General features: G+C 53.5%; 2 protein-coding genes and 1 long non-coding RNA gene across 8 annotated transcripts; 2 read left to right on the plus strand and 1 right to left on the minus strand.

Annotated features, from left to right (window-relative positions):
* The first annotated feature begins 201 nt into the window (after window positions 1-201).
* Window positions 202-8504, plus strand: DDX39A (DExD-box helicase 39A). 3 transcript variants are annotated; one of them, XM_049098352.1, is made up of 12 exons: window positions 229-361; window positions 2163-2252; window positions 4274-4485; window positions 4620-4747; window positions 5572-5664; window positions 6051-6234; window positions 6938-7056; window positions 7395-7526; window positions 7626-7735; window positions 7837-7981; window positions 8126-8273; window positions 8355-8504. In XM_049098352.1, the coding sequence occupies exons 2-12, from the start codon at window positions 2248-2250 to the stop codon at window positions 8369-8371; spliced, it is 1293 nt and encodes a 430-aa protein (XP_048954309.1). In that variant the 5' UTR covers window positions 229-361; window positions 2163-2247; the 3' UTR covers window positions 8372-8504. The 3 variants fall into 3 exon arrangements, with proteins under 3 accessions (XP_025313576.1, XP_048954309.1, XP_025313572.1); XM_025457787.3 differs by lacking the exon at window positions 229-361 and adding an exon at window positions 772-1885; XM_025457791.3 differs by lacking the exon at window positions 2163-2252 and having other exon boundaries at window positions 202-361.
* A 70-nt stretch (window positions 8505-8574) lies between these two features.
* ADGRE5 (adhesion G protein-coupled receptor E5) lies at window positions 8575-24064 on the minus strand. 4 transcript variants are annotated; one of them, XM_025457785.3, is made up of 21 exons: window positions 23959-24064; window positions 23658-23843; window positions 20316-20366; window positions 19988-20107; window positions 19301-19456; window positions 15991-16122; window positions 15262-15408; window positions 14680-14826; window positions 14544-14599; window positions 14343-14420; window positions 13041-13218; window positions 12852-12959; window positions 12402-12637; window positions 11680-11856; window positions 10484-10675; window positions 10080-10306; window positions 9927-9993; window positions 9734-9825; window positions 9482-9650; window positions 9294-9392; window positions 8575-9211 (listed from the first exon to the last, which is right to left on the minus strand). In XM_025457785.3, the coding sequence occupies exons 2-21, from the start codon at window positions 23689-23691 to the stop codon at window positions 9182-9184; spliced, it is 2496 nt and encodes an 831-aa protein (XP_025313570.3). In that variant the 5' UTR covers window positions 23692-23843; window positions 23959-24064; the 3' UTR covers window positions 8575-9181. The 4 variants fall into 4 exon arrangements, with proteins under 4 accessions (XP_025313570.3, XP_035558627.2, XP_048954306.1 ...); XM_035702734.2 differs by lacking the exon at window positions 15991-16122 and having other exon boundaries at window positions 23959-24061; XM_049098349.1 differs by having other exon boundaries at window positions 23658-23992.
* Window positions 24065-48118: 24054 nt separating this feature from the next.
* LOC112666626 (uncharacterized) lies at window positions 48119-59786 on the plus strand. Its single transcript, XR_003140921.3, has 3 exons — window positions 48119-48510; window positions 52040-52158; window positions 59224-59786. It is a non-coding gene; the product is annotated as an uncharacterized LOC112666626 (long non-coding RNA).
* The last annotated feature ends 9005 nt before the right edge of the window (window positions 59787-68791 follow it).

A 68791-nucleotide genomic window follows, 5' to 3' on the forward strand; every position in this document is an offset into this window, starting at 1 on the left:
CCCGGCTTCGGCTGCCAGTACTAAACATGGCGACGCCCACCAAGGGCAAACCGCCAATCGCGTGGCAGCGCACGGGCTCACGTCGGCCTCAGCCCAGGGCGCCTACTTTTAGATTGACCAATGAATCCGAGGCATGGGGCACGCCCCGTTTGCTGCTTTCACCAATAGCCTCCAGACGCCTCCTGCAGGACCCAATCACCGCTTCCGCCTCTCTTGAGTGAAAAGCCAGCCGTCCAGTGAGCAGACCCGCAGTCCGACGTAGGAGGCAGGAAGCGCTGCAACTCGTGTCGGGGCGCGCGGCCGGTAACCAGAGTCGGACGGCTTTCCTCGCAGCAGCACGCGGAGGCGAACGGGGAAGCAGGTGAGCGGTGGGTCTGGGGCGCGGGGGCGCGGTGCGGAGACTTCGGACCTGCGGGCGAGCGGGCGAGGGGAGACGCCGGGGGTTGAGGGGAAGAGGAAGAGGAGGGGGCGCGAGACGAGTGGTGGGGGGGCGGAGCGGTTTGGGCGTCAGCCGCGCGCGGCAGCAGCCGTTGAACGCCACGGCGCATGCGCGGCCCGGGGGGGGGGGGCGCCGGTGGCTGTTGGCGCGCGGGGAGTCATCCCGCTTCCGGGAGTGGGGCTGTCATGGCGGCCCGCGGGTCGACCCCGACTTGGCGAGGAATCCTCTCTGCTCGAGGAGACTGCCTAGGCCGTTTGGGGAGGGATTCGGGGTGTGGGTGTGTGTGTGGGGGGTGACGCCAGGGCCTGGGGTTGCGGTGGGAGGAACCCGAGCTTGTAGCCACGACAGGGGACTCTGTTGTGTTCTTGCTCTGTGTTTAGGGAATTCGGGGTTCCAGAGATTTAGAGCAGAAAAGATGTCTCAGAGGCCGACTCCGAGGTGGAAGTCTTCCCTGGAGGCACTTTGAGAGGGAATGGGTACCCGTGGGCGTGTCTGGATTGACACTTCTCGGGCGTCAGCCTTCCAGTTGGTCTGCTCCTGGGGCCTCAGCCGTCGCAGCCACCCCCGCTGGGTGGGACTAACCCCCACCGTCCTCTCCTCCTCCAATTTGTTTTGAGCTTTAGATTTTTGTGTAGCCACTTCCAAGAAAATCTTGTTCGTCAAACTCGGGCCGCCCCTTAATATCGCCCCCCTAAATAACAAAACGCCTTCTTTTGACCTGTATTTTTCTCTAAAATGCACCATCACCTCTTGGGGCACCCGGGTTTAACAGTCAGAGTAGGTGACTAGGCTTTCTCTGCCCAGGGATTACCCCAGAGGTGGCCCTGCCCTGTTGAATGATCCACCTTATTCTTCCCTCATAACACCCCCACTGTGGTTAATTCTTAGTGACTGGTTTTCCCTGTTGCTGTTCTCGTTCCGCACTCATCTTTCTACTCTTGGAGTAAATTGCTTGGGGCAATTGAGTCACGCAACTCAAAAAATCTCATCAGTGAAAAATAATCTCATCAGTGATTCCCTATTAGGGAATAAAGCGTGAATGCCCTCGACTTGATCAGCTTTCCCAAGTTTGTCCTCTACCTCTGCTTCAGCCAGCCAGTCTTGCTCTCCATTCCTCACAAGGGCCTGGTACTTTCTTTGGGGCTGACCTTTCCTAGCTCCTGTTCTTTTCTCTGCTACCTGAGAAATAACCCCTCCCTGTTCAGATTACTTTTTTCAAGAATCAGTTAAGGATATATGCTTGCTTTAGCCCCTAACCTTGCCTTGAAACCTGAATTCTAATTCTATTCATTCAGCTATTGCTGTTGAGTGCTTTAGGCTCTGGGCTGGCAGGCCTGACTTTTAAGAGGGTGCTTTTCTACTCGGGGCTGGCAAGAGATGTCCTGGAGTCAGAGGCCTGACGGAAGTGAGGGGAATCCTGACCACTTTGGGCAGCAGAAACAGCAGGTACAAAGGTGCTGAGGCATGTTTGAGGCACAGCAACAAGGCCAGTGAGTGAGGGCAATGGAGGAAGTGAGGTTTGAGTGTAGAGGGGCGGTCGGTTCATGTAGGGTCTGATGGGTCATGGTGAGGATTCCTGAGTGTTCTGAGCACAGTGGGAGCTTGTGGAGGGTTTTGAACAGAGGGGTGACATTCTCTGATGTAACTTTTACGCTTTGGGGAGAGAAGATGGAAGGGGATGGAAAAGGGGAAGACCAGTGAGGAGACTATTCCCATAATCCAGGCACAGGGTGATGGAGCTCAAATCATCAACTGACCGTGGATAAACTGGTATGCCTGTACAGGGGAATGTTCAACTCTGACAAGGAATGAGGTACGGATGCAAACCACACAGTGAGCAGATGAATGTCAAAACATGCCAAGTAAAAGAAGCTGTATGAATGGTGGCATATTGTATGATTCCATTTATGAGCTGTCCAAAACCAGCAGATTCATAGAAAACAAAGTAGGTTAGCTGTTGCCAACGGGGTGGGGGTGGGAGGGAAGACAGGTAAAGGGTCCCGGTCTTTTTGACCTGACCGAAATGTGTGATGCACTCCAGCTGCAGTGGTCATTCCACATAGTTCTGACCGTTCTAAAAATATTGAAAACCAGTGAACTGTATGTACATTTTAAGGAGTGAATAGTAGGCTTGTGAATATCTCAGTAAAACTTCTAATTTTAAAAGAAAGGTGAAGGGGCACCTGGCTGGCTCATTCAGAAGAGCACATGACTCTTGATCTTGGGGTCCAGAGTTGGAGCCCTGTGTTGGGTATAGAGATTATTTATATATAAAAAGAAAGAACGGTAGAGGTAGCTTGAGACCAGTGAGGTGGCAGGGGTGAGAGGTGACCTGATTGTCCTGTTGGGCTGACTGGACTGGAGGAGAGAAAAAGCCAGTGAGAGAATGGAATTGCCTTTTTTGAGAAGCAGGTCTGCAGGAAGAAACAGAGGGGGGACCCCTGGGTGGCGCAGGGGTTTGGCGCCTGCCTTTGGCCCAGGGCGTGATCCTGGAGGCCCGGGATCGAATCCCACGTCGGGTTCCCGGTGCATGGAGCCTGCTTCTCCCTCTGCCTGTGTCTCTGCCTCTCTCTCTCTCTCTCTCTCTGTGTGACTATCATAAATAAATAAAGGAAAAAAAAGAAACAGAGGGTTTTGCTCTGGGTCTTTTGAGTCCAGCTTCCAAGGGGAGATGTAAATGAGGCATCTGGGTAACCAGGCTGTTGTTGAGGGGATCTGGGTAACTTATGGCCAGAGACATAAGTTTGGGACCTCTCCACACAGATGTGATTAAAGCCCTGGGGCTGGATGAAGGCGCAGAGAGAATGAGAGAGGGAGGACCAAAAAGTGGGCCCAGGACCCTCCACATCCAGCTCAGGAAGAAGAGGGACTGCTTCACCACTTCCTTGCTCTGGATTTGGAGGCTGGGGTGGGGTTGGGAGGACAAAAGACCATAATCTCACTTTTGGGTCCCTTGTAGCTTACATCCAGTAGGTGCTGTGCATGTATTGGATTAAATAAAGCCAGGAGGTGAGCAAGTTTTGTATTCTCTTTACCATCTCAGCTCTACTTTTATTGGCTTGGGCCCAATGGGAAGCCTGTTCGTGAGAGTACTTAATTATTCCCTTGTGCAGACCACAAATAGCAGGAGGAGCTGGGGCAGGGCACACTCTGCTCTCTCACAGACTCCAGTCTCTCCAGCTTTCTGGCAGCCACATCTGGTCTCTAGGGTCCTCCCTTGTGTAGGCCCGTGGACTCCTTGGGCAGTGGTGGAGAGGGAACTCCTTTAGGTTAATGGGCTGAGGTGGTTCATTGGAGTTTTCCTGGTGGTGGCAGTGTGCTGGAAAAGCTTAGGGTAGGGGCTTGGTGAGTCTGAGCAGCCAGACAAGGCCGGGGGTGGTTTGAAAGGGGTAGTGTGGAAGGAGGTGTGCTGCAAGGGCCAACAAGGAGGATGTGCAAGCCATAGGAAAGTGTGGGGATTTCGCTCTGAGAACAGAGGGAGGCCCTTGAGGTGAAGGGGTGTGGGCATGAAGGGCGGGGGGCCAGGGAAAGGTGAGGTGGTGCTCAGGAGGGCAGGGTGTGACCATGACAGGCTGAGGCTGGGAGGTGCTGTCCAGGTGGAGCTGGTGGGATATTCTGCAGGAATCTGAGGGTGGGTGGTAATAAGGGAAAGGGATCAGAGAGTGATGGCCATCAGCTTCATCATCTGGGTCCTTTCTGTGCCAGCTTGTAAGGTGGCTCCAGTGCCTTGCCTTTCTTGGGCCTGTGTTAACAGACTGCAGTGCTGGGCAGTCTTCTCCCTCAGTGACCCTCGATGGGTAGGTTTTCTCATTTGGCTCCCTCCTCTATTCTCAGCACCATGGCAGAACAAGATGTGGAAAATGAGCTTCTGGATTATGAGGAAGATGAAGAGCCCCAGGCTCCTCCAGAGAGCACTCCTGCTCCCCCCAAGAAAGATGTCAAGGGTTCCTACGTTTCCATCCACAGCTCTGGCTTCCGGGACTTTCTGCTGAAGCCGGAGCTCCTGAGGGCCATAGTGGACTGTGGCTTTGAGCATCCATCTGAGGGTATGCCTTCCTGCTTCTCCCTGCCAAGAACCACCTCTGACCACCCTCACTGTGGTCTCCTCAGCCACCTGGCGAGGAGCCTACACACAGGGAGCATCTGGTTTCTGGTTGCTCACGCGTGCTCTCTCCCTCAGTCCAGCACGAGTGTATTCCCCAAGCCATCCTGGGCATGGACGTCCTGTGCCAGGCCAAGTCTGGGATGGGCAAGACTGCGGTCTTCGTACTGGCCACCCTGCAGCAGATTGAGCCAGTTAATGGACAGGTGGGTGGGTCCCCTCCCTGTTGGGCCCAGGTTGTATGAGGCGTCAATAGCTATGGTTCCCCTCATTAAAAGTTCCTGTTCCTGTGTTATTTGTGGGCTTTTAAAATTAAGTATGGTACTTAGCTGTGACAAAACGATAAGCTGAAAAAGTGCCCATGGTTTTATTCTCCAGAGACATAGCTGTTAATTTGTCATGTGCTTTTCTAGATTGTGCAGGTTTACTCGGGTGAGATTATACTGCATGAGAATTTACTATCGTTGTCGCTGACAGTTATTTTCTCATGCATGAATTTTGTCAGAGGAGAATCAAGGTGCATTCCTGTGTTGTACTTTTGTCACATTGGGGCACACATCCGTGGGCTGTGTGTGAGTGCAAGAGCCCTTGTTTCCTTAGGGGTGACTGGGGGAGAGGGAGATGCAGTGGGAGGCTATGGTGTGGTCACAGCACTTGGCACCGTGGACCTGAAGGCAGGAGCGGCCTCCTTCTCAGGTGGTCAGGGGCCAGCCAGAGAACAGCCTCCCAGGGAGCCGTTAGTATGGGCTATCTCATCAGCTAGGTCTCCCTGTGGATCCTGGCAGCATGAGACAAGCCTCGTTAGCTGGAGGGACATAGGGAGTGAATGGCAGGTGGGGGGTGGGGAGAAGGTGGAGCACCTGGACTGGACCTTCCATTGACTGGAAGTGTGGGGAGCAGCCCGACAGGCACCCTGGAGGGGCAGGGGCCCAGTGGGCATGAGCCCCTGAGGAAGAACAGTGGCATGAGCTCTGGCTGAGACAGGACTTGGAATGCTGACTTGAGTGTCTCTCTTCCACCTGCCCTGCAGGTGACAGTCTTGGTCATGTGCCACACACGGGAGCTAGCCTTCCAGATCAGCAAAGAGTATGAACGCTTCTCCAAGTACATGCCCAGTGTCAAGGTAAGTCCCCTCAGGCTGGGCTGGGTGTGCTGCATGCACGGTCCTCTGCAGCCTTGTTGTCTCGGGTCTGGCTCAGCCAGTGTTTACCAAGTTTGGCTGCAGAGGCTGCCTTTGAGGTTTGCGGTGGTTTATGCTCCTTAAAAGCCTGATGAATTATGCATGGCCCCCAAAGGCCTGTGCTCGTCCCAGCCATGGGACTGCTTTCTACCAGACTCATGGCCAGGCTCTCAGGCCTTTCTGGTCCCCAGGCTCTAGGCCTGGGGGTTTGGGGGTTGCTGCTGGAGCACCAGCTGCTAGGGCCACAGGCCAGGTGGCCATCATTGTGGAGTGGGTACGAGCCTCTGGTGCTCAGATTGGCAAAAGCAACTTTCTCTCCACCCGTATAGGTGTCTGTGTTCTTTGGGGGCCTTTCTATCAAGAAGGATGAAGAGGTATTGAAGAAGAACTGTCCTCATGTCGTGGTGGGGACACCAGGCCGGATCCTGGCGCTAGTGCGGAACCGGAGCCTGAACCTGAAGAACGTGAAGCACTTCGTGCTGGATGAGTGTGACAAGATGCTGGAGCAGCTGGGTGAGTCTCCTCCTTGGGTCTGGGAGCTGCTGGAGGCCCATCCAGCCACACTCTCCCCACCCTCACAGTCTCCCTACCCCCCAGACTTCAAAGCCAGGTGGGCCCCAACAGGATAGGCGAAGGTTGCCCCAGAGAGGGGTCACATGGGTAGCTGGCACACAGGTCTTCTGAAAATGATTTTATGGAAAGTTCTAGCATTGGCAGAGTGACCTGCTTGTGAGCCCAAGCTGAGGGGCCACAGGGCCCAAAGGAGCTGTGTCAGGACGTGTGTACATATTAGCCTTTGGAATGTGGTGGCCTGGCTGCCTCTTTAGTTCTAGGCCCCTGCCTGCCCTCAGTGAGCCCCGCCAGGGCCGTTGGGAGATGGGGCTTGTGTCCTGGGAGGCGGCTGCAGCTCTCACCCCAGCGGCTATCTCTGCCTCAGGCTCCCCTCCCTGAAGCGTGGCTCGAGGCGCGCTGGCACGGCTGCTCCGCTCTGGCAGCGTGTAAGTGGATGGCAGCTTCCCCGCGCCTGTGCTCACCCCGAGTCCAGCCCTTCAGGCACCTGGGACTCGCCCCTCCCTCCATTCCTCGACTCACACTGCCCTCGTCATGGTGCTAACAGCTCCCTGGCACAGGTTGGGAGGAGCTGGGGCTGGTCTCGGGTGGGGGTCACGGTCTGCTAGGCACTCATGCCTACCTGTTTCTTGCCCCCTGCCCCCAGACATGCGGCGGGACGTGCAGGAGATCTTCCGCTTGACACCCCATGAGAAGCAGTGCATGATGTTTAGCGCCACCCTGAGCAAGGAGATCAGGCCGGTCTGCAGGAAGTTCATGCAAGATGTGAGTAGGGTGGGACGGCAGCCTCTGTACAGCAGCTTTGGTCTTCCTGAGTCTCGGGTCCTGAGCTGATGCTGCTTCAGGACACCCACACTTCTCTCGTCGCATGAGAATGCCGGGAGACCCAGGGGCCTTCCTTCCCTCCTGCATCTTGTCAGACTGGGAGCTGAACTTGGTCTGTACCTGAGTCAGACCAGAGCTTAGATCAGCTGTTGGGAGAGAGGCATTTACTGGGGTACAGCAGGCCCTCTGCGAAGCATCGCAGCATGGAGTCCTTCGCTAGTAGGTTCTGGGCAGGCCGGATGCCAAGGAGTAAGCCCCGCTTGCCCCTTCCTGCACAGCCCATGGAGGTGTTTGTAGACGACGAGACCAAGCTCACACTGCATGGACTGCAGCAGTACTACGTCAAGCTCAAGGACAGTGAGAAGAACCGCAAGCTCTTCGACCTGTTGGATGTGTTGGAGTTTAACCAGGTGACACTGTGTGGCCCTTCCTGGGCTTTGGGACCATGTGAGGTCAGTGCACAGGGGCTCTGACCCCTGACCGCCGCTTCCTGCCTCCCTCCCTTGCAGGTGGTGATCTTTGTGAAGTCCGTGCAACGCTGCATGGCCCTGGCCCAGCTCCTCGTGGAGCAGAACTTCCCGGCCATTGCCATCCACAGGGGCATGGCCCAGGAGGAGCGGTGAGTGCCTGCCGCCCTCAGAGGTCCGAGGCCGGCACCTCATGGGGAGTCCACGCAGGAACCCATGTCTGATGGCCGCCTCTTCTTCCTCCTGCACCCAGTCTGTCGCGCTATCAGCAGTTCAAAGACTTCCAGCGGCGGATCCTGGTGGCCACCAATCTGTTTGGCCGAGGGATGGACATTGAGCGAGTCAACATCGTCTTCAACTATGACATGCCTGAGGACTCGGACACCTACCTCCACCGAGTGAGTGGTTCCACTGAGGTGTCCCTTCTCTAGTGTCCCCATCCCTAAAGATGTCCCCGTGGGTGAGTGGGGATGTGGCCCTGCTTCTCAGATTCCCCAGGCTGTGTCTCTGTGGCCTGACCCCCTGCTCCTGTCCCCCTGCAGGTGGCCCGTGCAGGTCGCTTTGGGACTAAAGGTCTGGCTATTACTTTCGTGTCTGACGAGAATGATGCAAAAATCCTCAATGACGTTCAGGACCGGTTTGAAGTGAATGTGGCAGAACTTCCTGAAGAAATTGACATCTCCACGTATAGTAAGTGTCAGGCAGCCGAGGGGCCGGGCTCGGGCTGGGACCCTGTTCGCCATCTCACTGGCCTCCCTCTCTGTCTTACAGTTGAGCAGAGCCGGTAACCACGTGCCTGATGGCCAGAGCGGCCCTGTTCCCTGAGTGCTGCTGCCAGCCCTCTTCCTAGGCGTCAGTGAGCCTTCCTTTTTACTGTTTAAAAGATGTAGATTTGTGTAAGAGTAAAGTTTTATTACGGAATCCTGGCTCCTTCCTGTGTGTCAGCTTTCAGCGTCTTGTGGATGTAGCAGGCCATCCCCCCACAGCCACCTTCTGTATCAGTGTGATATTTAATTTTAAGTGTCAACATTGAAAGGTTCACACAGATAAAAAAAACAACATACAACATCCACCACCTTCAAAACAGTGAGAGCCTTCTGCCTCCAGGGGCATGTGGGCCTCTGTACCGTGTACCGCGGCCAGTGGGACTAGGAGGGGCCCTGCCCTTCCCCACCCCTGGCCTCAGTCTGAGCTTAAGGGATCACTTGAGCCCCAGCACCCTGGCCTCTCATTCCATGGCAAAGACAGGTGAAGGGCAGAGGCTGGGCCGGTGCAGGAGTCTTCACTCTGTCCACGCCTGTGTAGCAGGGAAGGGGACTGCAGCCCTGAGCCAGCTCTTGCCCCCTCACAGGTCCTGGCTGTGGCAGAGCAGAGAGGCAGCCAGACGCAGGCCGGGCAGGTCCAACTCCCCAGCTGCTTGGGCATTCTGGGGTTCGGTGCCAGACTGTAGCTCCTGCTCCCCTGCATTCTATGATCCATGTGGGGGCCAAGGCAGGAGGGCAGCAGGAGCAGAGTGGTGAGGGAGGAGGGAACAGTCTTCAGCATGTGCAAAAGCTGCTGAGGCCACAGAAGCTGCTGGCCTGGCCAGACCCGTGAGGTCACATCCCGGACTCGGAGGGCCTGTGGGCCTGGTGAGAAAGGGGCACTGAGGATGGAGCCTGGGTTGGGTCTTCTCTGGTGCAGCTTCCCTACCCCGGGCTCAGCCCTTACCTGGGTCTGATGGTGGCTCGTGCTGGATGTGGCTGTGGCGAACTCCGAGTACTTGTTCCCTGTGATCCTGCCGGCCCACCTCCTGTACTCCTCCCTCACCTGTGGGGCCCAGGGTGCCAGGTTAGGGAAGGGGCAGGCTCCATGGCTGGGCCCCCCAGCGCACCCTACCCATAGCGGCTACAGCCCACCTTCTTGTTGAGCAGGCAGTGGAGCAGGAAGAGGAAGAGGCCTTGCAGGGAGTTGAGGATGCAGAAGGTGTAGGACAGCACCCAGCTCTCCGGGTCGAAGAGGAACAAACCAAAGACCCAGGTGCTGCCCAGCACAAAGAGCTGGGCCACAGCAGTGATGGTCAGCACCCTGCAGGGAGAACAGGGCTCCAGTATGGGGGGGCCCCACCCCACCCTCCTCTCTGCCAGCCCCCTTCAGGCCTTTCTTCTCACCTGGCCTTCTTCAGTTTCTTCATGTCTGGGTTGATCTCAGAAAACTTCTGCGTGAGTTTCCAGACTGTAGTCACGAAGACCACCGCATTGCACTGGGCAGGGAGCATAGAATCTGCATTAGGGGAAGTGCTCAGAACTGCCGCAGGTCTTATGGGGCTGCGCCCCTCAGGCTGTGGGCATGGGGGGCACTTACCAGAACGATGAAAATCACAGGCCCCAGGAAGCTCCAGAGGAAGCCGTCCTCTCTGTTCAACCAACAACTGGATGAGGGGAGGGGGCCGTCAGCACCTCCAAGGCCAGTACTGGGGTCCCCTGCCCTCCCACCCAACTGCTAGCATGCACTCACTAGAGGATGTAGCCGTAGCCCTTGCTTTTGACGGCCGCGGAGATGGCCACGATGACCAGGGGCACCCCGTAGCCTATCAGGCAGAGCTGCCACTTGCTCAGGCCCTGGCCGCGGAACACGCGCACCACCAGGAAGTAGAGCTCTAGGCCCTCGAGGCTCATCCAGCAGAAGGCGCCCAGGAAAAAGTAGTGCAGCAGTCCGGCCACCAGGCGGCAGCGCAGCCCCACCTGCGGGGCGGGGGGGCGGGGCGACGTCAGGGCGGGGCGGGGCCGAGGCCTGGGGAGTGGGCGGGGTGTGCGGGGGGGAGCCAAGTGCCTCCCCGGCCTGTGGTGCCCGCCGAGCCCTGGGGATGGGCGGGGCTCCCCTCTGCTGAGGCTGGGACCCTCCACTGGCCCGGACCTCACCTGGTCGCCTTCGTTTTCAATGCCCACCAGGAAGATGGTGGAGCCCACGAAGAGGCAGATGCAGAGGTGCAGGTGCACGGTGGTGCGCGAGCCTTGGATGGGCCGCACCAGCAGGAAGGTGAGAATGCACAGCAGCAAGCAGAATAGTGACAGCACCAGCCCCACCTTGGTGATCAGGGACAGCTTCTGGTCCTAGATGCAGGATGGGGTGCGCGGGGCTCGGTCAGTGCCCCGAAGACTTCCCTCCTTGTGGGCCCTACCACCCAGACCCATCTGGGGCCTGTCCTGCAGGTCTCTGATCATGCCACTCACCTCTCTCCACATCCCCTGCCCTCAACACCTGAGCAAGCCTGCTGTGTCTCATCCTAAGTACTGCACCCCACCCCCAGTCACCATAGATGCACCAGGAGTCCCCAGTTCCTCTTGATGGACTTCCTCACTAAACAGACTTCTGAGAAGGTCCTCAGTGAAGCCTTGAGGCTACATCCTCCTTTTCTAATACTGATGGTTCCCATTTTTCTGACCTTCCTCTCCCTCTTCTCAAATTTTCCCCCTCCTACACCTGGCCACATTGTCAACTCACCAAAACTCATCTTTTTGTCCTTCCTGGACATTTAAAGGCCTGGACCACAGCCTGCCCTACTCTGCTTGGGACTTCCCAGTTAAACACGTGGACCAGCCTGCCTATGGGTCTCTGAGGCCACATACAGGAAGTTGTGCTCCCTTAGGAGCTTTTAGCAATATTCAACTGGTTTGAAGTGGACAGAGGGCCTGCGTTTAGTTGCTGAGCCATGGGCAGCTCTGGGGGTGGGGGTGCAGGGAGAGGCTGGGGGTAGGGGGTGTGGCCATTTGGGCTGTGGGACCATATAGAGCCAGCTGGGCCATATCATCAAGAACCAGCTGCCTGGGGCGCCTGGGTGGCTTAGTCGGTTAAGTGTCTGCCTTTCGCTCAGGTCATGATCTCAAGGTCCTGGGATTGAACCCCATGTAGGGCACCCTGCTCAGCAGGAAGTCTGCTTCTCCCTCTCCCTCTGCAATATCCCCCAGCTGTGCTTGCTCTCTGGTGCTCTCTCACTCTCATTATCATAAATAAATAAATAAATAAATAAATAATCTTTTATAAAAACCTAGCTGCTTGCCTCACCTAAGCCAACCTTGCCTCCTGTGGGCTTTTGAGAGGCCCCTGTGCTGCTCACCTCTATATCATAGTGGGCCATGAGGATGGCAAAGCTGCTCAGGTGGTTGCACTGGCAGGTGGTGCTGTTATTCCTAGTGCCCAGGGTCTGGCAGCCCATGGTGGCCCAGTGCCCGTTGTTCTTGTCACCCTTCCAGAATGCACAGATCAACTCCTGCCGTGTCCCAAGTTTCTTTGGCTGTGGGCAGGTGGGAATGGTTGGAGAGGTTAACCTGGAGCCCACTCTTGGGTCCTAGGTTTGGGTAGAATCTGAGGAGGGCTGCTTTTCCTTTGACAAGTATTTACTGAGCACCTACTTTGATGTATCCCCAGGTCTGACACACAATGAACAGGGCAGACAGAAGTCCCTGCCCTTTTGGGGTTGGCATGCTAGTGGAAGAGACAGGTGGAAATAACATAATATGTAAATTAGGTAGTGTGTTAAAAGGTAGTAAGTGCTATTAAAACAAGAAAGAAACAGCATGGGGAAGGTGGGGCATAACTATAAATTGTAATTTTAGGTAAGAAGGTCAGGGAAGCCCTAAAAGAGGAGGTACCATTTGAACGAAGACAAACCAGGTAAAGGACTGAGCCATGTGGGAGAAAAGTGTGTCCCAGAGGGCACAGCAAGTACAAAGGCCCTGAGGTCCATCTGAGGAAGGAGCAGAGTGGGAAAATGAAGGCAATATATGAACCACTGTGACCCTGGCTAAGGGATGAGCTGTAGAGCTGATTCCTCCCTACCTGAGGATTCTCCAGGTGGGAGAAGGCAAAGGTGACAGGAGAGTCAAGTTTCTCTGTGTTTGTGTTGCTCAGAAAGACCACATTGACGGCCGAGAGGAGCTGAAGCTGGGCACCACGGACAGGACTTTGGTGGATCTTTTTTAGCTGCTCTTTCTTCTCAGGTTCCAGTTCCAAGGAGGCGTTGGACAGCAAATTCTGCATGTTCCGGATGGAGAGGATGCCCATCACGGTGGGGCCTGGAGGAGAGACAGGTGGGCTACCTTCTCCTGCCTCCCCATGCCCCATCCTGCCTCCTAAGGCCTCTGATTGGCTCTCCAGTCCACCAGGTTGCCTGGGGGCCCTGGCAATAGCTCAGCTTCCAGTTGTTACATATTCAGAACCTCAGCCCTAGCACATCCCAGCTCCCTCTCCCCTCTCCCACTGGTGTCCCCTTGGGCTCCCTACTGTTACCTGAGTTGCTGGGTTCTGTCGCCACAGCCCAGTTCAGCAGCATCTGTGCATGCGTCTGACCCATGGTGACATTTCCATCCCCATGCTCCTGGATCATCAGGGATAGCTCTGAGGAGACAGAGGCAGTGATTGGGGACTCTGGGTGTGGGACGGGGCCCAGGGCTGGGGCAGGGCAGGGCTGGGGCTCACCTGTGTCCAAAGGGGAGCGATAGGTGAAGGAGGCTCTAGGCATGGCCTTGGCCAGGGTCCTCAGGACTGTTTCGAGGCCAAGGAGGAAGTGGGTGGCCATGTGGTGCCTTTCAGACGGGTCCATGGCCTCCAGGTCTCCGGAGGCTTTTAGCATCTCATCCATTGACTCGATGACTTTCTGGGAGTGACGGGTGACAGCTTGGTGGGTCACTGTGCCACAAGGGCTGCCCGAAGGACCCTGACCTCACCAGCCTGCCTCCACCAAGGGGCACACTGAAGAACCACCAGAGTGGCCTGGGGGGACATTGGGTTGATAGGGGAATCATTGAGATACTGCAGTGGCCAGAAGACAAGTGAGAGGACTTAGAATATGCCTGTGTTGGGCAGCCCAGGTGGCTCAGGGGTTTAGTGCTGCTTTCGACCCAGGGCGTAATCCTGGAGACCCGAGGTCGAGTCCCACGTTGGGCTCCCTGCATAGAGCCTGCTTCTCCCTCTGCCTGTGTCTCTGCCTCTCTCTCTCTCATGAATAAATAAATAAAATCTTTTTTTTTTAAAAAAAGAATATGCCTTTGTGCATGTACTGTAACAGTGGTGCTTTACATGTACCAGGCGTGGGCTTCCTGCCAGGCTGTGTTCTAGTCCACACTGCCCAGAACAGCTGTCACTAGCCACATGTGGCTATCCAGCACCGGAAATACAGCTCCATGTTGCAGTGGTAATATTTTGAATCTTTTGGGTTGAACGCAGTGCAGTCTTGTGCAGTCTTTGCAGTCTTCGTGTTAACTTTGCTTGTATACTTTTACATGTTTGTTTTAATGGTTTAATGTAGCTACCAGAAAATTTAAAATGACACAGGGGCTCACGTGTTTCTACCCAGCTTAGCATAGGCTAAAACGTAGGTATAATGCTCACCGTGTGCCAAGCCCTGCTCTTTCTTGGAACTTTACTTCTATTAGTTTACGTAAAACCTTCAAACTGACTGTATAGAGCAGGCCCTATTTTCAGGTGAGACTGAGGCCCAGAGAAAGGGAGCCACTTGCCTCAGAAAGCGGCAGTGGGTGGAGGTAGAGTGGATGGGATGAGGAGGATGTAAACCTTTGCGGCTTAGCTATGCAGGTAAAATTCCTAACTGCTCCATTCTTTTGGCATTACATTCCATATGTGCGTGTGTGCGCTTACCTTTTGGGGTGTGTATGTATGTCTGTATCTGTGTAACCTCTGCTTAGGCTCTCTCCACCCACATGGAATCATCCCTCAGCCACCCCCACGCCATCCAGGAGTTCCCTCTGCTCTTGCCCTTACCTGGATGGTTTCCTGAGGCAAGGCTGGCTTGAAGTCTCTGCGCAGCTCTTGGACTCTTTCAAAGAAATGGGAGAGTTTCTAGAATAGAGATGAGACAGGTCAGAGAGGGTCATGTGTGGATGTGGGAGCTTGGGGGAAATGGGTGGATCAGGTGGGCTGCACAGAGGGATGCCTCACTCCTGGTCCCCTGGGGCCACTCACCTGGCTCTTGATTCCAGGGGGTGGGGTCCAGGCGGGGAAGGACATCTCTGCAGGGACTAAAACAGATTTTCATTAGGTGTCAGAGTGTCTGTGCATGTTTCATGGGTGGAGTCTGGGGTCAGGTGAGACCAGGTACCTTCGCAGGTGGTGTTCAGTTGCTTATCCTGGAATCTAGGTTTGGGCTTCCAGCCCCGGCGGCAGCGGCACTTGTAGGAGCCCACAGTGTTGACGCAGACAGTGGAGTAATGGCACGTATGCTTCCCGGAGCTGCACTCGTCCACATCTGGGGGCACAAAGATGGGAATCAGAACACCTTTCCTCTCCATGCCCTGCTCCTGTTTCCTGTGTTAGTGTCTCCCATTGATGGGAGGTGATATCACCTGCTGACCCCACATCCTGGTGATGCAGGGCTTATGGGAAGTGTGTGGAAGCCTGACACCTAGCATGTGATCCCTGTGCAATTTGTGAATATAGAAATACCTTTGTCCCAGTTAGTAATTAGCTGCTGCCTGGGGTCTCCAAGGAACCTGCTCCTCGGTACCTCAGCTCCTTCCCCAGGAAACCCCAGATCTTTTCCCATGCAGCCTCAAAGGAATTAATGCCTGGTAGGGCAGGACACCCCCAGGGTTCATGCTGCTTGGTTTGTGTGGGTGTCACTGAATATGTGATCAGATGTTCTGAGTGTGGGTCTCCAGGATGTGGCGTCTGAGCTCTGGACCTTCACAGACGGTGCTCTTTGGGCCATTGGGGGATCCAGGAACCGGCTTCCATCCTGGGCGGCAGCGGCACTCATAGCCACCGATGTTGTTGAGGCAGTGGGTGGAGTTGTGGCATGGGTTCTGCCCCGAGGTACATTCATTCACATCTGAGGACAAAGCCAGAGTGTCAGGTTCCACGCACTGCACCCCTTCTCACTGCCTGGCACCAAGGACCTCACCATTATTGCACATGCTGCCACCTGGTGACTTTGAACTTTAACCTCAGTGCATCTTACCATGGCCTCCCTGCAAGATGGGCATGGCAGGGCCTATGGTCCCCAGTTTACAGGCTGTGAAACCAGGAGGGAGACTGAGTCATGGGGCCCAGACTCTCTTTCCGAGGACCCTTGCTTACTCCCTCCCACCCGCCCCAACTCTGGCCCACCCAAGTTCCCTTTCTAGGAACTGGAAGTGACACCTTTCTCTGCTCCCGTGTGACGGATGAGGAGGGGTGAGGCCAGGAGGTGTGCCCAGAGGCCGGGGCCTCGATAAGGGAACCCCAGGCCTGGAAGGCCCTGCTGCCTCCCTGCTCTGTGGTGGAACCTTCTGGGGAGGTGAATCCTTGGGCAGAGCAAACCCCTGGTGTTTCTGGAAACTGAGGGTCTTCCCCCTTCTCCTGAGGCTGTGGGATCCGCCTCAGCCCCTCCCCAGCTCCAGTGCAGCCTCACAGCGTCTTCCAGGGCCTCTACCTGTGCACAGATTCAGGTCGCCCAGGTTGAGCTCGAAGCCGGGCAGGCACTTGCAGGTGTAGCTGCCCTGGGTGTTGGTGCAGATGCCACGGCTTTTACACACTCTGGGCTTCAGCTGACATTCATCCACATCTGTGGGAGGAAGGAGAGGGTGATGGATGCCTACACCTGTTTCCTGGGATAGAAGCATCTGGAAGGCCCTGCTCTCTCCTCCTCAGTGCGTGGGTGCCTTTTCTAATTCACACGGAGGCGTCCTATGGGCGAGCATGGTGGCCCCGATGTTCTGTTGTCCAGATGTTGCCAGAAGTGGTCCAAGTCCTCCGCATCTGCCAGCGCTGACTCCCTCAGCCCCTCTGGGCAGCTCTAACTGGGGCAGGGACCTCATGGCCGCCTGTGTCGCAGCCTGAGGACTTGGACAAGTCCAGGGTGGGCCTTCCTGGGAGCAGTGTGCAGGGGAAATGCTGCGTTCCCGACCGGGACCTGTCATGGCTCCCAGCGATGACCTAAGTCCCCCAGGGTGGCCGCTCACTGGCCGAGTTCCCTTCGGAATCCCGGTGGTCCCGGCAGGACAGCATGCTTCCATTCATGCTAACTCTGAGATTCCAGCTGCACGGAGATAGACAAGACCAACACCTGAGCCAGGCCCTTCAAGAACGAGGCTTTGGGGTAGTGCGGGGAGAGTAAGGATGGTGCCAGACAGGCCAGGGCCGCCCGGATGGTGGGCACCAGGCTGGATGGACAGCGTCACTCCTGTCCAGTCAGGCAGTCTTGGAGCAGGAAAGATGCCTTCTTCTGATTCCCATGAAGGCCTCGCTTCAACTGATGGGATGTGGTGAGCAAGGCCAGTGGGGGGCAGGTGCTGGGCGGCTGGAGAGAAGAGCTGGTGCTGATGGGCGATAAGTGGCAGATGTTTCTGTCTTCTTGGCCCTTGGCCTCCCACCGGGGATGCAGACACTGGGTCCAGCTGAAAGAGGCTCAGCCTCCATCTTCTGTCTCTGAGTGGTCCAGTGTCCCATGGGACCTGGGTTGACCTCCCCAGGAGAGGGTCAGACCCGGGCAGTGGTTCTGGATGGATCTCTAGGTGTCTGGTCCACTCTGGTTCTCCTGATTCTCTGAGCATTTGTGTGTGGGGTTGAGGGGTTGGAGTCACCTGGCCCACCCCAGACACAACAATCTCTGGGTCCCGGATATCCAGGCTGCCCTGGTCATCTGGGCTGAACCAAAGCTGCCGGGGAGGGTCGGGATAGAGACTTGTTCAGGGAAACAGAGGGAGGCCAAGTGGCTGAGGAGCAGGGGTCAGGGCACGAGGAGAAGCCCTCTTGAGGCGAGGGGCTGGCCAAGGGCTGTGAGCCTGCCCTCAAATCTCCAGATGGGGTCCCTGGGTCCATCGTGGCTGAGGGTCTGGGAGGGCTCCTGGGATGGCCAAGTGCACATGGGCTCCGGTGGGGGCGGGTCTCATCCAGGCAGTTACTGATGGTGGCCAGGAGGACGGGTATTGTGCTGGAACATGCTTCCTGCGAAGTATCTTGAACGCCACTGCCTCTTGTTTCATGCACATAAGACCCCGGGGAGGCAGGAGGGCAGTCCGAACATCCGAAAGTGACCCTCAGGGGAGGGCTCTGAGACTTGGGATTCAGAGAGGTTTGGGACACCTGGTGGGTACCCAGGACATCCTCTGATGCCTCTGGGAAATGGAGCACAGAAGGGCCTGGGTCCCCCGCCTGTAGCAGGTCTCACTGCCATGACATGGCTGCGTGTGTCCTCAGCTGTGGCAAAGGCTGAGACCGTCACAGAGCGAGGTCTTCAGGCGACAGGCCCTGAGCCAAACTAGCAGACTGTTCTCTCCCCGTCACCTGGCTTGAGGTCCACAGTGGTCCCTCTCCCGTCTCTTGTTCATCCGTGTCCCTGCCCAGCCTTCTGACAGAGTCCCCTTCTCTCAGCCCTGGCCTGTTCTAATACAACAATACAGCCCCTCAGTAACCAAAATCAGCCACCACTTGTGCTGGCGGCTGACAATAGTCAGTGGGTGGCACGCCACCCCCACCCCTGTCCAGGCACACTGAGTGGGACCCATGATCGTCATGTGCAGTTGTGCAGGTTGCTTGGTGCTCAAGGGTGTGGGGCCCAGGAGGCAAGTGGGAGTTGAAACCCAGCCCGCTCTCCATTCCAAAAACATGCTGCGTTCACCTGGAGATGATGGACCTTTTCCATTTCATGTAAAGGCTCTGTCCTCTGGCCAGGCCACATGTCTGGGGCACAACCTCCACCCAGAGGCCCCTAGGAACCAGCAGTGCTGTGGATGGGGCCCTCCCTCTGGGCTCACCATAGTGCAGATCCTCCCTTCCCTCCCACCAGCGAGGCTCTGCAGCCCTTTCTGCATGCGGGGGAGGGGGGGCTGGGGACCAAGGCTGTGGGCTCTCCTCGCCATAGCAGGTGGGCCTATGGACCCGCCTGAGTCCACCGCTCACTTCTCTCCTCCCTTGCTCTCTCTCTCTCTCTATTCTGCACTAACCCCCTCTGTCTGGGCAACGCTTCACTGCTCCCCACCCACTGCTGGGCCCTCTGCCCCCTGTGGATACCGGAAGCCCCTTCCCCTGCCTGCTCTTCTCCCTGGAAGGGGAGGGGGGCAAAGCCTGGTGATGCGCACAAGCCAGGCTTCTCCTGGCCCCGAGACGTGGATCACTGGGCAAGACCCCGGCAAGAGATGCGACTGCAGTGGGGATAGACTGGAGCAGCTGCTCTCAGTGACCCCTCCCCGGGCATGGCCCCAGGCGGGGTGCCCATCCTGGAGAGGGTGCATCAGGTCGTAAGGAGTAGAATTCAGAACCCGACAGACACCATTCTGTGCTTTGGTGTCTATCTTCCCAGCAATTCTATGAAATAAGCACCACTGTTACCCCCTTTTTACAGATGGGTAAACTGAGGCACAGAGAGGTGAAAGAACTGGTCCAAGGTCAAACAGTTAACAAAAGACAAAGCTACTTTTCTTTTTATCTGTAAAAATAGAGACCCCCCCCACTTTTTTTTTTTTTTTAAGAAAACACAAAATCGCCGTCATATCATCCCATCTCACCCAGTAACAGTGATTTCTGAATAAGAATCCTGGCTGGTGCCACACACACAGCTACCGACCAAGTGGCAGAGCCAGGATTTGCGCCCTTGGCCTTCACACTCCCCTGCCTGTCTGTGCCTGTCCTGACTCTGACTCGGGTGTTGTACCCTGTAACCAGGGCCCTGCACCCCGGGGGTGATTCAGGAAGGGCTCTGGTAACCCCAAACCTCATGGATGGGGAGATGAGGAGGTTCCTACCTCGACATGTGTTCTCACTCTCATTCATGAACGTCGTTGCCCCAGAAGCAAGCGCGTATCCCGGGCTGCATATGCAGTGGTAGCTCCCCTCTGTGTTCTGACAGTCTGCTAACCGTCCACAGGACACCAACGGGGGTGGTCCACACTCATTGATGTCTGGAAGACAACGGAGCAAAGGGTCACCTCCCAAAGGTGTGAGTTCCTTTAGGGAAGAGATCCCGCTCCCCTACCTGACTCCCCTGCTCAGGGCCCGATGCTTAATCAGTATCTTTTGGGAAAGGATTAGATCCTTAAGATAGACTGCAGAGGCTGGGCTGCAGTTGGAGCAAGCCATTCCTGAAGCCCACCCATTCAGCTCTGCTCCTCTCTGCCCTCTGGCTGGCATCCTGGATCTGAGCACAGTAGGGAGTGTTGAGATGGGGGTGGGGGCAGCTCTGCATCTTCCTCCCCAGTCGTGGCAGGGCAAAGGGAAGCACAGACTCCAGAGCTCCTCTCTCTCCAGGAAGCCATGTTTATTCCCTTGTTATTTTCCACCTTGATATCTTTTTCTTTCTCTTTTCTCTGCCCTTGGTGACAGTCCCAAGGCCAAAGGCTGAGACTCCAGCCACCACTCACATCCCCCCATGGGCACTGGGCTATGCACCCCCCCATCTTCGTGCTCCCCTCAACCACCCCAAGCCCCTGTACCGTCACAACTCTCCAGGGGGCTGGAGAAGATCTCCCTGGACAGAGAAATGAATCCTGGAGAGCAGCGACAGGTGGTGGCATTGACACATGTGGATTTCGGAGGGCACCAGCGTGCACAGCCTGTGGGGATGGTGACCACAGTCAGAAGGTGAGGTCTGAGCCAGGTGCCCGGATGGGGAGGCAGGATCATCTCCAAAGGAGGGGTTGCCGGGAGGGGCAGCCCTGACCTTCCCCCTGCAGCAGGCCTCCCCCGCTGCCTGGGCAATGGGGATCCAGGGCTCCTTCCCCAGACTCTGGCTGTGGACTTGTTTGTTCCCAACAGACTCACCACTGGTTTTCTGGGATCCAGCTTCCAACAGAATCAGCAAGACACACAGCCCTGGAACAGAGAGAGAGAGGGTGTGTGTGGGCAGGGGGCACCTCAGAGCAGGGAACCATTGATGGAGACTTGATGGAGACCTGAGGGTGACAGATCTGAGGCAAGGGGGCTACTGACCCCTCCCAGGCTTGGGCTCTGTCCATTGCTAGTGAGAGAGCGAGCAGCCCTCCCTGGACTCCCAACTACCACAGCTGGAGTGTCTGCCACCATCTCCCGGAGACGGATGTCCCTGGTTCAAATCCCAGACCTTGGTCATGTGACCTCTCTTCCCAGTGCCTCAGTTTTTCCATCTGTCGAATGGGAATGATGATGGGCCTCTCTTCCTAGAGGCATCTGAGAACTAAGCCCGTGAACGTTGCCTGGTGTGTCCAGGTGTTTACTATCATTTCTTTCTTTCTTTTTTCCTTCCTTCCTTCCTTCCTTCCTTCCTTCCTTCCTTCCTTCCTTCCTTCCTTCCTTCCTTCCTTCCTTCCTTCCTTCCTTTCTGATTTTACTAATTTACTCATGAAAGACAGAGAGAGAGAGAGAGGCAGAGACACAGGAAGAGGGAGAAGCAGACTCCATGCCAGGAGCCCGACGCGGGACTCGATCCCGGGACTCCAGGATCCCGCCCTGGGCCAAAGGCAGGCGCTAAACCGCTGAGCCACCCAGGGATCCCCACTGTCATCATTTCTTATGTGAAGGTGAAGGTGTTCTCTCAGATGCCCCCGCATCTAAGACGCTCTGGCCCCCTGCACCCTGGCTCGGGGACATAGATGTGCGCCCACCACACCCATATCTGTTGGCCCCACGACCAGCTTGAGACCCAGTGGTGGCCTTTCAGCCCCAGCTCCCCACACACAGGAAGACGCTGTGGGCTCACGTTGGGGTGGTGCTCTGCTGTTCCTGCTACTCGGGGCACTCTCCTACCCAGGCATGTGTTTGGGGGTTCTCCTCATCATCTGCGTCAGAAGAGGTTCTAGGGACAGGGAGCTCCTTGTTCACCAGTGAGAGAGACCAGGAGATAGTGATGGAGAGAAAAGAAGGAGAGAGGGAGAAGGCTCCTGAGACACAGAGAGAGGAGAAAGAGGAAGAGGGGAGCAGAGAGGTGGCAGGAGAGAAAGAGGCAGCAGTTGAGGCAGTGCTAGCGAAGGACAGAGAAATAGAGAACTTCTGGAAAGAGAGAGACCAAGATGGCAGAGATTGGACAGAGAGATGTAGAGATAGAGAAACTGAGAGCGAGAGAGGGAGACGGAGACACGATTAGAAGGAGGAGGGGGTGAATGGAAACAGGGAGGGAGGGCGTAGGGTGCCTCCGCAGCAGGTGGAGGCGCAGGAGGGGCTCAGGGGGCGGAGAGCCTCTGCCAGTCTGGGAACACTGGGGAAGCTGTGGGGTCCCCAGTTATCCAGGGAGCCCCAAAGCAAGGTGGTGGGTGAAGGGATGGGGGCCGGGAGGGCGGGTAGGAGAGCATGAGTCACTTCCTGGGCCAAGGGGAAGGGATGACTCACGCTCTGTTGACCCTGGATGGGGGCTCCCAGAGGAATTCTGGGGTCGTCATTGTGAAGCACAGCTTGAGAGGCTGTGTGGGGGTGGGGAGACGGGTACAGACTTGAGGGTACCCTGACCACTCAGTCCCTGTGTCCAAACTGGATACCCCTCAGGCGTGGGGGGAGCAGAGACCCTCTCACAGCCAGGGTAAACTAAGGCTGGAATGCTCTTCCCTTTCTTTATATGTGGATTCCTCTCTTCCTCCTCTCTGGCCTTGGGGCTTGGCTAGTTCCCCCTCAGCTGGAACCCACTTCCTCTTTGCAGACCACAAAATGACCTTCCCTGATTTGTCCCCAGCTCCCAAAGCCCCGAAGAGCAACTGTCTTGCTCAGAACTGCCCTGGGAGGCTGGGGCTCTGGTCATGTCCATTCTACAGATGGATAAACTGAGGCTTAGAGCCCAGAAAAATCCCAGGAAGAATGTGGTGAAAAAAGGGGGTGCTAAGGAAGGTAGAATTGAGCTCAAGTTCCCCAAACCTGTGAGGGGGGCCCTTTTGTGCCTCATCCCCTCCAATGGGGCTGGGCTGGGCTCTCTGCCCCCCCGCCCCGGCCACTGGGCCAGGCCTTCTCCATCTGGGGCCTTGGAAGTCACCCAAACAGGAGCTGAGAGAGGAGCTGCTGGTCGTCTGCTCCCAGTCGCATCTGGTTTGCATTGCCTGTGGAACCCTGACCATGGATTCCTGCTTCGGGACCCCGGGGTGCAGGCGGAGCAATCACCCCCCTCTTGCTCCTCCTGCTGAGGACCCCCTAGCCCAGACCCCAGACCCCAGACCCACCCGAGTCCTTCCCAGAGGGAAGTAAGACAAATCAAAATAAAAAATAAAGTGCTGTTTGATTCTTACTGTGAACCAGGAATAGTTTGTGTAGAACTCACTCAACATTTAACCCTATAAAGTGGCGACCAGGTTCCCCCCATGTTACTGGCGTGGAAAGTGAGCTCAGGGGCTCCGTGACTTGGCCCCAGTGACACACCGCCGCTCAGCAGTTGTGTCCCATTTAGACTCCTGTCCCCTGCTCCAGGTGGGGAAAAGCCAGGATGGGGGTGTTAGGGGAGGCCCTGCACCCACGCCTGGACCAGCACAGGGAACCCCCGTCCCTGTGGCCCAGGGAAGCTCTGGTTGGGGCACCCCAAATGTCATTTCTTCACTCTCTTTGTTGCTTGGTTGCTCAGGCAACGAGCTGCCCTGATAACCGTTAGAGACATACTGGGTGGGGCTGGAAGGGAGGGGTGGGGGTGCGGGGAAGTCACAGTTAAAAGAATCAAGTTCAAACCCATGGCGGGGAAGTCCTGGCTGGGTCTGGGGGAGCAAATACGGGGGTCTCTGAGGCTACCCCTGAGATAGTGGGGGACGTATTGGCTTGGCAGGAACCTCCTGCGTCGGAGGGATCCTGGCTCCTAGCTCCCCAGCAGCACCCCTGCCCTGTGTTCAAAGCAGTTGCCCACAGGGTCCCAGTACTCACTTTTTGCACCTTCTCCTGCCCGCATGCCTCAGTTTACCCTCTTAAGAGGCAGCCCTCAAAGTGTCTCTAGACAGAGCTTAGAGATCTGAGTGGGAGTGGGGCTCCTAGAAGCCCTTGGGTGCTTCCCCCGGGGCAGGGGGTGCGCCAGGGCTGCCAGGCCCTCTCTCCATGTGCCCGCCTGACCATGCGGCTGCCTCCCCGGAGCTGCCAGCCACACCTTCCATTTCCCCGCGGGGCAGGGAGTGAGTCGCAGGGCACTTCCCGCAGCCCCCCTCATCCCTCTGGGGGGGCCCAAATTCTCACCCTGAAGAAGGACGCTGCCGCGGGGGCCTCCCATGGTCCGAACTGCCGCGGGACGCAGAGAAGGGGCAGGGCGGGCCGGTCTCCCCAGGCTGGGCAGCTGCGCGGTGTCCCGAGGCTGGCGGGGACTTTATGAAGTGGGGGAGGACAGCCGCTGGCCCAGGGCCCTCCCCGGAACTGGCAGGGCAGCTGGAAGCCAACAGGAAAGTGCAGTAAAAACACAGACCCAGAGGCGTTGCTCAGGCTCGCTCACACACACACACACACACACACACACACACACACACACGTCCGTCCGCGCAACCTGCTGGCAAGTCCTCCTCTGCCTGTAGTTCCACCGTCTGAGCGACTGACCAACTGTCTGGCCCGTGTGCACGGGCTGGCTGTACCCCAGGGAAAAGTGGAGCCGCGCAGGCAGGGGTGGGGTGGGAGTCTTGCCAGGGCCCCGCCGGCTCTTCTTGCAGGGGTGATCAGGTTGGGGGGGGCCTGTCACAAACAGCTGGGAGCTCGCACGTTGGGGATGGCCCTGTGCTCACTGCCTAGGCACGCTGAGCCTCCAGTGCCGGCATCTGAGTCAACAGACCCCCAACCCCTGTTTTCCACGTGAGGAAACTGAGGCATGGAGTCCAAATGGCGGCTGAGGGAGCTTGAAGGGGTCCTTCATGGGAGTCGGGCAGGAACCAAGAGAAACTGTGGGACCACAGGGCCACCATGCTTCCAGAGATGGCCTTTCTGGGCCAGCGGTCCCCTCGGTGGGAAACATCTTTCAGGGGCTCCTGGGCAGCAACAGAGAATGACGTGATAAAAGAATTGTTTCCTTTTCCTACTAAGTCACATGATTGGCTTGTCTCTTAAGCATCTAATAATTTTTTTAAAATGCTATTATTTGTGAAGCACTTAATTGGATCCAGGCCTGATTCTTCTAGAATTATCTGTGTGTCTGTTTTAACCCATTCACTCTGCAAAGACACTTATGAGGCAGGTGGGGCTATGGTTCCCATTTTCTGGAGGGGGAGGCGGAGGCGCAGGTAACAGGTGGTCAAGCAGAGACCCGTGAGCACACAGCCGGGTCCTTGAGTCCCTGCCAGAGCTTGGCGTCCAGAAGAAAGTCTCTCCTGGGTGCTAATGTGTCTTGAACAGCTTGGCGGCCCTGGGGTTTAGCCGAGGCAGTGTCCAGCTGGAACCCAAATAGCCGGTTTTATGTTCCTTGTGCTATCATTCATTTTTTGATGTACCAACTCGTGGGGCAACCAGAGGGTTTTGCAACCAGGATGTCAATATAAAGCTCCCTTCTTAAATGAATGGTTTTGGGGCTGCAAAAGTGTAGAAAATTAAAGAAAATAGTAAGTACATGATAGGCCGGAGGAGGAAGATTGTTGGTCATGGAAAAAAAAGGTCACAAATGGCTGAAAGCGGAGAAGCATTATCCCGGAGATGATGGATGGCGCACCTCCACCCCTGGAATTAACCCCTTCCTGTCCTCTCCCTTCCTCACCCCCCCACCATCCCTTTGTCCTGGATGGGGTATGGGAAAGGACTGTGCCAGGGAACCCAGGGGGCTTGGTGAGGGTAGGGGGAGAGGACCCAGGAGAAGCCTGGGAGGGGAGGGAGCCAGATCAGGTCTGGAGTGGATTTTTGACCCTTCCCCCCCAAAAATCTGGAAACTCCAGGGCTGGATATCCCCTCCCCCACAGGACTGCGGGTCAGACAGCTGGTACCTGGAGAAGCTGGGGCTTGGGGGTTCCAGCTTGGGGGAGGTGGGAGGAGCTACCCCTGGGTGCTGTTCTCACACCTGTCCTCACCCTCGGTGACTGGTGACCATCTATTCTTTGGTCTTTTCCTCCTCCCTGGTGTGTGCCTCGGGCCCTTGGAGCAGATCTGACCTCCCTGGGACTCAGTTTTCCCTTCTGGTGAATTGGATTAAAATGCCTCCTCACTGGCCTCACAGAGTGGGGTGGGGAGGAACAGGGTAACAGGAGCAAAGGCTTTGAGATCTGGCCGCAAGAAGGGGGAAGGCACGAAGAAGGACATCCTTACCACCGCCACCACCACCACAATCCGGCCTGTCAGCAAGTCCTGGCGCCCTGCCTGCAGATAGACCCCCAACTCTTCCCACCTCTCCTTCTCCTCAGCCCTCCCGCCTTGGTTTAGATCTGTCATCTCCGGAAAAAAAAAAAAAAAAAAAAGATCTGTCATCTCCGGCCTTGGTGTTCTGTTCCCCTCCCAGTGGCCCAAGGGCACGTGGGAATGCCTGAGTCGGGTCGCACCCCTCCTCTGCTCAAGAGCCCTCCATGGCTCCCACCTCACTGGTAAGACCCCAAGTCCTCCCCGCAGCACAGAAGGCCCCGTGCGGTCTGCTGTGTCACCACCCTGCTCTCACCTGCTCCTGTTCTTCCCCTTGCTCACTTGGCTGCAGTTTTCCTTGTGGAAAACACAGGCACAGTCTGACCTCAGGGCTTTTGCACAAGCTGCTGCCCCTGCCTGGAACATTCTTACCCCAGATAACCTCATGGTTCCCTTCCTCCTCCCCTTCATGTTTTGGTTCAATTTCCTGATCCACCCGTCAAATCTAAATGTAATCCCCTCCCATCCTCAGCACCCCAGCTCCTCCCAATCTTCTCGGTTCTTGATTCTCTCTAGCACCTCGCCACCCCTCATGATGGAATATAGCTACTTACCCTGTTTGCGGGCTGCCCCCACCCCCAGGAGACTGGCAGCTCCAGAGGGAGCTGGACGAGGTCCATTCGTGTCTCGGCAGTGCTGGCACACAGCCTGCATGCACCCAGTAGGGCTCCATGCTTCATAGTCCCCACCCCCCACGCCCCTGTCACTACCCACCACTGAAGGAAACCCCCTTCAGGCTTCCTGATCTGGCCCTTGCTGGGCTGTCACATTGTCCCTCCTCCTTCCCTCTGCCCTAAAGTTCCAGCCCTGCTGACCTATTTGGCAGCCCCAGGACAATCTTGTGACCTCTTCCACAACAGGGAGGCAGGGACAGGATGGGTCAGATGGGAAACTGGGCACCTGGAAGGCTGGGCCACTGGCTCGAGGTTCCTCAGCTAGGAAGTGGCTAAGCCAGGATTATTCAACCAATAACAACAACAATAATAATACTATTCATATTGTACTGTATGGCATTATATTATGTATTTTGATCATTGTAGCTACAACAGGAACACATCAACCTGGTGGAAGATACCTGGCACCCCACAGGGATTGAACTCACTTATCTTCCCAACAGCCCTGGAAGGCCAAGTGCCGTGATTTCCGTTTGACAGACTCAGAGCACTGAAGTGACTTGGACAGTCACAGGGCGCCCCCACCTCAGATCAGAGGTCCTGGGAAAACCCCATCTCTTCCCCTTTGGGACCGTGTGGTCTTGGGCAGGTGATGCCCCTGGGTCTCAGTTTCAACTGTGAAATGGCTGGAACCTCGCCAAGCACGGGTGAGGGCCATAGGGAGAGCACAAATCGCAGGGGCGTAGCTAGGAGCGGAGGCTCAGTGAACAATAACTGTGGTTCTTAGACACATCCCTTCTCTTAGCTACAGTGGTGGGGGAGGGGGTGGGGGGAGACGAGGGGACCCCAGTGTCCTACCTCCAGGCGTCTTGTGCCACCTGCTTCTGCCCAGCACCCATCCAAGTCCATGCTGAGGTAGGGGGTCAGATGGGGTCTCTGGGTGGAGGGGGGTGACAGGAAGCCCCCTGCCTGGGAGACAATGGCAGAGGAAGGGGCTGGGCCAGCCCCCACGCGGATGAGCCCAGCTGCAGGCTCCAGGAGGGCGGCACAGCTATTGTGAGGCCAGACAGCTGTCCCCAAGCCAGGAAGCCCCAGGAAGCCAGGGAAAGAAGTGGGAGGTCGCGGGCCAACCCTGACCCCCCGACCCAGGACAGACCTGACAATGGGCTCTTTGTCTCCTCCTGCAGGCTGGACACCTGGATTCCCCCAAGGGCCCCCCTCCCACATCCACCTGACTGGGGGCTCCTGAGGCAGAGCCCTGGCTAACCCCAGCTGGCATCCTCCTAACCCCCACCACCCACACTGCCCAGCCCAGCCTGGGGAGTTAGGAGGCAGCGCTGAGCTGGGCCATATTTATAGTTCCCTGGCACTGCTGAGCAAACTTCTAAATATAGACACCAAGCTATTTGGGGCCTCGGCCCTGGGGCGGAGTGGGAGTGGAGGGCTCTGCACGTGTGCCTCCCTGGCCTGGGCCCTCAAGACTGCTTGGGCCTCTTGGTCTTCTGGGCCTGAGGCTGTGAGGACTCATGGGGGACAGTGTGTCTGCACGAATGGGGGGATGCAGAGCTATGCCAGAGTACCCCACAGCCACAGCACAGGGAAACTGCCTGAAAGGGGTGGGGGCACGTTCCAGGCCCAGGAGGAGGACATGCATTTGTGCCTGGTGTCCCAGTGTCCCATTCCTCCATTTCTCTCACCTCAAGACCCATGAGGGTAGGGAAAGTGGGCTGAGCTGTCACCACAGTGTTCTCTCAGCTTCTAGGAAATAAAGGCCTCCAGGAAGTTGCGGGAGCAACCCTGAACCCCAAACAAACCCCAGCTCTCTTAGCAACCTACTTCCCCTTCCCCATCAGTGCTGATCTCACTGGTGGCAGGTGGGAGGGGGCCGTGACATGGCTGAGGGTAGGGGTGGAGCTATAAATAGCTGGTTTATAAGCAGCTGCCCAGCCAGCCGGGGTCCAGGGTGGCCCTGGAGCCCAGCGGGCTTCTTAAGGGCAGCTGGACCCCAGAGTGTACCCAGCTTCACCCCTTCCCAGCAGTTGCTAAGATTTGGGGAAGTAATGGGGACGCAGGGGACAAGTTGCTTAAAACCGGTGATGTCAATGATTCTTTAAAGCAGCACCTTAACATGATGGCCATTGAGACTTTAATGGGAGCTTAGTGCTTTCTCAGCAATGGACTCAATCATACAGCCAGTGAAAGAGAACCCCAGGGGTGTGCCACCAGATGGGTGGGCTCTTGGGAACAGGCTTCTTTCTTATTTTAAAAACTTGAGGGTAGGGACGCCTGAGTGGCTCAGAGGTTAAGTGTCTGCCTTACCAGCCCAGGGCGTGATCCTGGAGACCCAGGATCGAGCCCCACGTCGGGCTCCCTGCATGGGGTCTGCTTCTCCCTCTGCTTGTGTCTCTGCCTCTCTCTCTCTCTCTCTGTTTCTCATGAAAAAATTAAAAACAAACAAAAAAACTTGAGGGGTTCCTGGCCCGCTCAGCTGGTGGAGCATGCAACTCTTGATCTCAGGATTATGGGTCTGAGCTCCACATTAGGTGTAGAGATTCCTTAAAAATAAAATATTTTTTTAATTAAAAAAAATTTTTTTTTTAGTAGGCTCTATGCCCAGCATGGAGGCCAACATGGGGCTTGAACTCAGGGAAACTGAGATCAAGACCAGAGCTGAAAAAAAAAAAAAAAAAAAAAACATTTAAAAAAAGGGATCCCTGGGTGGCGCAGCGGTTTAGTGCCTGCCATTGGCCCAGGGCGCCATCCTGGAGACCCAGGATCGAATCCCACATCGGGCTCCCAGTGCATGGAGCCTGCTTCTCCCTCTGCCTGTGTCTCTGCCTCTCTCTCTCTCTCTCTCTCTGTGACTATCATAAATAAATAAAAATTAAAAAAAAAAACCATTTAAGACCAGAGCTGAGATTAAGAGTTAGACACTGAACTGACTGAGCCACCCAGGTGCCCCTAAAAATAAGATTTTTTTTCCAGATTTTATTATTTATTTGACAAAGAGAGAGCACAAGCAGGGGGAGCAGCAGGCAGAGGGAGAGGGAGAAGCAGGCTCCCTACCAAGCAAGGAGCCAGATGCGGGGCTCGATCCCAGAGCCCTGGGACCATGACCTGAGCCTAAGGCAGACACCTAACTGATTGAGCCACCCGGACACCCCTAAAATCTCTTAAAAAAAGAGTGAAGTGCAAAACTCTTTTTTTTTTTTTTTTTTTTTTTTGTGAAGTGCAAAACTCTTAATTTATTTGACAGGTGTCACAGTAGAATTTTTTCCCCAGCTCTCTGAGGCATAATTGACCAATACATCGTGATGTGCTTAAAGAGTATGACGTGGTGATCTGAGGGTAGTAGAATCCTGAGGAAAAAAGAAGTGCCGGAAGCCCCACACAAAAGCCACCCTCATCCCAAAGGTCACATACAGAGAAAATGAAACAAGAAAAGGTTTGAGCATAAAACATATAAGAACACTTTTTAAAAACCAGTGGGGGAGAGAATAAGAAACAGAAGCCTGGGTGCTGGAGGGAGAGCAGGGTCCCGTCCCAGCTCACAGTGGGGGGTGTGGGGAGCAGGTCGTGCGTGTGCCTCTATGGAACCCCCCCCAAAAAATTAATGAATAGTTTTACGCGGGTCATGGATAGAGCGACGGTCACGACCATTCTCTTTTCATTGACTCTGGAAACCTGAGCCCTTATAAATATGTTTTGGAAATTTTTAAATGTTTGAAGGCTTTAACGAGAAACACTTAAAGGAAGCGAAGAGAAACGAAAAACAGTACTGGGGAGGCCCACGTGGGGACAGGGAGCGGAGGGGGGTGGCAGTGGGTGGTGTGGGTGGGAACCAGCAGCCGCCAACAGGAAGCCCTGCAGTCCCAGCTGGGAAGGCTGGGCGACACTCGGGTGACACTCGGGGGGCACTTCCGCCTCTTCCTCAGGGACCTCTCAGCCTCTTCCCCATTCCGCAAGGGCTTCTGGGAGTGGAGGGCTACAGGCTGACAATGCCCAGTGAAGGTGGGCCCCGTGGGGGAAGGCAGAGGGTTCGGCTGACGGCCCACATCAACGTCTCCCTGTGCCTTGGTGTCCCCACCGGGGCTCCCTACGTCACTGGTTCCTGGGGTCCTGGGCCACGGTGCTGGTGCTGATGTCATGACCAGTCCCAGAAAGAAGTGATGTATTTGGGGATCCAGGGGCTTCAGAAAGAATAACCCCCCCACCCCAGCACTCTATCAGATCGGGTCTCCCTTCATCCAACTAGAGGATGGTTTGGCCATTCCCCAAAATGTTAAACAGAGGAACCCCGAGACCTAGGGTTCCACTCTTAGGTAGATGTCCGAAAGAGCTGAGGGCAGGGACTCCAACAAATTGGGGGAAACAACCCAAGCATCCACCAGTGGGTGAATGAATCAACGAAATGTGGCACATGCATGCGATGGCCTATTAGCCACAGGAAAGGAAGTTCTAATACATCCTACGACGTGGACGGAGGGGCTGGTTGCACTGCTCTGTGAATGAGCCAAATGCCACTGGATTGTTCACTCTTGGATGGTTAATTTTATGGCATGTGAGTTTCACCTAAATGTATATTAAAAAAAAAATTCTAAGCAGGTCACAGCAGTGTCCCCCACCCTCACCCTGGCCATCTCTCCTGGCACAGCCTCTCCTTTGTGGCTCTCAGGCCACCCCTCAATGCATCCTGCCCCTGCCCTGAGAGGAAGCAGGCACCACCCTCCTCCTTTTACAGATCTGATGGTCATGCATTCACTCAACAAATACGCCTTGACAGGAACTGGGGGTGCAGGTGTGAACACACCAGGCCTAAACCTCTGCCCTTTGGAGCTGATGTCCAGTCCCCGGGGAACCCATGAATGTGATAGAGAAGCATACTGTGGAAGACGTTAGGAACGGAAAATTAGGCAGGCCAACGAAGGAGGGGGTGTTGTGGGTCGCCAAACTAAACAGGGCAGTTGGGGGAAGGCCCCACCAAGAAGGTGACATTTGATGAAAGACCTGAAGGAGGTGAGGAAAAAGGAGCCATAAAGCTACCTGGGTAAGAGCCTTCCAGGCAGAGGGAACAGCCTGTGCAAAGTCCCTGAGGCTGGAGTGTGCCTGGTGTGGAATAGCAAGGATGCCTGCGTGGCTCAAGCCCAGGGAGTGAGGGGGGAGACAGGAGGGAGGAAAGGCTGGGGACACTGTGGGGTGAGATTGTGTGCAGCAGGCGATGAAGCCAGAGGAGGCGATATTCAAAATACTTAATACTTAGCAAGACGCTTGCAGCTTCAACAGTACTGTCAACCCCTCGTGGCTTCTCTCTCCTCCCCTCCTCTCCGATGGCCTCTGTGGAGCACCTGGGGGACCCAGACCTGCCACTTGTTTCCATCGTTCACTGTCCAACCTGCTGTGGCCGTGGCTGTGTCACCTTTACCTCCAACAGCGCCTGCTGAGCGACGGTTGCACAGATGGGTGTCCAAATCTGTGTTTATCACGGCTGTGTCTTTGACACCTTTAAACATCTCGGTAACCTCTTTCTTTATACATTTATTTTCCTTTTTGCCTTTTTAAAAATTTATTTATTAAAAATATTTTATTTATTCATTCATGAGAGACACAGAGAGAGAGAGAGGTAGACCCAGGCAGAGGGAGAAGCAGGCTCCATGCAGGGAGCCCGACGTGGGACTCGATCCCGGGTCTCCAGGATCACGCCCTGGGCCGAAGGTGGTGCTAAACCGCTGAGCCACCCGGGTTTCCCCAGTAATTTTTTTTTTTTTTTTTTTTTTTTTGAGAGAGAAGGAAGGGCAGACGGAGAGAACGAACCTTAAGCAGGCTCCATGGCCAGTGCAGAGCCTGATACGGGGCTTGATTTCATGACCCTGAGACCCTGAGATCTCATGACCTGAGCTGAAATCAAGAGTCGGATACGCAACGGACTGAGCCACCCAGGCGCCCCCAACTTTTTGTCATTTTCTTCCTTTCTCCCTCCCGACCTCTCTCTCTCTTTCTCTCTCTGCTCCCAGGTTCCTGGAGGTGCAGACATAGCCCTGAGAGTGAGCGACTCCCTCAATTTTGCCCCCAGGGCCTCCCTGTCCCCACCCTCGTCTTGGCAGCATCATTTATCGGATTTAATCACCCACCTCCGCCCCTACCAATCCAGGTCTTTTTTTCTGCTTCTTTCTAGGGATGTCTCAGGTCTCCTTTTGTGGCAGCAGCATAAAGATTCCTTTCAAAATAAATTCATTTAAGAATTAAAAGAAAAGGGGGCAGCCCCAGTGGCGCAGCAGTTTAGCGCCGCCTGCAGCCTGGGGTGTGATCCTGGAGACCTGGGATTGGGTCCCACAGCGGGCTTCCTGCATGGAGCCTGCTTCTCCTTCTGCCTGTGTCTCTGCCTCTCTCTTCACTCTCTCTGAATGAATAAATAAATAAATCTTAAAAAAAAAAGAATTAAAAGAAAAGGGATCTCTGTGTGGCTCAGTGGTTGAGCGCCTCCCTTCAGCCCAGGGCGTGATCCTGAAATCCTGGGATCGAGTCCCACATCGGGCTCCCTGCATGGAGCCTGCTCTTCCCTCTGCCTGTGTCTCTGCCTTCCTCTCTCTCTGTGTCTCTCATGAATGAATATATAAAATCTTAAAAAAAAAAGAATTAAAAGAAAAGGAAAAGCAAGTTGATTGGAGGAAAAATCTGTGGTCCATGGAGAGAGGAACGGATGGATGATGTTTATGAGCCACCAATCAAGTCTCTGTGAGCCACCAATCAAGTCTCTGGTGCAGGAGATGAGGACAGGGTGGCTCACCTGGGTTCCACATGTGGGTGAGAAGCCACCTTGGCCAAAAGTGTCCTCAGTGGTGCTCCTGGGAGCCAGGACGAGAGGGCCCCTCTGGAGAGACAGCATCATTTTCTTCTGAGTGGTCTGAGGAGGGACTTTTCTGAGAACATTTCACATCAGCACCTTGGATCTTAGGGCAAGGGTGTCACTGGGGTTTTCCCTGGCCCCTGGTATGGGTCTTGTTGAGTGACAAAGTTCAGCGGCACCTGCCTCTGAACGGTGCAGGTTCAAGGAGTCAGCGCTGGGGGACCCTGCAGGCTGCTCAATTGCCTACCAGGCCAGGCAGCACTGACTTTGGTGAGGAGACTGGCACCCACATCTTGAGGTTTCCGTGAAACAGAGTCATTAAAATCCCCCAGACAAATGGGCAATGAGCACAGCAAAAGATGCTCAACATCACCAACAAACAGGAAAATGTGAATAAAAACCAACCCCAGCAAGATACTATCTGTAGTATAACAAATGACTACTGTGAAAAAAAAAATGAGAAGCTTGGGTGGCTCAGTGGTTGAGCCTCTGCCTTTGGCTCAGGGCGTGATCCTGGGGTCCTGGGATCGAGTCCTACATTGGGGTCCCCTCGAGGAGCCTGCTTCTCCCACTGCCTATGTCTCTCTCTCTCTCATGAATAAATAAATAAAATCTTTAAAAAAAATCAAGTGTTGGCTGGGATGTGGAGAAATCGGAGTCTTTGCGCAATGTTCCTGGGAATGTAAAAGTGTGCAGCTGCTGTGGAAAACAGTCTGGCTAAAAAGTTAAACAAATTTACAGCCTATGATCCAGGAATTTGTCTTCTGGGAATCTATACCTGAAAGATGTGAAAGGAAGGTCTCAAAGAGATGTTTGTACACCCGGGTTCATAGCAGCATTATTCGCAAGAGCCACAAACTAGAAGTAACCCACGTGTCTATCGGTGGACGAATGAGTAAACAAAACGTGGTGGATTCACACAATGGAATATTATTCAGTCTTAAAAAGGAAGGAAACCCTGAGACGTGCTGTAACATGGATGAACCTGGAGGACATCATCTGCCTGCGAAAAAGCCGGTCACAGAAAGACAAATGCTGCCTGACTTGACGTATATGAGGTAATGCAATTAGTCATGTTCACAGAAACAGAAAGGAGAAAGGTGACTGCCGGGCCCCGGGGAGGGGGCCGATGGGACTTGTTGTTGAGTGGGTAGCGAGTTTCAGCTTTGCAAGATGAAAAAGTCCTGGAGGCTGCTTTCACAACAGCGTGAATGTACTTAAGGCTCCTGAACGAACAGGACGTGTAAAAATGGTGAAGATGGTAAGTTTTAGGAGATATGTTTTTTGACACTTAAAGTTTTTGAAAAAAAAAAAAAAAAAAGGGAAGGAAGGAAATTCTGACCCGGGCTCCAATTTGAAGGCATGCAGAAGATAATATGCTGGGTGAAATACGCCAGTCACAGAAAACAAACTAGATGATTCTATTTATAGGAGGTCCCTAAGTTGGCCGAATCCATAGAGACGGAAGGTAGAAATGCGGGGAGTCCGTGTTTCATGGGGACAGAGCTTCAGCTGGGGAAGTCCTGGAGGTGGAGGGTGGGGATGGCTGCATGACAGTGTGAATGTGCCTCATGCCCTGGAATTGGACAATTAAAAGTGGTTGGAAGGGTAAATTTTGGGTTTTGTGTATTTTTGGCACATTTAAAAAACTAAAGTCCTGGGGCACCTGGGTGGCTCAGTTGGTGGAGCACCTGACTCTTGATTTTGGCTCAGGTCATGATCTCAGGGTCCTGGGATCGAGCCTCACGTGGGGCTCCCCTGGCTAAGTGTAGAGTCACTTTGAGGATTCTCTCTCCCTCTCCTCCTACCCCTCCCCACACTCGTGCTTTCCCTCCCTCCCTCTCTCAAATTAATAAATGAAATCTTTTTAAAAAAGATTTTAAAAGATCCTGGAACCCCAGGATCACGCCCGGAGCCAAAGGCAGACGCTCAACCGCTGAGCCACCCAGGCATCCCCAAATCTTTTTTTTTTAATTAAAAAAAAATAAAGTCCAGGATGCCTGGGTGGCTCAGCGGTTGAGCGTCTGCCTTTGGCTCAGGGCATGATCCCAGATTTCTGGAATTGAGTTCCACATCAGGCTCCCTGCATGGAGCCTGCTTCTCCCTCTGCCTATGTCTCTGCCTCTCTCTGAGTCTCTCATTAATAAATAAATAGAACCTTTAAAAAATAAAATTAAGTCCAGGGTGAGACATTAAGAGGGGGCTGCAGCTGGACCCACCAACCCCCATGGGCCTGCCAGGGGTCAGGAGTCCAGGACCCGACCTCCAGGGAGTCAGTACCAATCATACCTTGACACCTTGCACATCCCTACCTGGTCCTCCCCGTCTAGCCCTGGACACCCAGCTTCCCCCTCAGCCTCAACCCAGGTGCTACCAGGTCCTTCCAGGTGCGAGAGGGTGGAAATCACTGTCCCACCCTCTTGTGCGGCCACGTGACTTGCTTTGCTCAATAAAATGTGAGCAGCCGTGACCCAAGTCCCTTCTAAGCAGAAGCTTTAAGGGCTGCTGAGGCCAGCTGCGGTGGGATCTCTTTTCCTTCTACGGCGACCTGGGGAGCATCAGGCAATGGCTGAGTGAGAAATGAGATCCCTAAAAAAAAAAAAAAAAAAAAAAGAAATGAGATCCCTGATGTGTTAAGTCCCTTAGGGCTTATTTGGGGCTCACTTGTTACTGCAGTGGAACTGAGCCTACCCTGACTCTGATGTGGCAGCCCGCATCTGAGTCCCCCCTGTGAACCCCAGGGCTGGACCGAGGGTGGGAAGAGAAGCACCTCGGAAAGCAAAACTTAAAGGGGTGCCAAAGAACTCAGTATTCAAGGCGAATGCTGTTCCAATGTGATGTTTGAAATCATCGACATTAATGCAAAATAATCATGGTAAATAAAATAGAAAGATTTTAAACAAAGGTGGGGTCAGTCTCAGTGACGTGCTGAGTCGTACTGGAGCCTGGGCCAAAGGGGAAAATCTATGTGTGCCTCACTCACCTTGCTCTAGCCCCAGCCCATGATGTTTTCCTGGGGGCTTTCCACGGTGCATGCGGACGCAGGTCCAAAATGGGAGGGAATTGACATCCTGGGAATTTATCTCCATCACTTTCGGTGGGTCAGTACCCTGGTTCCCCTCCCCCTCATGTGGGATAATGGAGGTGCATGCCCTACACAGTCTCTCGGAGATCCTCGGGGGGCTGAGCCCCGGTACCTGCTGCAGTAGTGAACTCAAACACTGTATTTGCTGCCTGCCCCTCCCTATCTTGCTTCCCAGCCTCCCCACTCATACTCGTTAGGATCTCTTTCTAAAAAAAAAAAAAAAAAAAGGATCGATCCCTTTCTAATAAAGTATCTGCACTCAATCCTTGTCTCAGGCTCTGCAACTGGAAGAAGCCAAGCCAAGGCACATACCTATTACGACTTTTTTTTTCAACATGGCAAACACTATAGCTCCTGATTCTCTTCCTAACCTCTGGTCAGACCTGGTGTGTTAGTGATCTGTTGCTGTGTAACAAATGACTCCACATGTAAGGGCTTAAAATAACAGCAAACCATTTCTGTGGGTCAGGAATTGGGTCTTACTTTTCTGGGCTCTCTACTTCGGGGTCCCTCATAGGACGCCATCCAACTCTTGACTGGGGCTGCAGTATCATCTAAAGGCTTGGGGAGGGAAGGGTCCACTCCCAGGATCAACCATGTGTTGTTGGCAGGATTTAGTTCCTCACTGGCTGTTGAGAGGGTGTCTCTAAACCCCTCACCACATGGGCCTCTCCATGGGGAGGCTTACAACATGACAGCTAGCTTCATCGGAGCAAGCAAGAGAGTGAGAGAGACACATGGACATGCAGACAGTGGGAGCAAGAGGGAAGTCTCAAGCTTCAGTTACCTAATCTTGGAAGTGACATCTCATCACCTTTGTCCTATTCTGTTGTTAGAAGTGAGTTTTGAGGTCCTGCTCACACTCATGGGGAAGGGACTACACAGGGTGCAGATACCAAGAGGCAGGGATCATGGGGATCACCTTGGAGGCTGTCCCATGGCTCTACCATGTATGTGTATGGCTCTACCACCATGAGTTGTTCAGGCCCCAATTGGGGGTGTCCTCCTAACCTCCTCTCTTTCTGTCATCCTGTCCAGAAGACTCTCTACCCTGGCTCCAGATGGCCTCTCGATCTTACCTCCTTCTCTCATCCTGGGCTGGCCACGTTGGTCTTCTTCCTCTTCTTGAAAGCTCAGTCCTGGGCAGCCCAGATGGCTCAGTGGTTTAGGGCCGCCTTCAGCCCAGGGCATGATCCTGGAAACTGGGGGAGCTTGCTTCTCCCTCTGCCTGTGTCTCTGCCTCTCTCTGTCTCTGTGTCTCTCATGGATAAATAAATAAGATCTTTAAAAAAAAAAAAAAAAAGCTCAGTCCTGCCACAGGGACTTTGCATCTCTTATTCCCTCTGCCTGGAATCCTCTGCCCTCAGACATTGGCATAGCTTCTCCTTCAGATTCTCACCAGACTGCCATCCAGGTATCAGCTGGGGCTGTGGTCTCATCTGAAGGCTTAATCAGGTAAGGACCCATCTACCGCTGGCTTTCAACATGAAATCCTTAGAGATGCACTCCTGTCCACTGAAACATTTAGCACTTCTCAGTAAAGTGCTAACTCTGCAGGTTTGGGGTGCCTGAATCTGGCACATTCTGTCTGCAGGACTGGCCCTTCCCCTGCTCCTGGGAGGTCATCTTGAAGCTCCTGGAGTGTCCTGCTTGATAGGAGTGTCTGTGTACCTAGGACCTTGGCCATGCCAGATAGTCTGTGTTCACAGTATGATTTACCATGAGGGCCTTGGGTCACCACGCAGTATCAGCTTGGGCTCTAGAGGGAGAGGGCCTGAGGTCAGCCACACAAGTGGTCAGCCTGTAACCAACTCCCAGAAAAATCCCTGGACACCAAGGTGAGTTTCCCTGGTTGGCAATACTCTGTGTGTGCTGTCACACACTGCTGCTGGGAGAATCAAAGCCTGTGTGCATGACCCCATGGGGAGGGGACACTTGGAAGCTCGTGCCTGGTCTTTCCTGGATCCTGCCCCATGCACCTTGGTCCTTTGCTGATTTTATTTAATTTTTTTAAATTTCATTTTTTAAAGATTTTATTCCTTCCTTCATTCATTCATTGAGAGCAGGGGATGGGCAGAGGGAGAGCAAGAGAAAGAATCTTAAGCAGATTCCATGCCCAGCATGGAATGTGACATGAGGCTCACTCCTATGGCCCTGAGATTATGACCTGAGCCGAAATCAAGAGTCGAATGCTTAACCCACTGAGCCACCCAGGTGCCAACCCCCTCCCCTTGGCTGATTTTAACTGTATCCTTTCCCTGTAATAAACTGTGATTGTCAGTATCACAGCTTTTCTGATTTCTCTGAGTCCTAGGGAATCATTCGCTCCAAGAGTGGTCCTTGGGATGCCTGGCTCAAGTCCCCAGACTCCCAGCCATCCTCTTTGGATCTTCATTGCCCCTGTCACTGAATGATATGTTTTTGCTCATTTACAATTTCCTGTCTCTCTCCTCTGGATCGAGGGCTCCAGAAGGCCAGGACCTTGCCTGTGACTCTCATGAGAAGTGGAAGTGTAGAGTGGCCAGGGCTCTGGTCCTGGCTATGCCACTTTCTGGCAGTGTGGTCCTGGGCAGCTAATATCCCCTCTCCGTGCTCCAGTGTCCCGGTCTGTAAAATGGGGAGCAGAAGCAGTCATTCCTCCTTGGGAGGTGGGTGGGCAGGATTTACCAATGCCTACGAAGATCTTGATAAATATTAGCTTTTAAACATTGGTCACTCTGTCTCCCAGTGGCTAGAACAATGTCTGGCAGATCAGTGGTCCTAAAGAACAAGTGAATTAAGGAGACCTTTCTGAAGCCTTTGACATAGGGAGGCATGAGGGGACCAGAGACAGCCCAGATGGCGGGGAGGAGGAGCAGCGCAGAAGCCAGAGGATGGGAGAGGTGCCAGGGAGAGTCAGATATGCCCACCCTATGGCCCTGGCCACACACAGGCCCTGCCAGGGAGGTGCCTGGAGAGCCCGGCCTGCTGTGGCCACCAGGGAGGAGGCCCATGGGAGTGGCAGGCTGGGCAGACAGGGAGAGGGTGGGAAAAACCAAATCCCACAGTCGTGGCTCTTAAGAGGAAATGTGTGGGAGGTCTGGGGGGGTCAAAGCAGCTGGAGCCGGGGCTGTGGGCGGGCGCCGGCCAAGCCCCAAAGAAAGTCTGTGCTGGGCGGCTGTCAGTCTGGCCTGGCCTGGGAGGAGGACTCCCTGCTGCCGGACACCCTGGAGATGTTGCCAGATGCAGCCCCGGCCCCCCAGGAGGAATGTGCCCCCCTCCCCACCCCCTGCCTCTAGACTCTTCCACATAAGGCTTTCAGGGGTGCTCATGCCATATGAGTTCAGGACAAAGGAATCAAAAGCACATGGACTGGATTCCCCAGGGAGGAGAAGTTCTGGAAACGAAGACTAAAAGGAAGAGAACAGCCGGAGGGGTACTGGGACCAGATCTGGGAGGCAGCGGGAGGAGGTGCCTGACTCGCAGAGCAGCGTCCACCCCTCACGGTACCCACCGCCCTGAGCTCTCAGGTTAGGGCCATGCCTCGGGGGGCCATGAGGGCCTCTGGTGTGGCCTGGGCACCTCCCTCTGCCTCCTGAGCTTCTGTTTCTTTCCTTAATGGCCCAGATGCTCAGCTCAATATATATACTTGAGTAATCCACGTCTCTGTCTCTGTCTCTGTCTCTGTCTCTCCTGCACCAGCAAACCTGAAGGCTCTAATTTCAAAATCCAGCCAGAATCCACCTGCTTTTCACTGCCCCTAGGGCCCCAGCCTGGATCAGCCCCATCATATCCCACTTGGAGCGGAGCAGTCACTGTGTCCTGTTCTTCCCCCTCCCCCCCTCATCCCCACAATGTTCCACCCACAGTGGCCAGAGGGCACCCTTGAACACCCGAGTCAGATCCCATGTCCCTTCTCTGCTCAGGAGCCCTCCCGGTTCCCATCTCACTCAGAGCAAAAGTCAAAGTCCTCCCCACGACCCACGAGGCTCTGCACGCTGTGTCCCATCCCCTCCCTGCCCTCCCCTCCTCTTGCTCTTCTCCTCACTATTCCCTCCAGGCCACTGCCTTCCTCACTGTTCCTGGCACACTCCCACCTCAGGGCCTTTGCACTTACAGTTCCCCTGGCTTGCTGCCCTCTTCCCCTAGACTTCCACAGGACTCTCTCCTCACTTCCTTCAGGTCTTTACTCAGACGTCACCTCCTTGGGGAGCCTGCCCTGTCCCCTACTTAAAACTGCACTCTCATCGTGCCTACTTTATTTTTCGTAACACACCACCACCCAACACGGTAGATTTTCCTTCTTGATCTTCCTTCCTGTCTGTCTCCCCAGGAGAATGGCAGTTCCATGAGGGTGGGGCTCCTTGTCTGTTTTGCTCCCTACCTCCGTCCCCACAGTGCAGAATAGGGCCTAGCACCGAAGGCACCTGTTGATTTAATCAACCAAATGGTGACAATCCCATCTGCAGATTGTTGGAACAACTTCTTAATAGCTTTATCAAGGTGTAATTTACTTGGCATATAATTTGCCCACTGTATGCATACCGTTAGGTGATTTCTAGTAAATTTTCTGAGTTGTGCAACCATTACCACAATCCAGCGTCTGAGAACACTTCTGTAACCCTCCCCCCACTTCCCTCGTCCCCACTGCACTCCTTCACCATCCCCTCCCCTGCCCCAGGTAATCACTCATCTACTTTGTCTCCCTATAGCTTTGCCTTTTCTAGAAATTTCACATAAATGGAATCATGCAATTTGTGTCTGATTTTTTTATATGCAGTATGTTTTTTTTTTTTTTAAGATTCTATTTATTTATTTGAAAGAAAGAGAGCATGAGCTGGGGGGGTGGGAGGGACAGAAGGAGAGGGAGAAGCAGACCCCCTGCTGAGCAGGGTGCCTGACTACATGGATGGACCCAATTTTGTTTATCCCTTCATCTGTTAATGGACATTCGAGTTGTCACCACCTTTTAGCTATTGTGAATAATTCTGCTGTGAACACTTGTGTACACATATGCTTTCATTTCTGGATTATATGGCCAATGATGCATGGTTAACTTTTTTTTTTAAGATTTTATTTAATTATTTATTTATTCACGAGAGACACACAGAGAGAAGAAGAGCGATAGGCAGAGGGAGAAGCAGGGTCCCTGTGGGGAAACTGATGTGGGACTTGATCCCGGGACCCCAGGATCACGACCTGGGCCATCCAAGCATCCGGTATGGTTCACTTTTTAAGAAACTGTCAGATTGTTTCCCCACAGTGATCCCCACAAGGAGTGTTTGGTTGTTTCATTACCTCCCCAACACCAGGTATGATCAGCCTTTCTTATTTCAAAAGGTGTGTGCAATCTATCTCATTGTGCTTTTTACTCTGTTTCTTTAACACCTAGTGATGTCAAGGATCCTTTCCTATCCTTATTTGCTATCCAGATATCTTCTTTGCCAAAGTATCTGTTCAAATCCGTTGCCCATTTTCCAACTGGGCTTCTGGTTTTCTTGTTGAGTTTTTACAAAAATTCTTTTTCAACTGCTTGTAGCTAGTACAGAGAAATAGAATTCCTTTTTTTTTTTTTTTTTTAAGATTTTATTTATTTATTCATTTGACAGAGAGAGAGAGAGCACAAGCAGGGGGAGCAGCAGAGGCAGAGGGAGAAGCAGGCTCTCCACCGAGCAGGGAGCCCATTGCCAGGCTAGATCACAGGACCCTGGGATCACGACCTGAGCCGAAGGCAGACACCTAACAGACTGAGCCACCCAGGTGCCCCTACAACTCATTTTTGTATAGTGACAGGAACCTTGCTAAACTCACCTAATCCCATTAGTTCATCAGTAGATTTTATTATATCTGCCAGTTACCTAATTTCGTCATTCACAAGTGGTGAAGGTTTTATTTATTACATTTCAACCCTTACAAGTTCTCTTGTCTTTCCTCTCTTTGTTGCCCTATTTGGGAACCTCTAGCGCAATGTCGAAAAGAAACAGGGACAACAGCTATCCTTTTCTTGTCCTGATCTCTGGGGGGAAGTCTTTCACAATTCACAACTCAGTTTCATATTTGCTGTGGGTCTTTTGTTTTTTTCTTTTCCTTTTCTTTTCTTTCTTCCTCCTTCTTTCTCTCTCCTTCCTTCTTCCTTTCTTTCTTTTTTTTTTTTTTTTGGTAGACAACTTATATCACAGTTTAGAAGTTCCCTTCTAATCAAGTTCTACTTGATTAGACTTTTAAACATGAATGAATGCTTAATGCTGTGTTTGAGAACTCTTTATATACTCTGGATACAAGCCCCTCATCAGATGTACAATCTGCACACATTTCCCCTCTAAGGCTGTGGCGTGTACTTTTTTTTTTATTATTCATGAGAGATACACACACACACACAGAGAGACAGAGGCGGAGGGAGAGGTAGGCTCTGTGCAAGGAGCCCGATGTGGGACTCGATCCCGGGACTCCAGGATCATGCCCTGGGCTGAAGGCAGGCACCAAACCGCTGAGCCACCCAGGGATCCCCTGAGGCTTGTCTTTTCATTCACCTCATGTCTTCCAAAGGGCACAAATTTTCATTTTGCTGAAGTCCAGTTTATGAACATTCTGTTTCATGGACCATGCTTTTGGTGGCATACCGAAGGAATCTTGGCCTAAGTCAAGGTCACAAAGATTTCTTTGTACGTTTTAATCATTTTTTATTTTATATTGAGGTCTACAATCTATTTAGAGTTCCTTTTTGTGTCAGACAGGAAATAGGGCCTAGCTGCTGGGCTGCTCCTTCTTGCAAAGTGTCTCTCCTGTTCTCGATGGGGGGCTATTGCTGTCTCTCATGGAGTTAACAGCTGGCTCCTGTTCACCTGCCTGTGCTTCTCCCACCAGGGCCAGGGCAGGGCTGCAGGAGAGAAAACCAGAGGAGCCTGCCCAAACAGGATGTTGCCCAACCCTGTCAGGGCCAAAATCCAACCTCTAAGGCCCTTATCGGCACTTCCATCGGCAGTTCTGGGCAGTTCTGACAGAGCCCGGCCACAGGGCCTGCCACTCCACCCTGCCCCCTCCGGTAGCTCGGGGCTTGTACTGGGTCCTTGATACCCAAACAGAGCAAGGTGTCAGTGGGGCCAACAGACCGCTGTACCTTCCTGGGGAGGCAGCTCCTGTCTCCTGGGCTTTCCCCTCCCGGGGTTGGCCTCTCGGTGACCCAGCTTCACTCCTCCCCAAAAACTCAGGCTAGGTTGTGTCTCCCCGTGCCCCCAGCCACGCCTGTTCCCGCCAACCTGGAGAGGACAAAGGAGCAGACATTCCTAGCAGCCCTGCCCAAGCCTGTCCTGGGCCATGGTGGGGCTGGGGACTCCCTGGCTCGTGGGGAGGGGACCAAGGAGCGGTCTGGCCTCCCGGCCCCTTGCCTCACCTGTGCCTCTCCCCATGGGTCCTGCTTAAGGGCAACAAACCGAACCTAGTGAGATGTGGGGAGGGGGTGGCAGCAGGCAGGCGGCGGCCCTGGCGGTAGAGCCACAGGCTTCGGTGAAAGACGAGCACACAGTGAGGCGGAATCTGGCCGATCACACATGAAATCTCTCTCTGTATGAGGGCTACTTCGTTGGTTTGACCATCCATTCTTCCTGTGAGCACCCTCCTCTGCTCAGAACCCTCCACGGCTCCCACCTTACTCAGGGTAAAATCCAAAGTCCACCCCAGGCCCACAGGGCCCTGCATGATGTGCTCTGTCGCCCCCCTGTCGCACCATGTCACCTCCCACCAACCGCCTCCACTCCCTCCCTCCAGCCACACAGGCCTCCTTGCTCTCCCCCAAACCCGCCAGGCATGCTCTTGCCTCCGGGTCTTTGCACGGGCTGTTCCCTCTGCCTGGAACACGCTTTCCCAGATATTTTCACTCTGTCTGCCTGTCTTTGCTAAGATACCACCTCCTATTTAAAGTCTCAGCTCCCGGGGCATCCTGGGTGGCTCAGGGGTTGAGCATCTGCCGTCGGCCCAGGGCGTGATCCCGGGTCCTGGGATCGAGTCCCACATGCTGCTCCCTGCAGGAAGCCTGCTTCTCCCTCTGCCTGTGTCTCTGCCTCTCTCTGTGTCTCTCATGAATAAATAAAATCTTTAAAATAAATAATGTGTCTCGGCCTTTCTCTGTATCTCTAATGAATGAATAAATACAATCTTAAAAACAAAAAAAGACTTTCCCTGCAGCACACACCGCCATCCCTGTATTTGCCTGGGATGTGAGCCCCGCCAGAGCAGGGGTGTTTCTGCCTCGCCCACTGCTGCATCCCCAGCACCCAGGCCGGGGCCCAGAGCACAGGACATGATCAGTACTCCCGGGAGGAAGGAATCATCACCTCCCCCCTTCCCTGCTTTTCGCACTAAAGTCGGTGGGGGCTGCTTACACCCCCACCCCCAGGAGCTTTCGCAGGACCCCAGCCTGACCAATGAGCACACCTCATCCTTTTTAGCCACCCTGACTGGCTTCTGAGTGACCCGTGACCCCAGTCTGTCCAATGAGAGGCAGCTTGCGGATTTTTTTTTTTTTTTTTTTTTGATAGCACTGTTGGCAAAGTGGCTTTCTAATTTTTTTTCCTGGAGTTCCTGGGCTGATAAAAGATAAGCCAGGGGTTGTCCAGGCCGTGTTATCTCCATGGGACATTGCTAGCTGAACGTAAAGCTCCCCAGAGGAAAGCTTAGTTGAGAGGGGAAGATTACTTTGTTTGAGAGCCTGGATTCAGCCATTCCTGAAGCCGGAATTCCTTAGACTTTTCTTAAGCTAGTTTGGGTTTGGATTTTTACTGGTGACTTTTTTTTTTTTTAAGATTGTATTTATTCATGAGAGACACAGAGAGAGGCAGAGACGCAGGTAGAGGGAGAAGCAGGCTCCCTGCAGAGAGCCTCATGGGGGACTCGATCCCAGGATCCATGGATCACTACCTGAGCCAAAGGCAGATGATCAACCACTGAGCCACCCAGGCACCCCTCTCTAACCTCTTCTTACTGTCTGGTCACAGGGGCCTCACCTGCCCACCCTGCTCCAGCTCACCGATCCTTGAGCTTTGTTCAGAATCCCCTGAGTCTATCCCCTGACCTGCTGTGAGGCCGGATGCATCCTGGCCTCTGGGGTCACTTATCCAAGGCCAGGACTCTGAGGTGACTGTAGATATCATGCCCATTTTACGGATGACGAAACTGAGCCCCAGGGCACTCAGCCAGGATATAATTAACGCAGCTTCTCAAAGGGATAAAAACATGATAGGCTAGAGAATTTTCAGGAAGGGAGTGGTTCCTGGGGAAGCAGAATAGTCAGGGAGGGCTCCCTGGAGATGTCAGTTTAGGACCAGAGCTTCGCAGACCTAGTCCCATCCAGAGGAGAGTAAGCCAGGCAAGGGGACCTGCAAGGGCAGAGGCCTGAAGTGGGGACCAGTGCGGTATGTTTAGGCCCCAGCTTAGGAGTAGAGGAAAGCAGGGAGGTGGCCAGGGTCCAATATTCACATGGCTACAAGGCCTGGCAGAGGGCACTGGTGGCGGCTGGGGCTGGGTGAGCTCCCTCCAGGGGCTGTCACCTCAGCACCCGCCAGGGTTTACCCCAGGAGGGCACTCATTTCTGATTGGCTTCATTCTGCTCACCCTCGGGGCCTCGTTCACTATGGCTTTGCCTCCATTTAATAGATGAGAAACCCGAGGCTCCCCCTCCTCAGGCCTGGAGTCATCAACTCCAGCCTCTCCAAGTATTGCAGCTCCCCAGGTAGTACAGAATCTTAGGACCCCGGGGCTCACAGAGGTCACTAGGGGCCCTTAAGACCAGCCCTCGGCCTCCTCCTCTAGGAAGTCTTCCCAGCTTTTTTCGGCCAAGGCCCTCCCTTCTCGAATTCAGCTCTTGCCTGTGTCAGACCCAGCACGTGGGTTCTCTGAGAGCAGACTGGCAGTTTTGGGTTTTCCCAACCCTGCCCACCTCCCCGCACTCCTCCGTACAGGGAAACTGAGAAGATCCAAAGTGGGGGCTGGAGGGACAGGAGTGGTGGAGGGGGTGGGGGGCTGGCAGCTTCTGGGAGGGGAAATATTTTGGTTCTCAGAAGGCTTGAGAATTGCCTGATTCCCAACCGATTAGGGGTAATTAACCCTTGGAAAGGCAGTAATTAAGTCTGTGCCTCTGAAACCATAATTAGAAGCTCCAGGAGGCTCCGCCCCCTCCCCCCAAGAGCCAGGCAGTCCCCAAAGCTGAAGGCAGCCGGGACTGGGGACTGGGGCTGCCTGAGACCCACAGCTTCCCTCATGGCACCCATGACAGGGACCTGAGAATAGCATTCATGGGACACGAACTCTTCCCCGTGCTGTCCTTTTGGGGGACGGTGCTCTTGGAGGCATGAAGGTAGGAGGACTGGACTCCCCTGAGATCTGGGGTGTGGGGCTGGGGACAACCCTTCAGAACATGACTTTCTGGCTGAGGGAAGCTGAGACAGAGATCCCAGCCCTAAAAGGAGTTGAGGATGCCTGGGACACAGGCTGGCCACAGGGAGGATGGGGGAGTCTTGGGGGGTCAGAGAGGATAGAGGATGCCCTCTGGTGGGGGTGCTCACCTCAGCCCAGAGGCATAGGCCCCAGGAGCCCGGCTGGCTCTGTGGTTATTGGGTCTCGCATGGGGGCAGCCAGGGGACGAGGTGGCGGCTTTGCCAGAAGAGCCGACCCCCTGTCCCAGCGCCCATGAAGTCCCTGGCATGGGCCAGCTGGCACCCTGAGAGCCCTGAGACATGCAGGTCCATGATTTGTCTCTCTGCCAACGATCTAGCCCCTGGCATCCCCCAAGGGCATATTTGAGGCCAACTCTGGGTGTCCCCAAGCCCTAGGCCACTCCTTGCACCTCATTTCCTCTGCAGTGCCCCTTGGTGGTACATTTGGAATGAATATATCAGAGGCAAGGGCTCAGAAAGTGAGGTGTGACATGTGGACTGACACTTTTCTCTGTGGGGGGGACACATGGTCCTGGGCTGGCATCGTGATTGGGTAGGGGTGGCAGGAGGGTATCTGTGGAGCTGGGTGATGATGGAGCACTTTCAACTCAGATTGGTGTTTATTCTCCACTCTGTAGTGTGGGGTCAGATTTGTCTCCAAAGGGGCCTTGACATCCTATCCCGGCTCTCCCTCAACTCTCAGCTCGGGCCACCCTGTCATCCTGTGCTGTCCAACACCCCAAACTCCTTTCTGCCCCCAGGTCTCTGCACTTACCGTGCCCTCCACTGGACGGCCTTGGCCCTGTCTCGGCATGGCTGGGGCCCGTCCCCTCAGGCCTCAGTGCGGACAGTGTGCCCCAGAGAATCTCCCCGCTGACCTTATCCAGAGGAGGGTCCCCCTTCACAACCACTAGTTCATGCCTCTCTTTATTTCCTCCTTTAAACCACTGGGCCAGCCATGGTCTTATGGGTCGCGGCCCCTTCCTCTTCTGTCTTGGCCTCTGCTGGTAAGCTCCAGAAGGGCGGGGAGGTTTCCTGTCCTGTTCCTTCTGTGTCCCTGAAGCCGGGTATACAGTAGTAGGTGCTCAGTAAATGTGCATTGCCGGTGGTGGTTGGAGGTTAAATGGAAGACACGGTTAAGTGTGGGAACAGCGCCTGGGAAAAGGGGGACGCAGAGCAGAATTTCACGGGCGGGAGCTGTTTCCATTTCGGCTCGGGGCCCCGGGTACCCTCCGTGGGGAGAAATCCGAGGCGACCCACTTTCGCGGAGTCGCACGCACCTCGGCCCGGTGGCCCACAGGTGGCGCTCGCTCCCCGCGCTGCAGCGGCGGGAAGCGCGGTGGGGAAATCCAGCGCCCGGCGGCGGGGGAGGCGCCTCCAGGCCGAGCCCGCGCCGCAGCCGCCTGCCGGCCTCAAGCCCTGGGACCCGGGACCAGCTCCTGGGGCCCGAGAGGCGCGGGGACGGTGTGCCGGCGGGCTGGGGGGAGCTGAAGGCTCCGGGCCCCCGCCTGCTCCTGCCCCCCCAAAACTAGCGAAGCGGCCCCAAGCTTGGGGGAAGGTGGGGGACAGGTGCAGCGCTCACCGTGCACCCCTCCCGCCTTAACCCTGCCCAGGCCGGAGCTGAGGAGAGGGCTCGGTCCCCAGTGGGCCTGGAGCACACTCCTGGAATAGTGAGTGGGTGGACCCCCATCTTGCAGATGGGGAAACTGAGGCTTGGGGAGGCGACATGGCTCGTCCAGATTCACGGAGCCAGAAAACGGGCAGAAAGCAGCTGGAGTGCTAGGTATGTCCGACTCCTGGTTCAGCTGGTTTATAAAACGTGCAAAAGTGATTTCTTAGTTACGCAAAGTGATATAGGAATCTCTTTTGGAAAGCAAAAGTCTTCCCTGACCTTCCCCCCCTCAGGTGGAGGGGGTGGGGGGGTCCCCTTCCACCCTGCTTTCTCTGTTTACGCATACCGCGGGGGGTAGGGGGGTGGGGGGTGGGGGGGGCATCTGGATTTTATTTCTTTCTTTTTCTTTCTTTCTTTTTCTTTCTTTCTTTCTTTCTTTCTTTCTTTCTTTCTTTCTTTCTTTCTTCTTTTCTTTCTTCTTTCTTTCTTTTGATTTTATTTACTTATTCATGAGAGACAGAGACACAAGCAGAGGGAGAAGGAGGCTCCCCACTGGCAACCCAACAAGGGCCTCCATCTCAGGACCCGGGATCACTCCCTGAGCGGAAGGCAGACGCTCAATCACTGAGTCACTCAGGTGCCCCGGGCATCTGGATTTCTAGCTCGGTCCCTGGCCACACACTTCCCCTCTCTGGGCCTCAGTTTCCTCATCTGTAAGACGTGCACAATTGTCATTGAACCATCTTCCAGGATGGCTGTGAGGATTGAACGAGTTATTCTCATGAAAAGCCCTTGGATGAACCTGGTGGAAAGGAGGCCTCCAGGCAGTGCAGGTCCTCTCTGGTGGTCTACACATCCCTGCGGGAAATACACCGGGCTGGAATGTACCCGCTGCTTCTCTACTATGAGGGTCCAGCACACGGTGCCTCTCTGTGGTCTGAGGTGGCCTGTGAATCCCACTGCATGCTCTTTATTTGGCTGACGTGTGTGCACTCGGCTTTTTCCACATGGGGGTCAGTGGGTGTGCCAAGGTGTACAATCCACTGGGTTCCTGTAGACCAGGGTTTCTCAGCCTCAGCACTTGACATCGCAGGCCAGATCTGTCTTTGCTAGGGGGTGGGGAGGGGGCTGTTCTGTGCACTGTAGGGTTTTTAGCAGCCTCACTGGCCTTGACTCATGAGATGCCAGGAGCATCTCCCCCTCCTCAACCGGGACAACTAGAAATGTCTGCAGAACTTGCCACACCACCGCCGCCGACAGGCAGGATCACCCCCTTTGAGCACTGCTGCAGCGGACCTTGCTGGCGCGTACACACGCTGGCCAGTGCACACTTGTGCATTCGTGCTTCTCTGTGGGCGTCTTGGTTTGGCCCCCCACAAGCTTTCTCTGACACGAGGGTCAGAGGGCATATGGTTTATTTGGGAAATAAAATAGATATTTGTGGGCAGTCCTGGTGGACCAGCAGTTTAGCGCCACCTTCAGCCCGGAGTGTGATCCTGGAGACCCGGGATGGAGTCCCGCGACCGGCTCCCTGCACTGAGCCTGCTTCTCCCTCTGCCTGTCTCTCTCTCTGTAATAAATAAATAAAATCTTTTAAAAAATAAATAAAATAAAATAGATATTTGTGCATTTGGCCCCAGATTCCTGTGGTGAAATCCTTCTCCCCTCCAGGTGATGGTATTAGGAGGCGGGACCTTGGGCAGGTGACTAGGTCATGGGCATGGAGTGTAGAATTAGTGCCCTTGTAAAAGAGACCCCACGGAGCTCCTCTGCCCTCTTTCTGTCGCCTGAGGTCACGGGGGAAGGCGGCTGTCCCAGTGTCGCTGTCTGCTGTCCATGTATGCGTGAATGCGGAAGAGGGCCCTCTCCCCTGAATCCCATGGTGATCTTGAACTTCCCAGCCTACATGCAGGGAGAAGAGCAGGAGCATTTTCCCCACCGGGTCCCTTCTGTCCCTTCGTGGGCCGAGGGGCTGCTCCTGGGGGGCACCCGTTCCCACACTCCTGGCTTGTGGCCATGTGCTCTCTGCGGTCGGTGGGGGCCCAGATGTGGTCGGGGCCTGGCAGCATCTGCACGGGAGGTGGGGGGTGCTTCCTCCACCTTTTGTGTGGCTGACTGTTGGGGGGGGGCGGGGGTGTCCCTGGGCCGCCCGAGCCCGGCCGTGCCAGCCCACCCGGATTTCCGCAGCCGGCTGTGTGTATATTTGGTGTGCCAGTGTGTGTTTATCTGCCGTGCATGTGTTTGCGTCTGTATTTATCTGGCGCGAGTGTGCACGTCTTTGTTTTCCCTTCTGCTCCGTCTCCGCAAACGTGGGGGAAACTTCTGTTTTTAATCAGGGGCCAGAATGGTCTCGTCGCCATGCGAGCAGTGGCGTTATTAATTAGGCCGTTTGGAAATGATCTTTCCCGGTGTTCCCAGAGATCGGGCCTGGTGGGGAGGTCGTGCCTTGCCCCGGGGACCCACCCAGAGGTAGCAGCAGCAGGGAGGTGCCCTGCCCCTGCCTCGTGTGCCCCCAAAGGGAAACTGAGTCACCTGGCTGCACGAGGCCTCTCCGTGAGCAGCCAGGGAAAGGAGGCGTTACGTGCAAGGCATTTTTACATGCTTAAAAGCTTGATGAGCTCCGCACACACACCCACACCGACGTTTAAGGGAAAAGATTCTCATCCTGTTTACAGATGAGGAAACTGAGGCTCAGGCGTGGGACTCATAGCACATGGGTCTCCAAAGCTCGTCTCCTCGTTCTTTCAAATGGCAAACACTATTCATTTTTAAAAATATTTTATTTATTTACTTATTTTAAAGAGAGAGCGAGTGTGGGAGCAGGGGGTGGGTGGGAGGGGAGAGGCAGAGGGAGAAGGGGAGGGAATCTGAAGCAGATCCTGTGCTGAGTGCAGAGCCTGATGCAGGGGCTTGATCTGTGATCAGGCCTGAGCTGAAGCCCGGAGTCTGATGTTCAGCCGACTGAGCCACCCAGGCGCCCCTCACCTGGCAACCATTTTTGAAACTGCCTGGGGCGGCTTGGTCCTCACCTGTGTCTCAGTGTCCCCTTCTCATTACTAGGAACCCATCTCCACTAACCAGCCCAAGCCAGTCAGAATGATCCATGTTTCTTGGCAGGGTGCCAGCTTTCTCATATTTTCCGTTCTCAGATTCTCCAGGCCCAGGGGCCTGGCTGGCTCTGCGAACACAGATATTAATTAGCATTAATTAATAACCCCTGAGGGGTGAGGGAGCTGCCTGGAGATCCCTAAGCTCTGAAGGACCTGGAGGCTGACTTGGGTCCCTGGTGTGTGGCAGTTGGAGGCTGAGGTGGGCCCTAAGGTGGGCGAGGGCTCCAGCCCCTGGCTGCTGGGTCCCAGCATGCTCCAAGAATGGGGCCCATGGGTGGCACCAGTTGGGCAGCCTTGACCGTCCGAGCTCGGACCCCAGAAGTAGAGACTTGGGCCCTGTGTGGTCCTGTGGCTACAGAACAGCAACTGGGCTGGAGGGGACCCTATCCTATTTGCCAGGAAATGGAGCCCAGGCTTCCCCAAAAGGCCACATGTTTAGCTCAAATCCCTGCCTGGACACCTACTGGGTGCCATTAGTCAAGTTACATACCCTCTCCTTGCCTTGGCCTCCTCGTTTATGACATGAGTGTAATTTCTGCCTTGCAACATTGTTGGAAAATATAAATGACTGTGTGTGTATTTCATGGCAGGTCCACACTGTCACCGGGGAAGTCATAACCAGTAGCCACAACTGTGACAAAAGGCCACCAGGACCGACTCTGCTGCTTATCAACCGAGTGACCTGGAAATAGGGACTCAGTGTACCCAGGTATGAGTCTCCTTATCTGTAAGATAGGGCTTACACAGTATGGACTTCATACTATATACATATAATTTTTGGACTGCAAAAATTGAATAAAATGATACCCCTAAAATAATTAGGGCAGTGCTAATAAATACATTATAAGCACATAACGATGAGTGGCTGAGCAGAGAGAGAAGCCATGATGGTGCTAAAGCATGGAGGTGTGGGGTTAGGGCAGGAGGGGTGCCTCCCGATTAAGGCCAACTTTGATCACGAAAGGGAATCAGACCACCCTTATGATTAATCCCAGGGCAGTGTTGCAGGCTGAGCTGTGTCTCCTCAAAATATATTCAGGTCCTCACCCCCAGTGCCTCGGAATGTGACCTTATTTGGAGATAGGGTCTTTGTAGGTATAATTAGTTAAATTAAAGTTAGGTCATCCTGGACTTGGGTGGGCCTTAAATCCAATACGACTGGTGTCCTCATTAGAAGAGGAGACAGGACCCAGAGAAGGCCATGCAAAGACAGAGGCAGAGGTCGGAAAGCTGGCACATCCCGGGGCTGACGGCCACCAGAGGCCGGGAAGGTGGCCTGGGACCTGGGGCAGATTGTCCCTCTGCGCCTCTGGGAGGAGCTAGCCCTGCCCATGCACCTGCCTTGGGATTTCTGGCCTCCACCCCTGTGGGAGAATCAATCTCTTGTTTTCAGCCACCCAGTGTCTGGTACTTTGTTTTGTCAGCCCTAAAAATCTGAGATAGGCATCTATCTCGTGTTTTCTGAAGTCACATGGTGTCCCACAGCCCCGTGGCTGATTTCCTCATCCTCTGTGGATGGACACATGGGTGGTTTCTCGCTTTGCCTGGTCGCAAACAAGCCTGCCAGAAACATCCTGGCTCCCACCTCCATGCTCCAGAGCACTTATTCCCAGGAAGGGAACTGATGGTGGAGGCTTGGCACAAGGCCCATTTGAATGCATGCTGCCAAGCGCCCCTCTCAGAAGTGCCAGGAAGTTCACCCCCCGCCCCTGCTCTGAAAGGGGGCACCCCAGAAGTTTGTTTCAGATGTGGGTCAGAGCTGCCCAGGGGGTGGTGCAGCATGGTTGAAATGGTGCTTCTGTTTTAAGGAGAGCCCAGAATTCTCTTGTGACCCATCCTTTGGGTGCTGAGTAGTGAAGAAACTCTCTTCGACTTCCCTGCATCTCACTCGAGGTGGTGGTGGGGGGAGGCGAGAGATCCTGAGTGCAATGGATTCTGATGGAAGGTGAACCCAGAAAGCACGGGCAGGGGAGAGAAGAAGTGGGGAAGGGAATGGAGGGCAGTCCGTGAAGGTTTGCTCACGAGTGAGTCTCCACCGCTGGCAAGTGAGGCTCAGTCCTGCTGGGGCTGCTGAGACACCAGGTGGATCACATACCTCCTAGAACTTTCCCACGGCAGGGGGTGGGCGAGGGGGCTGGGGTATTTATCCACCACTCCCCATCAGTCATTAGGCAAGGGCTGCTCCAGCAAGTGTGCTCGCTCTCCAGAACTTTCTGGTGGCCTTGGGAATGGCCTGGCTGCCAGGGGCTGGCTGTTGGAAGAAGGAGGTCAGCGTGCCCAGGAGTGCCACGGGGATGCAGGTGGGTGCTGGCATTCTGGGAAAGCAGAGAGAGATGATGAACAGAAAAAAATAAATCACAGGGCACGTTTAGAGGGGGATGTGTTGAAGAAAAAGAATCAATTAGAGCAGGGCAAAGGTAGGGTGACGATGCTGCGGGTGAAGCTCCCTAACACCAAGCTCCGCTCCCAATAGGAGACTAATAAATAAATGTTCCGCGCTTCTCTCTGGTCCGTGAAGAGTTGGCAAGGGGGGGAGGGGGGGAGAAGAGAGAGAGAGAGGCTGGCCGGTGTGGAACAGGCACCTGGGCAGGGTGGGGAGGGAGGGAGGGAGAGCCTGGTAATGATGCTGAAAAGTAATCGGCCCTTCTCTCTGGGAGGCAGTGAAACTCTAATTAGAATGAAAATGTGGTTTAATGAGGATGAAAACGGTAATTGTGCTGGGCAGCACGGTCCCCACGGGTGCCACTTTCCCAGGGGGCTTCTCTGGGCCTTGAAGGGGCCAGGGTAGAGACTTGGAGATGAAGAAGGGTGCTGATGGGGCCTCAGTTCCTCCCCTGAGGGCCCACCCAGATGGCACCAGGTAAACACTGCCGTGCAGGACCCCACCTGCCCCTGGGGCTGGTTCCAGGTGCCCTGGGGCCCTGCTTTTCTGTCCCACACCTATCCTCAACAACAATACAGCAGTGATGCTGAAATGCTGATGTGGTTTATTGAGCACCTACTATGTGCCGGACACTATTCTGACCCTTTTACAGAGGCTCATGCATATTGTCGTAAAATTATCCCCATAGATGATATATACTATATATTATCTATCTATCTATCTATATCATCTATAAAAAGTGGGTGAGAAAAGTAGCCCCAGGTAGCCAGGGGCTTTCTTTCCTGAGCCAGGTAGGTGCTGGGGGCCCCTCAGGGTTGCCAGCCATTGAGGCCAGGGACCCCTCATATAGTTTCCCTGACCATGCTTGAGATGCCGCCCTTCCCCTCTGTCCCCTGCTTCCATTCTACTAGAGGAAGTGGACGTGGCTGGGTGGGCCATAGGGGTGACTGATCTCCAACTCCTCTTACCCTGGAGGAAGGATTGCACTGGGCTGCAGAACCGGCATCAAACCTGAGACTCCTGACTCCTAGGCCTGAACTTCCCTGCCCTGGAAAGCTGAGGTGTTCAAATGTCAGTTTGGTTAAGACTGAGATTTATAAGATCTCAGGGTCTCCACTTTTGCTTCTAAAGGTACCAATAAAATGCAGTTGGCCACAAGGACACCTCAGAACAAAAACATTCATTGAGGCCAGGTGGACAATGAAGCAGACTTGTCTGGCCCTTCAAAGTGATCCTAGGTCAAAGAAGATTAGATTCTTGGCCACATGTATGGCAGATAAAGTGTTAAGAACCTTAATATACAAAGATCACTTACGAATCAATAAGAAAAAGACAAATATCCCACATGTGAACTTGGCACAGGGCATAAGTAGAAAGTCCACAAAGGAATGATAAAAAGACACAAAACCTCTTGCAAGGATGCACAGTATGACCATTGAGCAGCTAAAGACTCATTGTTACCTGTCAAGCTTATCAGCATGTGTGAAATTTTGGGTATACATACCTGTGGCACTCTCATGGGAGTGTAAATTGATACAACCTTCCTGGAGGGCAGTTCCAGATCTCTGTATTAAATGTTTAATCGTGTGAACTCTCTGTTCACACAGAGTCCATCTCTGGGGATATGCAAAGATCTATAAAACATAATGCAGGGTAGTGAAGAGCCCCATAATCAGACAGCTGGGGTTCCAGTCCTTGCTGTGACATCTGTGAGCTGTGTGCCCTCAGGTACATGAATTAATGTCACAGAGTCTCCATTATCTCACCTGTACATTGGGCATATCATGAGGACTCCATAAGATAATGTGTATGAAAGGCTCATTTTTTTTTAAAGATTTTATTTATTTATTCATGAGAGACACAGAGAGGGAGAGGCAGAGACACAGGCAGAGGGAGAAGCAGGCTCCGTACAGGGAGCCCGACATGGCTCTCGATCCCGGGGCTCCAGGATCAGGCCCCAGGCTGAAGGCGGTGCTAAACCACTGGACCACAGGGGCTGCCCCCTTTTTTTTTTTTAAATGCTCATTTAAGGCCTCACCAACCATGCTTACTATGCTTACTATGATCACCAGGACAAAAACCCATACAGAAAGCTGGAAAACAGTGAAAGTGTCCCTGCCCGGGGGGTCAGCTAAATACGCAGCAGAAAGCGAAAATGAGCAAACCTAGATTCATTGACACCATGTGACCTCTGCAACATATTAACAGAAAAACAAAAAGAATCTCAAAACAAAATAATGGCCATATACTTAACACACAATAAATCTTTAACATATGGTAAATATGATATATGATACTCAAGGTTTATATAAGACATTTTTAATTAAATTTAGGTGCTATAACAGTTACACACGAAAATATCAGTTGTTCAAACATTATACGAATTTATATTTACTTCATATAAAACCTACACAGGCTTTCAAATAGCAAGTGACTCTGTTGAGTTTCTTCCAAACAGATATTCAGGGACCCAGCTAAGTTCAATTTTTGGATATGCCGTAATTAACATGGGACTTCAAAAAAGGAAGAAAGAAAAACAAAAAAGAACACAGGTTTCAAACATCGTATATAGCCACAGATTTCAAGCATTTTTTTTTTTTTTTTTTTTTAGATTTCAAGCATTTTGACCATGAATCAGAGCATTAATTTTTCACATTGCAATGTAGTCTCACCCAGGTTCAGAACTGAAGCGAAAGTTTGATGGGGAGTAATATTTATCCTATCTCTGTGCACTGAGCTCTGACATTTTCTATTCTCTTCTGTTCCATTTTAAAAGGCGGGTCAAAAAAAAAATAAAAAAAAATAAAAGGCGGGTCGTTCTCACAAGTATAATGTTTTTCTCTTCAAGGCTCTGGCTGATGTCACCAGACTGCAGGGTAGTAACTAGGAAAAAGGGTTGGAGGGGACAGGGGAAAGAGAGTGTGACTTGACTTCACACCCATTCATGGGTTGTGGTGTGTATGTGTGAACTCATGTGCATGTGTGTGCATGCATAAGTGTGTGCATACATGTGTGCATACAGGTATGTACGAGTGTGCATGTGTGTTGGGATGAGGGAGAGGCAAGTGAGGCAGTCACCTCAGAGCAAAATCTAAGGGGGTGTCAAAAAACTCAGCCATCAAGATAAATATTTTAATGCAAGATATTTTTTAAAGACTATTTATTTTAGAGAGAGAGCACGAACAGATGGGGGGCACAGAGGGAGAGGGAGAAGTAAATTCCCCACTGAGTAGGGAGCCTGACGTGGGGCTCGATCCCAAGACCCTGAGATCATGATATGAGCCAAAGGCAGATGCTTAACCGACTGAGCCACCCAGGCGCCCCTTTAATGTAATATTTTTAAAAATCAAAATAATGGAAAAATCCATAGGAGCAAAGTGCCAAATTTTTAAATGCAGCCAGGATCTGGCCCTGGCTTAAAAAATCAGCCTCACTCACTTCACCCTAATCCTGGTCCTCAGACATGCATGAGTTTGTATGTGTGTTTGCATGCATGTGTGCACATGTACATGAGTATCCACGGGCATGAATACACACGTGTTTGCATGCTTCTAGGCACTTATGTGTGTGATGTGTGCATTGCATATGCATGACTGCAAGCACGTGTGCATATATAGGTGTTTGCAGTCATGGGTGCATGTGTGTGTGTGCACATGTGTGCACATACCTGCATGCTCAGAGAAACATCTAGAAAGATGTCCTTCAAGCTAACTATACTTTCTTCGAGGAGGTGAGATTTCAGGTATTTCTCTCTCTTTGTACTTGCTTCGCTTTATCCCTCTGGTATGTGTCATCTTGCAACCAGAATAAAATCAAGAAAGCCAATTTCATTATGGCAGGAAGGTCTTAGGCAGAGGTATTTCCCTCGGGGAAGCCCGCTGAGAAGGGAGGAATCAGAGAGATCCCCAAATTTACTGACCATCAATAATTGCTGATGTTCACTGAGCATTTCCCCGTGCACCAGGAACTATGCTGGGTGTTTTCATGTGTCCTCTCTGTTCTTCACTCGCGGCTGTCTGTGGAAGGTGCACACTGCCGAGCACATGTTTGTTGAATGAAAAAGTGAATGAGTCCATTATCCTGCCCCTGGAGCCCTGACTGCTCTCCTTGGCCTTAGCCTTTCCCTCTGCCTGGAATGCCCTTCCAGATGGTTCTCATAGGGCCAGCTCCTTTTAGACTCCAGTTAATGTCACCTCCTCCAAGAAGCCCTCCCTACTGAACTGTTTACACCAACCCATCAGCTTATTTAAATTCTCTAAATGGGCAGCCCGGGTGGCTCAGCGATTCAGCTCCGCCTTCAGCCCATTGTGTGATCCTGGAGACCCGGGATCCAGTGCCACGGGTCCCACGAGTCCCACGAGTCCCACGTCGGGCTCCCTGCGTGGAGCCTGCTTCTCCCTCTGCCTGTGTCTCTGCTTCTCTCTCTCTCTCTCTCTCTCTGTGTGTGTGTCTCTCATAAGTAAATAAATAAAATCTTTAAAAAGAAATTCTCTAAATGGCACATTTCTTGTTTTTATCACTCATCTCTCTGCTGAGGACAGACCTCACCTCTCTAGTTCACCACTGTATCCCCATTCTTCATTCTCAGAGCCTGGCATATAGTAGGTACTCAGTAAACATTTGCTGAATACAGGAATGACATCCATCTTATTACAATTGAGGGAATTGAAGCTCAGAGGTTCAAAGTCCCCTGCCCGAGGGCACTGTGTTTTTCAGATGATGAGACCAGAATTTAAACCCTTGTCCTTCTGATGCCAGAGCCTAGGCCGTCAACTAGGACACTGCTCTCTCCTCCAGATGGCACCAGACTGTGTGCCTGATGCTCCTACGTGTCCTCTGGGTCCCCAGGGGTTGCTTACAAGTGGACCTCCTGCCAGGAGAGTTCTTGGGAATGAGGGGAACAAAGCTTCTGTTTATTGAGCACCTACTACGTGCCACTGAGAGGGGCTCAGAGAGACTGTGCCACGTGCGAGAGTCCCACAGCTGATCGACAAAACATGGCCTGTGTTGTGGGTTGAATTATGCCTCCAAAAAGATATGTTCAGGTCTTAACCCTTGAAACATGTGAATGTGGTCTTTTTTTTTTTTTTAAGATTTTACTTATTTATTTGAGCCAGAGAGAGAGTGAGAGAGAGAGCACGAGTGGGGAGAGGGGCAGAGGGAGAGAGACAAGCAGACTTCCTGCTGAACAGGGAGCCTGACGACACGGGGCCTGATCCAGGGACCCAGGGATCATGACCTGAGCCAAAAGCGAACACTTAACCAACTGAGCCACCCAGGCGCCCCATAAATGCGGTCTTATTTGGAAATGGGGTCTTTGCAAAAGTAATTAAGATAGGAGCAATATAAGAGCGTCCTGGATTATACAGGTGAGCCTAAATCCACTGACAGGTGTTCTTATAAGAGACAGAAGAGAAGAGAGATGGGAAGAAGGCCATATGAAGACGACGCTGAGATGGGGTGGTGGAACAGCAAGCCAGGGAACACCAGAGCCTCCAGGGACTGGAAGAGGCCTGGAAGGATCCTCTGCTACCACCTTCAAGGGAACACGGCCCTGAGGACATCTTGATTTCAGACCATGTCCTCCAGAACTGCGGGATAATGAAATTCCTGTTGTGTTAAGCCCCCTAGTCTGTGGTCATTCGTCACAGCAGCCCCAGGACACGAATACAGTTGGTTCTCGCACGACTTAGCATAACCATTGTCAAATGTACAAAAAAAATGGAAAACACTGCCCATTTGTACACCCACCACCTAGAGCCCATAGTTGACGTTTGGCTTGATTTGTCATCATCTGTGCTTTCATCCATCCACCCACCCTCCTCATTAAAATTTTTGTGTATTAAGAATTAATTTAAAAAAAAAAAAAGAATTAATTTTTTTTAATTTTTTAAAATTTATTTTTGATAGTCACAGAGAGAGAGAGAGAGAGGCAGAGACATAGGCAGAGGGAGAAGCAGGCTCCATGCACCGAGAGCCCGATGTGGGATTCGATCCCGGGTCTCCAGGATTGTGCCCTCGGCCAAAGGCAGGCGCCAAACCGCTGCGCCACCCAGGGATCCCCAAGAATTAATTTTTTAGAGCAGTTTTAGATTCACAGCAAACTGGTGGGGAAGGTACAGAGATTTCCCATATACCCTCTGCCCCACCAACACACAGCCTCCCCCAGTATTACCAGCCCTTCCCCCAGGGGATGCATGGGTTACCACTGATGAACCCACAAGGACCCGTCATGGCCACTCAAAATCCCCAGTGAACATTACAGTTCCCTCTGCGGGTTGTACGTTTTATGGGTCTGGACCAATGCAGAATGACACAGACCCACCATTATAATCCCATACAGAGTATTTTCCACTGCCCTAAAAACCCTCTTTGTGGGATCCCTGGGTGGCGCAGCGGTTTAGCTCCTGCCTTTGGCCCAGGGCGCGATCCTGGAGGCCCAGGATCGAATCTCACATCGGGCTCCCGGTGCATGGAGCCTGCTTCTCCCTCTGCCTGTGTCTCTGCCTCTCTCTCTCTCACTGTGTGCCTATCATAAATAAATAAATAAAAATTAAAAAAAAAAAAAACCCTCTTTGTTCCACCTGCTTATCCTTTCCAGTCCCCACCAACCACTGATCTTCGTTTGGTCTCCATAGTTTTGCCTTTTCCAGAATGTCATATAGTGGGAATCCTATAGTACCGAGAGCCTTTTCAGAGTGGCTTCTTTCACTTAGCAATACACATTTAAGTTTCTTCGTTTTCATGGCTTGATGGCTAACCATCAAATATTAAATAATACTTCATTATCTGTATGGACCACGGCTGGTTTATCTGTTCACCTCATTTTTTAGGGCATTTTAAGGTAAAAAGTCCCCACCTCCTCCCCCATTTATTTTAACACAGTGGCCAAAGGGATTTTTTTTTTTTTTTAACAGTCAGATCATACTCCTGACCTGCTCAAAACTTTCTGGAGGACCCCATATCATTTTTTAAAAAGATTTCATTTATTTATTCATCAGAGACACACAGAGAGAGGCAGAGACACAGACAGAGGGAGAGGCAGGCTCCCGGCCGGGAGCCTGACGTGGGACTCGATTCCAGGACCGGGATCACGCCCTGAGCCAAAGGCAGACGCCCAATGGCTGAGCCACTCAGGCATCCCTGGAGGACCCCATCTCATTAGAGTGAAACCCAAAGGCCTTGCTGTAACCCTGGCCTGGCCATCACCAACTACAGTGTACCTACTGAGAGCTTAAAGATGACTATTCCGAATTCAGATATGTGCTCCAAGTGAAAACATACCAGATTTCAAAGACTTAGTACAGAGAAAAGGATGTTAAATATCTCCTTTTTTTATTTTTTATTTTTTATTTTTTTTATTGGAGTTCAATTTGCCAACATATAGCATAACACCCAGGGCTCATCCCATCAAGTGCCCCCCTCAGTGCCCATCACCCAGTCACCCCCACCCCCCACCCACCTCCCTTAAATATCTCCTTAATCATTTTTTATATTGATGTGCATGTCAAATGGATAATACTTGGCCTTATTGGGTTAAATAAAATATAGGATTGCAATTAATTGCATCTACTTATTTTCTACTTTTTAAAGTGTGGATACCGGGAAGTTTTAAATTGCCTCTGTGTTCTTGTTTGTGGCTTGGACGGATTTCTGCTTCCCGCGCTGGTTTAGGGTGTCCCCTCCAGGAGCGCGGGTTGGAGGGGGGGAATGAGATGCTCCATTGATGCTTGGTGGGTGAATGAATGAATGAACCCACGTCCGAATGGCACCAAAGAGGTGGCTCTAAGTCAAAGGTTTATTCGCCAAGGAAGACCTCCGCTGCCTTTTGCGGAGCCATCTGGGCTCCCGGTGGCTCTTCAGTGCGGGGAAAGTGGGGCGCGCATGGGCAGGCTCGTCCCCAGGCAGCCCCTGCAGGCTGGCTGGCCCGCGGCCCCCCTCCAGCCTCCCGCGCGAGGGCACGTGTCAGTGGCGGAGAAGGAGGGGTCTCGGGGAGGGGGACCAGCTCCGGGCGCGCAGCTGCGGAACAGGCTCCGCCCGGCGGGGTCCCCTCCCGGGGGCTGCGCTGGCGGGAAGGGGCCGGGCTGCCGGGCAGGCGGGTCGGAGCCGGGGTGTCTGCTATCGACCGCCCAGGCCGCTGCAGGGAAGCTTTTAGATTGGCCAGCGCGTCCCGCCGGGGGGCTGGGGGCGCAGTGGGGGGGGGGGGCTGGGCTTTCCCCCTCTCCTACCTGGGGGCGGCCGGGGGCTTCCACTGCTGCCGCACATCCCGCCAACCAGGCCTGCAGGCTCTGCCTCCGGGCTCAGGGGGGAATCCCACTGCCTGCACACCGGGGGTGGCACCACCTGTCCCCGAACTTCCCCGAGAGGCCTTTTACATCCAGCAGGTCCCGCTGCCTGCGTGCCCGACACGTGCGTGGGCCCTGGGCCCGCCGCCCACCAGAGTCTGGGACCTTTCCACCCAGCAGGTCCTAGAGGGATCCCAACCCTCTCACTCCCCACCCTCCCCCACCAAGCACGCTTCTGATTTCTATCTCTCCGGGTTAGTCTAGCCTTCTGGAGAATTTCGTGCAAATAGAACCCCACAGCGCGGCCTCCTTTGTCTGGGTGCTGCTTCTCAGCAGTGGGCATCCCGAGATTTACTAGTTCCCAGTATCTGCTGTGGACTGCTCCGTGGAGGGAATGGACCTCAGCTTGTTCATCCGTGCTCCTGTCGGTAGACATTCGGGGCGTTTCCAGCCTTTTGGCAGGAATGAACAAAGCTGCTGTGAACATTTGCCAACAGATCTTTGCGCAGACATATGTTTTCATTCCTCTTGGGTAAATACCCAGGAATGGAATTGCTGGGCTGTCGTGTGTGACTTTAAACAACAGAAAACACCTGGCAAACTGTTTTACACACACCAGTGGCGGTTGAGAGTTCCTCTGCATCCTGCCAACACTTGGTATTGTCGGCCTCTGATTTTGGCCACGTTGATGGCTTGCAGACTGGACCAGTGGTGTCACCTCTGCCTTGAATCCCTGCTTCTGCCTTGGGTCTCCCACGGTTATTTCTCTCCTTCTCTCCCTGACCCTAGAAATCAGGTGCATGGTTTATCTTTATTATTTCCCTTTATATCATAGAAAATTTTCACACACATTCAAAAAGAGTGTGAAGAGCCCATATGGCCCGGTCACCTGACTTCTCTGATCATCCACATTTTGTCCATCTTTTTTCATCTCTCACCTCCCAACTTTTTTTTTTAATGGTCTATTTTTTTCTTAATTTTTTATTCATTTATTTATGATAGTCACACACACACACAGAGAGAGGCAGAGACACAAGCAGAGGGAGAAGCAGGCTCCATGCACCGGGAGCCCGACGTGGGATTCGATCCCGGATCTCCAGGATCGCGCCCTGGGCCAAAGGCAGGCGCCAAACCGCTGCGCCACCCAGGGATCCCTTTAATGGTCTATTTTAAAGCAAATCCCACGTCCCATATTATTACTTATTTCTATAAGTATCACATGGAACTTCTCAAAATTAAATCAAATGACATCGTGGCCTGCCTTGAAATAGTCCAGTGGCTTCTTACTGCTCTTAGAAAAAAATTACAGCCTCCATGTTCTACTCATTCCCTGTCTTCAGTCAAGAAGATTGTCCACTCGCATTGTCCTTGTCCTAACCACATTCCAGGTTTCCTCTTGCCTCAGGACCCCTGCACGCACATGCTATTCCTCTGCCCGAAATGCTCTTCCCCCAGATAGCTGTGTGGCTCCTGCATCTAAGATGGTCTCCCATCGTCTCTGCCTTTCAAATGGGGGCTGGACTACTGACTTCTAACCAATAGGATGTGGCAAGAGCGAGGGTACGTCATTTCCAAGATTAGGTTGTAAGACTGTGACTTTGGTCCTGCTGGGCTGTCCCTCTTGCTAGCATTCTCTCTTGTCCTCTTTCTTACTTGCTCTGATGAAGCCAGCGGCCGTGACGTGAGCCATCCTACAGAGAGGTCTATGTGGCAAAGAAGGGAGAGTGGTCTTAGCTAAGGGCCAGAGAGGAACCGGATTCTGCCAACAGCCCCGTGTGTGCACTTGCGAGTGGATCTTCCCCAGGGGAGCCTTGAGATGACCATACCCCCGGTGGACGTCTAGACTGCACGCTCAGTGAGAGGCCCAGTCCAGCTAAGCTGCACTCAGATTCTTGACCCACAGAAGCCAGAAGATCACCCATGTGGTTTCAAGCCGCTAGATTTGGGGACGATTGGTTAGGCAGCAGTGGGTAACTAACACAGCTCTCTCACTTCAAGCCTTTGCTCGAAAGTCACTTTCTTCACACTTAAGGCCTTCCCTGGCCACCCCATCAAAACTGCTACCCCACACCAGCACTGTCCATTCCTCTTCCCTGCTCGATTTTCCTTATGGCACTTATCACCTTCTATTTTATTTACCTAATTCATTGGCTGCCTTTCCTGCCCCCCGCCCCCCGGCACCCCGCTAGAACATTAACTCCTTGAGGATCGGGTCCTGGCTTCTGTTCTGTTCATTGCTGTATCCTGGGTCTTAAAACACTGCTTGGAACACAGTAAACCATACTGGATTTCAAGATACACCTACCACTGACCCAACAATCACACTTCTAGGTATATACTTCTCAAAAATTAAAAGCTGGGTCTTTTTTTGTGAGAGAGAGAGAGAGAGAGAGAGAGAGCAAGAGCACATGCGCAAGCAAGGGGTGGAGGGAGGGGCAGAGGGAGAGAGAGAATCCTAAGCAGGCTCCATGCCCAGTGCGGAGCAATGCAGGGCTTGAGCCCATGACCCTGAGATCAGGACAAGAGCTGAAATCAAGAGTTAAACATTAAACCCACCGAGCCACCGAGGCCCCCCTGAAATCTAGGTCTTAAACAGATATCTGTATGCCCATGTTCACAGCAGCATTTTTTAAAAAGTTTATATGGTTTTTTTTTAGTAATCTCTACACCCAGTGTGGAGCTTGAACTCTCAACCCCAAAATCAACAGTCACATGCATCTCCGTCTGAGCCAGACAGGCGCCCCCACAGCAGCATTAATTCACAAGAGCAAAAATGTGGAAGCAACCCAAGTGCCCATCAACAGATGAATGGATAAACAAAATGTGGTGCGTTCATACAACGGAATATGGTTCAGCCTTAAAAAGGAAGAGAATTCTGACCTAAGCTGCAATACGGATGAACCCTGAGGATATTATGCTGAGTGAAATAAGCCAGACACCAAAGGACAAATACTGGTGATTCCAGTTAGAGGAGGGACTTAGAGTAGGAAAAATTATGGAGACAGGGAGTAGAATGGTGGGTGCCAGAGGCTGGGGGAGGGGGAATGGAGAGTTAGTGTTTCACAGGACGATCACACAGTCCTGTGACTGCCCCTGGACGCTTAGAGATGGTGAAGATGGGGTGCCTGGGTGGCTCAGCCATTGAGCATCTGCCTTTGGCTCAGGGCATGATCCTGGAGTTCCAGGATGGAGTCCCGCATTGGGCTCCCTGTGGGGAGCCTGCTTCTCCCTCTGCCTGAGTCTCTGTCTCTCTCTGTGCGTGTCTCTCATGAATAAATGAATAAATAAATAAATAAATAAATAAATAAATAAATAAATAAATAAAATCTTAGAGAGAGAGATTGAGAGAAGATGGTGAGGCCCTGGTGGCTCCATCGGGTAAGCTTCTGACTCTTGATCTCAGCTCAGGTCTTGATCTCGGGGTCATGGGACCCCTCATCAGATCTGTGTGCCTTTCACATATCCCCAGCTTCTCAAGAACTTTCTAGGGATAGGAAATCCCCTTCCTGCCCAGATACGGAACCACAAAGCATTCCTCTTTGCCAACTGAGGGTGAACTTGGAGAACTCAAGAACCTGGCTTGAGCCTCATCCACTGGGGTTCCCGTGTTGCTGCTTCTTCTTCTTCTTCTTCTTCTTCTTCTTCTTCTTCTTCTTCTTCTTCTTCAATTTTATTTATTCATGACAGAGGCAGAGACACAGACAGAGGGAGAAGCAGGCTCCCTATGGGGAGTCCAGTGTGGGACTTGATCCCAGGACCCTGGGATCACAACGTGAGCCAAAGGCAGACGCTCAACCACTGAGCCACCCAGGCGTCCCTCCGTTGTTGCTCTGCAGCTGCCTGGACACCCATGCAGGGGCCTGGGCATTCATGTCAGGAGGGACTATCAGCCCTGGGGACCCTGTCCTGTATGAATCACACTTTGGACGTGTCTCTGACAGCCGTCCTCCCATCCTTTGTTCTTTACCCATGGATTTATGAGCCACTACAGCGCCCAGCAGGCCCCCACTCTGCCCTCCTGCCCTTTATGACACTGAGAAGCTCCCAGCCCAGTTGTGGGCTCGATGTTCTTCCATTCGCCCAGGTACAGATTGCTTGTGTTCCTCCAAAATTCCTATGTGGCAGACCCTAGTCCCCAGTGTGACTGTGTGTGAAGATGGGGCCTTTTAAGGAAATGATTAAGGTTACATGTGGTCACAAGGCTGGAGCCCTGAGCCCATAGGACTGGTGTCCTTATAAGAAGAGCAGAGACCAGAGATCCCGTGCCCTCTCTGCACACATCCAGAGCAACAGCCACATGAGGACACAGCCAGGAGATAACTATCTGCCTGACAGGAAGAAACTCCTCACCAGGAACTGAATCTGCCAGGCCCCTGACCTTGGACTTCCCGCCTCCAAAACCATGAGTTGTAAATCTGTTATTTGTTTATGTATCTGTTGTTTGTAAGCCAGTCAGGCTATGACACTCTGTTGTGACAGCCTGAGCTGAAGTAGGATAGTGACAGCTCCTGGCTGCTGGCAGCCGTGGGGTTACCTCACCTCACCCTGTACTAGTTTCCCTGGATGCGGCCCACACCTTCACTTAGGCCTTGCTCCACTGTCCCCTTTTGCATGCACCACCACCTGTCGCCTATCATCGGTCTCAACCTTGGTTGAAAATTGGGATCATCGGGGATCCCTGGGTGGCTCAATGGTTTAGCACCTGCCTTTGGCACAGAGCGTGATCCTGGAGACCCGGGATCAAGTCCCACGTTGGGCTCCCTGCATGGAGCCTGCTTCTCCCTCTGCCTGTGTCTCTGCCTCTCAATCTCTCTCTCTGTCTCTCATGAATAAATAAATAAAATCTTAAAAAAAAGAAAAGAAAAGAAAATTGGGATCATCAGGGGAGCTTTATAACCATGATGACCTCTGGCCCCAGGCCTAGAGGGAGTGGGAAGTAATTGGGTGGGTTTGGCTTTAGGGAGTGTTCAAACTTCCTTGGGTGACTCCACCATGTACACAGAGTGAAAAATCACTAACCATGGCAATGTTTCCTAATAGGAGGCAATTGTGACCTCCCGGGGGACATTAAGCAATGTCTGGAGACATTTTTGGTGGTCGCAATATGGGGCATAGGTTTTATTTATTTTTTATTTTAGTTTTTAGTTTTTAAAGATTTAGTTATTTATTCATGAGAGACACAGAGAGAGGCAGAGACACAGGCAGAGGGAGAAGCAGGCCCCCCACAGGGAGCCCAATGTGGGACTCCATCCCCAATCCCAGATCCCAGGATCACACCCTGAGCTGAAGGCAGAGACTCAACAGCTGAGCCACCCAGGCGTCCCTAGGGCATGGGTTTTATCAACATCTAGTGGGTGGAGGCCAGAGATGCCCCTAAACATCCTACGAAGAACAGGATGGAATGTGCAACGAAAACTGACCCAGCTCCCAGTTGTTAGTCCTGCCAAAATCAAGAAACCCTGCCCTAGAGGTACACAAAGCAAGGGTTCCCTCTGCCAAGGCGCACAATAGCCTGTCAGGGGCAGGTGCTATTCTACTCCCATTTTGCAGAACACTGAGGCCCAGAAAGGGGAAGTGACTTGGCCTGGCTCAGACAGCAGAGCTGGGTGCTCACACTGCTCTTTAGCACAAAAAGCAGAGAAGACGCCCCTGACATCGTACGGAGGAGGAGAATCACAGGATCGAGGAGAGCGTTGGTGAAGCCCAGTGGTTGAGCATGCAGATCCAGTGGCCAGCCTGTCACCCTCTGGCTCTGTCACTTTAGCATGGGTGAGCTGGGAGGGTGCTGGCTACTTAGGGGGCAGGGCCAGCAAGAGGGTGAGATGAGGTCCACTCGGAGCAAGTCGGGGAGACTCATGTATCATCTGGGAAAAGAGTGTGCCAGGCTGGCGGAGGGAAGAGCGAGTGTGGTGGCCCTGGAAATAGAAGGAGGGAGGGAAGGCCTGCCTCCTCTTCTCCCCCTCTCTCCTTCCTGAGCTAGATTTGGAAAAGCACCAATTCCAGGCCTGCTGATGACACACAGTGGCTCCCAGGAGCTGATTCTGCACACCTCTTCCTGGCTTAGGGCTTAGGGACACCACATTCAGGGCTCAAAATCCACCAGGGTGGGAAAAACTTACACCATGGAAATTGGCAAACCTTGCGAATCAGGTCCCCTGGCACCCACTGGTATCCCAGCACCCTGCAGTTTACAGCCCTCTGCACAACCCCCCCCCCCCCCGTCACTGTTCTGGCTGCTATAACAAAATGCCATGGGCTGGGTGGCTTATTAGCAATAAGTGTGTATTATAATAAGCTGGGGGGAGGGGCTGGAGCTACAGTTGGATCAAAGCGCTGGCAGATACAGTGTCTGGTAAGAGCACTCTCTTAATAAATGGTGGCCTTCTTACAGCGCCCCCACGTGGCACAAGGGGGCAAGGGAGCTCTCTGGAGTCCGTTTTATTTATTTATTTTTAAGATTTTATTTTAGAGAGAGAGAGAGAGAGAGAGAGCAGGGGGAAGGGCAGAGGGAGAGGGAGAAGCAGACTCCCCACTGAGCAGGGAGCCCCACCACCCTGAGATCGTGACCTGAGCAGAAGGCAGATGCTTAACCGCCTGAGCCCCCCAGGCTCCCTGGGATCCCTTTTATGAGGGCCCCACCCTCATGATCTGATCGCCCCCCAAGGCCCCACCTC

Source organism: Canis lupus, chromosome 20, assembly GCF_003254725.2.
Source record: "Canis lupus dingo isolate Sandy chromosome 20, ASM325472v2, whole genome shotgun sequence".
In the NCBI taxonomy this organism is placed as follows: Eukaryota; Metazoa; Chordata; class Mammalia; order Carnivora; family Canidae; genus Canis; species Canis lupus.

Bases quoted from the DNA above. Each gene is read 5' to 3' on its own strand.
- DDX39A (XM_049098352.1), top strand. The intron at 4,748-5,571 runs GTGGGTGGGTCC...CCTGCCCTGCAG, and splicing joins TTGAGCCAGTTAATGGACAG to GTGACAGTCTTGGTCATGTG. The intron at 7,982-8,125 runs GTGAGTGGTTCC...GTCCCCCTGCAG, and splicing joins CGGACACCTACCTCCACCGA to GTGGCCCGTGCAGGTCGCTT.
- ADGRE5 (XM_025457785.3), bottom strand. From the start codon at position 23,691: ATGGGAGGCCCCCGCGGCAGCGTCCTTCTTCAGG. The intron at 20,108-20,315 runs GTGAGTCTGTTG...CCATCCCCACAG, and splicing joins TGGATCCCAGAAAACCAGTG to GCTGTGCACGCTGGTGCCCT. The intron at 19,457-19,987 runs GTACAGGGGCTT...GTTGTCTTCCAG, and splicing joins CCCCCTGGAGAGTTGTGACG to ACATCAATGAGTGTGGACCA.